A 60948-nucleotide genomic window follows, 5' to 3' on the forward strand; every position below is an offset into this window, starting at 1 on the left:
CACACACACACACACACACACACACACACACACACACACACACATATATATATAACATTACATTTGATTTGAGTCAGTTATTCTATTGCTCTGTTTAACCTCAGATAAAATGTAGAAGGAAACACAGCGTAGTGTAAAACAAAACAGTTGATAAAATACGGAGAAAGAGCGGCTCTGTTCGCTGCACATGCCTCAAACCAGCCTCTTTGTCACTACCAACAAACACAGAAAAGCCGGTGCCATAAATGTAATTCACAACCTTAATCTCCTTCCTTAAATTAGCAGCCGGATAAAAAGATACTGCCGCTGTCTGCCTGCCAACTGCTTTACAGCGTGCCATAAAGCAGGAGGGTGGGGGATTCTGTGGCGTTGCTTAACCCCCCCCCCCCCCCCCCACCAGAACCCACAACCACTACCTGGAACACAACTTTTACAACAGCTAGCAAATTGAGAATAGTGATTTTCCAATAAAAGCCCTCAAGAACAGGGGAGCCTGGATCCGGAGAGTTTAATGAGAAGGTTTGATGGCTATCCCTGTCAAACAGACCGACTTCCCTGCCAAACTCTGTTCCCTCCTTTTTTTTATTTGTGAGTGTGTTCGAGTAACTGATTAAACATCCCAGAACCCCTTGGATGCCCTGCCAGCGGTCCCCTCGCTGCTTCCGCGTGCCACGGCCGTAAAAACCCCCGACTTGACAGTGGTCTCGTAAAGCAGACATAATGCTGTCGTAAACATGTCACGACACCTGTCATAAACATTAATGACTGTTTATGAATGAGGATGATGAATTGGAGCGCTCTGGCTTTTTTTTTTTTTTTGTCTGGAAGCCGTTCAGCAGGTTGCGGCTGGAGAAACACAACGCTGTGTTATGATCCCAACTTTGGCAGGAAACTCAAAACAACCCTGAGCTTAGCTGCAGGACGCAGTCCAACGAAAAGTCAAAGCAAAGTCATCAAGTTCAGAACTCAGCTGTTGTTGTGCTGATTTATGTTTCAAACCGTAATTAATAATACTAATAAAGCTCATTCTCACTAATCTCACATCTCTTGTTGTGTCACTAAATACTGAAAAACCTTTAAGTGAACATGCCAGACATTTCATCATCATCATCATCAGATTTTTTTTTGCGCGCCAGGTCAAACACCTCTGCATAACAAAGTGGCGGGCAGCATGTGTGCAGCCGATGGAAGCATGTAGCTGCAAAATCGCGGGCTTGGCGCTCAGCACGCTGCAGAGGAACAGATAGCTGTAATCCCATTTTCCCACCAGGCGGTCCAGCATGCCTGTCTGCGGTACTTAGAGATAAACATCGCCGTGCACTCTGTGTGACCCGGCACACACCTGCTGAGACAGGCTCTATCATATACACACACACACACACATGCAGGTGCAAAGACAGCAAAGACTGCTTTATGCGCTTTGTCAGAGTATGAATTATGGTACGTGGCGTGACAGTTTGTATTTAAGTGATGTCAGCAGATCCAATAAGGCTATGTGGAACAGATGTACTGTATGTGAGCTTTATATACTTTGTGTGCTGCGCTGTCAGACATCCCTAAGGGGACAGTCTAAGACAAATGTGTTGGTAATTTACAAGTGTGCTTAAATACCCATTATTCTTTCCCTCTCTGAGCTCTCTCAGGATCTGCTGCACTCATTTATCATCAGCTACACAGAGGCAGACACACACACATAAACGCAAGAAGAAAAATGAGGAGCCGTGCCAGAGTTGGCGCTGTTCGAACTACGTCAGTGCGGAAGCTTTAAAGGATCATTTCCATTTATTACGTTACGTTAGTCGTGTTTTTCGCGGGTAGGTGATGTTAACGCCGTACTCACCAAACTGAAGTCTGGAAACGTGGAGACTTTGCTGCAACAAAGTTTGACGGCGCCTGAAACACAAGATGAAAAGAAGACGAGAAGAAGAGAGTTTAGTCAGTGAGAAGCATTTTATTAGGAACACCATATGCTGGTATACTGGTACCAGTAGTTCCTCCCTTTGCTCTCACTGATTCCACAAGATGCTGGAAACCTTCAGTGCAACTCTCTCCGCTCTGTAGCCGAGCAAACATCCTCCATTGTGTTTGGTGCTGTTTTCATTGTGCTGTAAGCTAAATGAAATGTACTGTATGATGGTGTGACAGTGCGGCAACACAAAACACTTTGCTGGGGCATCAATCAGCGCTGCGTGGAGGGATGCCGCTGTTTACAGCAGGGTTACAGTAAATCACACAGTGACGGTTTAATCCAGGGGAGAGTTTTACAGGAAGAGAGGGAATTCAATTTCCTGGCCAAGCCTGTGTAGAGGTATGCTAATACAATACAGGCGCGGATACAAGTGGGGGGGGGGGGCAGTGGGGGGGCCGGGTGGGGGTGGGTGGTTGTTTTCTCTGGGGTCTCACACCTTTCATGCTGTTCAGAGAGATTACATTTCAAAAATGCCACAGACAAGACAGACAGGATAATCAATCACGTGAGCACAAAACACACACACACACACACACATACATACACACTGCACTGCACCGGTCGTCTGCTGGCTGTGTCTGTCTGCAGGCCTCATAAATCAACGCTGCGCTGTCAGACGGTCGAACATGAGCTGCACAGAGAAATAAAAGCAGCGGTACTGCGGCCTAGCTCCGCACTCGGATGCTGTCTCTCTTTGGCTCTGTACGGGTGCCAGGCCAAGTGACGGAGGACAGATAATGCTAGGTGATCTACTGTGTGTGTGTGTGTGTCCTTGTAGCTGGCCACAGTAGCAGACAGCAACCTCATTAACGTAACACAGTGGAGCTGCCTCATAGGTGACCTCATTATTCTCCTCCCCAATCTCACAGATAAGTTGCCTGCATTTGCCCTCTATAAGTGTGTGTGTGTGTCGCCTGTTTTCACAGTCATGAATCAGCGCCACCGACCAACGTCACACTGTTTTGATAGCAGCCCTCTCCTGTTTAGCCCAGTAATTATAACGCCCCGGGCTCGGACTGCTGCAGTAAATCTCTCATAAAAATTCCAGCGAACGAGCGTCACAGCTCCAGGAAAACACAGGTGAACACGAGGCAACATTGCGAAGACGCTGTGAAAGAAACAGCAACGATTACTGCCTCCGTTTCGCTTGTTTTGAGTTTTCCAGCCAATACGTTCTCAGCTGTTGTTTCTTCCATAAAAACAAACGTGTCCTTTTCTTATTTACCACTCGCAGCACTTTTTACCGCGCAGACTGTTTTGGTTTCGTGTGCCTGGGTTTCGAGGTATTCTCTTTCCAAAAACAATGTCCCTGCCACCCTGGAAAAAAAAAATCCACATTAGACTCTGTCAACAGTTTTTTGTTTGAGCCTGACTAATGCATTGATTTAAGCCAGTTGCAGATAAATCACTTCTGGTGTTTCTAACAGCGATAGCTCAGTTTTCTTCAATAGACAGAACAGTCGCTCCATGCATAACGGACACGCCTGAGACAACTCAGGCGTGGTAAACTGTGTACACATTATGCCAATAAAATCTTGGTATATTGTGGCATAACATTCAGCACAAACATTGCTGAACCGGTCATTAACTTGCCACGAAGCTTACTTTTGCCTTATTTTCGTTGATTTAGCTGACTGATGTTGGTTAGCGGCTAGTGTCGTTTGGGTGTACTGGCCCTTTAAGAACTTACAGTGAAACAGCCAAATGTTTTTTAATGCGAGACACTGAAGTGCAGAGCTCTCTGGGTAAGTACATGTTTGTGCTGTCAGGGTTGTGATGTGGACAGCTGAGAGCTGTTGTAAGGGGATCTGCTGCTGATGACGGTGATGATAGTGCGGCTTATTGGCCTGTAACTCTGCTGTCTGCTGTAATAGCAGCGCTGACAGATACAGACCACCCACACTCCTCTGGCCAGAACACATTCATCATACTCCTAACTTTTTTTTTTTTTCTCTTTCCACCCCAACGTCTCAGCCCGAGGCAAGAAAAATATATACAGAACATGCAATCCACACGTTCCACTTTTTGAAGCGAAGGGATGTTATAGATTTGCAGGACGGCCAGAATAATAAAGTATCGTGATTTCGAGGATCTGGTTCATATTGAAGAGTCGGCCACAGCACAGCAGGCCAGAGTCGTGGTATGAAGTGTGGGCAAGAGAAAGGAGTTACTATCACGCTCATTCCTCCGCTCTCCCTTTCCACCCTCCTTTTTTTCTGTATAATTTAAAGTCCAGCTGAAATTAAAGTACTTTTTTTTGTTACATATCTGCCCTATAAATCACATGTTGCGTGTTCTCCTTTGAGGGTAAAAAAAAAAAAAAGAAAATCTGAAACCAAAAGGGAGAAATTTATGTTTTATATTTTCCTGGTTTTATGATGGCAGCCCCCCCTGTTTCTGCATTAATCCAGTGGAATTCACCTTATGAACTTCAGCAGCTTTGTCCTCTAACTTTCCGTGTTGTGTCGACTGGTATCTGCTGCTTGTGATCACCTTTTAGCAAATCTCTGCTCTCGGTTTGCTCAGTAATACAACGTACAGTGTGAAGGACTGATAAACAAACACCCACCGGTATTTACATAACGGGTGTTCGTTGGATCAGCTCTCAGGTGTCTGGGATCAGATGGACATGTTACTGTTACAAAACCCGTTATAACCGGTCAGAGCGATATTTGTGTTTTATTATGTGTTGATAACACAATGATATCCGAACAGAAGTTGTCTAAGTGGCTGTTTAAAGCAACATTTCTTCATCCAAATCATAGTGTGCGGCTGCAACACAGTAAGTTAGCTTAGCTTGTTGTTAGCTAGTTAACTTTCTGTGGATGGCCTCATTGAACACCATTTCCCATAAGCCCTAGACAAGAGGCGAGTCCATGAGCGCGTCAGCTCAGAAAAGTCTGTAATATCAGAGATCACATCCAGAAAGTTCTTTAACCTTCCTGATGTGTGATTTTGTCCGTGCCGCCCTCGGGTTTGATAATCGGACCTTCTGAACATTTTCTTGATCGATGACTCGGTTGTCTTCATGAGATATTCGGGGGCCTGTGGGAGCTGCTCGACTGGCAGCAATTCAATGCGCAGTCCATATTTGTTCAGCGATCGGAGCGTGATGCGTTCACTTCCCCTCTCTTTTTGACCGGGACGTCGCCCTTCAGGATGTGATGTCGCAGCCTCATATCAACAACAAAGCGAAGGCCGCTGAATGGGCTGATTCATCTCATCTCTGGAGAGAGATCCCTGCCATGTCTGCTGCGCTCCATCTCTCATGTCTTTCATCCTCCGTCTCTCTCTCCGTCATGACAGTGATTAATGACCCTCAGCTGCCGTGTGCTTCCTCGCTGACACTCCCATCTTTCTTTCTCCCCTCTTTTCGCTCTGTCTCACAAGAAGAAGGATTAAAGTGGGAGAGTCTAGCCAAAAAAAAAACCCCAAAAAACACAACCCCCCCCAAAAAAACGATTGATGCCACATGTTCTCATAGGAGGAAGAAAGTGGAAAAACCCAGATATTGGTCAACGTGGAGAAAGAAAGAAATCCAGGTCATTCCATAGAAATAAGTGTTCGTACTTGGTGGCGTCACTGCCAGGACAAGAAGAGGAATGTCCCTGGGTTGTGTTAGGACTGCGTGAGGATCAACAGGTCAGCCTTCGCACTGGATCAGTCCTGATACTGGACGTCACACAGCATCAGGATCAGAGGTCATTGGGAGGGAAAGGAAAGAGGAACAGGACACAGTGGGGGAGGAGCCGCCAATCAAAATCCACATATCACACCAAAAAGGAAAAATATCTCTGAGCCTGAATTTGCTTTTATATTTACTCCATTTGTTGTAAATGCTCAGGAAATACGACTTTGTGGTTCCACTCTGAAATAATATGGTTAAATGTAGTTAAACCTGATTCTACAGCGTGACAGTCCCTCACTGTCTAATCCCTTAACTCTCAAACAAGAGGCTTCTCACAGGATGTTTAAGGTGGTGAGAGATCTCTCACCCTCTGTGTCACTTCCTGTTTCTCTGTCACTCTGTTTTTTTTTCCCCTGATGTCTGTCCCCTGATGTCCATCCTCACTCAGCATCCCGACAGCTGACGGACAGCAGGGGCGGAGGGCGGCGGGGACACAGCTAACGCGTCGCCCTCGCTCTGTTTTATCTCTATCTGTCCATGATAGAACAGATCTGTCTTCTTACATTACTTTTTTTTAAAGAGTAAGAAGAATTCATCAAATTCCTCCCCGCATGTCAAAAAAAATGCAACGGAGCACTGGGGGCGTAAACGACCGTAACGACCATACGAGACCAGGGACATTCAGCGTGTTTCGTTCCAGCTGTTTTTGTGCATATTTTCATTTTCCACATTAAAATATCTGATGGAAAATAACGATGGACAAGAAGCATGTGGCCTAAACTGTGATGCTCCTCCAATAAAAACATGAAATAAACATAAGTGATTGACTGGCACACTTTTAATTGCCATTGTCGTCTCTTTGCGTTCTCTTCCTCTGATGTGGTTTAAACAGGACCCAGCTCCTAGTATCCAGTGGTGGATGGAAACTGATTTCTGTTTTCGTGTTTTCTTCAAAGTTTTCTTGACATTTTGCTAAATGTGACACTGCTTCCTCATTTCCATTCACCGCTCTTATGCAAAGATCAGACAGATAAACAATTTGTGAATAAATCGTTGAAGGGACTGGAGAGATAAGGCGGCTGAGACAGACTGTGACCTGAGGATCATTTCAATCAGTGTGAACAAGCAGTTTTGGATGAGAAAGATTAACCCCTGGTCGCTCCAGTCCGTCCACTGAGATTCTATCATAAGGTTTGATGCCATTCACAAACTTTTTCCACATGTATTTAGGTCCATTTCTGGACCGGCCATCAGAATTTATCACAGTTTCCTGACTCACCGTGTATCATACCTGTCCCCTCATTTCTGGCTGCTACCCGCTCGTCCTGGACCTTCACTTTCTCTCAGCTGTTCAAACACAGCTCTTCTATTTATATGCATTAGCCAGAGAATGTATTTACTCATGTCCAGTGAAGCGGCCCAGTATGAGAGAGCATCGGTTTAGCTTGTCAAATTACCCTGTGCCTGTGCTGCGCTGCCTGCTAATGACAGATAATTGAACTGCTGGCAGGTTCGCTCGCCTGGTTTTTATGTCGAGATCCAAGTCGCCGCGACCATGAGGTGAAAGGTGAAGACAGCTCTAGTTTGTGCCTCTAAAGTAAAAAAACTTGTTCCAGGCGATTTTTGCAGGTATTTCCAGAATCTGCTGCACAACAGAATCAAGTCTTAACCTCGTTTTCCAACTTGCAGCTATGAAGGCAGCCAGAAATTACTTGTGTCCTTGCTCATTTTGTGCAGAACAAAAACGTAATTTGTTTTAAGAAAAATACAATATAATGGAAAACAACATCAGTATAGACCAGTGAATGACAGTGAAACTTCCCAATTCTGGTTCAGATCAAGGTCAAGATCTACTTTATTCCCCTTTGGGGAAATTTGTCTTGGGCTTAGAGTTACTGCCTTAAATTCCAAACAAACAGCAGCATCTTTACATCAGCTGATGCATTAACGTGCCAAAGGTCACAGAGTAGGTCCGTCTGCTGCCTAAGAAAGAATTCACAGTGGACAATCCTCGTGCAAACAACTATTATTCACCTGTGTTTTTATTATTTTCCGCAGCTTTTATTGTCATGTACTATGAACTGAGCCGAAAAGGAGGGAGGCAGGAAGCTCACGGTCGTTCTGTTTTGATAATACATGAGAGGCACGAACATGTAGGAGCATGTGCATCTGCATTTCCCGTCCCCTTTACATTTTGCTGTGCAGCTGCAGCCAGTTAACCAGCATATTCTCAGCTTTCCACCTACACCAGTGTGGGCAGCAAAGGCCAATTTATGGTTAGTTTGCTCAATACATCCAGTGTAATTTAATTCATTGCCAACAACCTGTGAAAAAGTTTAATGGCGGTATAGACCAAAAAGAATTAGTGATACCAAAGGAGATTAGAGAGGCATTAGGATCTGGGAGGCTCGGCCGCGATGCTTAACGACTCCTCTGTCCCGAACAAATCAGTTTTACAAAGCAAAGCTGCTCTCAGCAGAATTACAGCCACTGTTAGCCACTCTTATTGCCTGCCCCCATTAACTGGGTCTTACCTGAAGAGGGATCGGTGGAATAACAACATTAATTCAGACTGCTGCCTAACAAGTTAGTCCCTGGAAAAAGTTCTCCTGCAATAAAAAATTGCTCTTGTGGCTTCATTTTTTTCCCTCATATTTACAGAAATATGACTTTTCAGCCATCCCAGTGCTGCGGGACTGTTACTCAGCTCCCCCACACACATAACAACAGAGTTTTACAAAGGGTCACAAGCTGCAAAGGGTGTGAGCCACTGGTTTGACCTGTAACAATATTTTATAATATTTATAATACTGTTTTATGGGGTTATCTATTTCTAAAATCTGAAAGCAAACACAAATATACACACAATACAGCTTATATGAAGAATAAAGCTCAGCCAATAGGGCTGTAGTGTAAGAGTAGGGCTGTAGTAAACCAAAGGAAATCTTGGTCGTCTTGTTTAACCAGCGCTGGACGTGTCTTTCTGCTCTGGTTGCATGTTTCAGGTGTCTAACAGGGCTGACAAGTTCGGTTTTCTCACATAAAACCGGGATGCAAAGACATGCTGACGTGAAAGAAATACAGTGCAGAGTAAACGGAGGAGGAGGGGGAGGCAAGGGGGAGATGTGGTGGTGAGAGAAAAGAGCAGGGGGTGAGGGAGGGGCAGAGGGGAAGGGCTCGTATTGATCATCCGCCAGGTGTGATGGATAGCGCAATAAGTGGCAGCGGCCAGCGGAGGAGAGGAGAGAGTGATTTCTGCTTTTCAAAGTCCTGATGAATGAGAGCGTCGGGAGGGAGGCCGGCGTCCAGAGCCCGGCACATGATGGACTGCTGTGTCAAACAGAGAGAGAGTGAAGGGGAAAAGAGAGGTGAGGCGAACGGAGGGAAGACAAGAGCTTTTTACGGACAGGGAGGAAGAGAATGAACTGAGGGATGGATGGGGGGGAGAGAGGAGGGCATCGAGGAAAATGTAAGGAGGAAGTTAAGTGAGATGGGGGGTGAGATTTTAGGAAGAGGGTCAATAAAGTGCAAAGAGAAAGGAGACGACTGAGAGAGAGATGAGGGCAGCAGGCGACAGCAGAGTGAGTTCATCTTTATTAATGGCCAAAGAGCAGAAAGGGAGTTATTAAAAAGGAAAAAGATGAATGAAAGAATGAGTGCGAAGGAGGGGAGGGAGGGGAGGTGGGGTGACGAAGGGAGATGTGATATATGCCCCCTCCCGGCTCTCTGAAATCCAATAATAACACTGAGGAATGGGCCAGCTGGTGGACTGAGGGGAGGAGGAGGAGGAGGAGGAGGAAGCAGGGCAGGATCATTTAAAGGATGCAGCCAGCGAAGACCATGCAGGGGGCAGCAGAGAGACTCGCACACTGATAAACACATGAAGCAAGGTGTTTTCATGTGGTACTCTCTATTACCCCTAATACCCCCCTGATTACCGCCCTCGCCAAACATCAGGCCCAGTGTGGAAGGGAGTCTCAAAGTTCTCGAAAAAAACTGAGGGACAGACCAAGAGACAGTGACACGGCCGACACAGACAACCTGGACTCACACCTGGACAAGTGCTTCCTCACAGAATTTAGAGAATTTAGAAACCTATTTACACGGTAAAGAAAAGCGCACTGGAACTCACTCACAGTCCGAAAAGAAATTAAAAGCGATATTTCTACAGGTTTCGCAGCCGCATTAGCTCAGGAGCTAATGGACTACGGAGCCCACTATCAGTGGAGAAAATAATATGTGCGTCCTCTGCAGTTTGATGGTCTTTTTCCACGTGTAAATGCTTAACTCTGCTGCAAAATGTAAGTGTAAAAAGAAGCTCCCGCTCTTCGACTCCACTGACAAATGTAGATGTACTTAGTATCTGAAAAACTATCTCAGTGTGACATGACTTCATGCACCTTTGATGTGGTAATAGTGAAGATAAATACAGCAGTACATATCTAAATGGCTCCAGGACAACAAGTTCTATCACCAGCAGGCTTTTTAAAAACGCATTTTAAAGAGTGCTTTAGGATGAATGTTCCCCTCAGGTCTCGCTCCTCTGCTCAGAAAGAATTCGGCATCCTGCTCTGCCGGTCTTTATGTTTCTGTATCCACAGGACATCATCCATTATGGCTGCGATTTCCAGGCTTCAGGACCCTCGTACGTCTCATAAATCACCGTTTGGAACTCATTCCAGACTGAAATGACACCAAAGCATAAAATACAACAAGCTGTGTCGACCTCAGCACAGCTTGAAGTTTAGTCTGACCACCTTTCCACCACTGAAGTGCTGCACGACGATGACGAGAGAGAGAGAGTTTCACGCTATTTGTGTGGTTTGTCTGCCTTTGTTCTTCCATGTTGACTCCAGCTTTGCTCAGCTGCAGAGAGCAAACACAGTCTATCAAAGAGGCACAGATGATGTGTGACTGCAGAGCCCTCAGTCTTTTCAGGTCTTAGAGTCCATACTAGGCAGCGCACTGTGCCATGTAGTTAAAGCTGCTATATTCAATATTTGAATCGTCACAGTGGATTAAACGACTAGCATCAGACAGCAAACATCTAAAGCTCTCTGGAGAAGTAGTCTTTTAAAAAATCTGTTTATTCTTAAGTAAAATACTCGAGAATAAAATACTCTGACAATATGCAGGCCTGCGTCTCCACAGAGTCTAAGTTGGTTCCCCGGTGAACGATACTGGAAAACTTTCTTGCATTGCTACGACTTAAACAGGGACACTCATAAAAAACTGTCCACATAGCTCTTCTAGAGGCCAAAACTCCACAGGGCACCTTTAAAAGGTGATAATACATCAGGTCCTGATGGAATTAGTGCTGTGGAAACGGACCAAATCCTGAATTCATCAAGACAAGCCCCGACCACTATATATTGAGATTTCCAGTAAATGAAATCTAGTTCGCTTGTGCTGTTTTTTTTTTTTTTTTCAGACAGAAGAAGATCCTCATAAAACACAGCGTCTCTGCAGCTACAGCCTCGTAAACAAACATCTAAAGCAACAAATGCAGAGTAAATACCAGCACAGAGCAGTGAAATCCAAACACACACAGCCACTGGTACGCCTGTGCAGGGCCACACGCCACACAGGCTGATGAGGCGTTGTGTTTGGGAGCCTGGGGCCCGGGCACCACCTCCTGTGGGGAGTAAGGTGACTCCTAGCAGCCGAACAAGAAGTGGCACCACATATATCTCTTAATAGAGTCACCCACAGCTCCTCCTCCCCTCATTCATTTCTCTCTCTCAGTTTAGCACACACACACACACACAGACGCACTAACTGGTGCGCAGCTCATTCATCTGGCCTTCTTAAGACAGATTAGGTGCTCAGGCACCGTGGCAACTACTCATCTGCCATCATCACCTAAGCATGTTTTACTGCCGTCACATATTTACCGGCCCGGCAGCACCACTCCCGACTGTCTGAGACTATTACCCACAGGCAGCAGTGGAAGTACATTTACTCAAGTACTTTCATGTTACTTTGTACTTCTACTGCAGTACATTTTAGAGGGAACAAGCTGCTTATTCACCGAAATTACAGTCTGTATCACACAACTGTGGCTCTCAAAGAATATTAGAAACTTGTGGCCAACAAATATGCAAAATTATAAATTAATAAGTGCTAATATTTCTTTTGTAAGTAAAACAAATATCTTCCAAACCCCCCTATAGTTCACTATGTTTACATTTAAGGCCATTTAAAGTCATAACAAACAACAAAAAAACAGTTTTCACCCTGAATATCCTATATTTTAATGGAGATAAATAAATCAGGTAATTTATACTTGATTTGTCATTTTTAGTTTCAGCTCATGGGTCTGTGATGTTTACATGAGAAGTTATTTATGCATTAAACAGAGACATGTAAAAGTTTTTACTTGGAGTATTTTTTTGGTAATTTTACTTTTAAAGACCTGAATACTTCCTCCACCACTGCACACAAGCTGACTTTGGTAATTTCCACCCACTATAAAACTACTTCTTGTATCATTACTTAAATAGAGAGGAAATCAGAGGCGGCTGACATGGGGATAAGTGTGGAGAAGAAAAAAAAAAATGTAGGCGAGCCGAGTTAAAAGACTGAAATCGTCAGCCGAACAAGGGATGAGAGGAGAGGTGAGGAGGAAGAAGGGAGAATGAAAAAGAAGGGGGAGCTGAAGCCAGACAAGCTCATGAAAGCGAGGGCAGCGGTGTGACAAATGATGCATGGGGCTGGCAGCATTGATACCCCCCCCCCCACCCCACTACCCCCACCACTCCACAGGGAGGGCGTCTGGGCAGGGAGGTGCATGGAAAAGTGTGCGTGTGCAGCACTGAGAAATACTCAGGTGCCACTGCTCTAATGGAGAGGCCAGGGCCGCCAGCCTGTTGACAGATGACTTGTCAGTGGAAAAGGAGGAGGAAGGGAGGAGAGGAGAAAGAAAAAGAGGAGAGGTAGTGATTAGATAGTTGTGCTAATGCTTGACCTCCTCTACCCCGGTGTCTGTCCTTCATAGAGGCTGAAGAAGGGGGTGGACAAGAAGGGAAAAAGACAAGGGAGAGAGGATAGAGGGATAAAAAAAAAGGAGGGGGGACGCTGGGAAATGCTGAGATGGATTTTCCTGGAGGCTCAACATCAGCACATTGTTCAGGGATTTTTTTTTAATGCAACTTAAATCTAAACTATCAGTATCAATAAATATCATATCCTGTATCTTGCCTCTGTGTTTCAAAGCTTAATGAGTAATGTCTGTGTGAGGCCCAGGTACACAGGTACATTTACTCCAGGACTGAACTTAGAGAGCGAGGGAAAAAACTGAGGAGAGGAAAAACTGGACATTTTGAGCAATATTGCTCTTTAAAAAAACAATTGAGAGGGTACTTGAATGTTTTCATCGTGTGTTACTTTACTACTATGCTTTTATTCCTCCACATTTCAGAAGGACGTTTTGAATTTTTTACTCCACTACATAAATTTTACAGATGGAGTTACTGGCTACTTGTCAGGTTAAGACTTACATACTTAACATGTGATCAGAACTACATCAAAAGTACTAAATACTCATATTTCTCCTCCTTGAACCACAATAACTCAGTCAAGTATCAACACACATACATGTAACACATATTTTTATATTCAGTATAACTTACACTTTCTGAGGTTATGATTATCTCCGTTGTCCATCGCGAAGAAAAGTCCAGGAAATCCGTTTAGCAATCATTCAAAAAAAGACGCTCCTCATCACTCCCGAACTCGCCCAACAATCATCACGTTTTTAAATTTTCTTCATTATAAGAGTAATCCAGTGACAGTTGTTCGTACATTCATGGGTACGTTGCAAACAGGAACTGATAATTACTAAATTCGGCATACTGTTAATGGCCAATTTGCCAAAATGTAAACAAATATAGCACTGCAACCCATAGCTACTAACTGAATCCCTCTCATCAACTTATGCTTCCTGGTTACAGCTTCCAGAGCATTATGGGAACTGTAGTTTCAAAACTTACAGCACCATTATCGACCAAATTGAAGCAAGACAAATAAATAAATATAAAATCAGTTAACATTAAGGTTCAGTCTCAAATAATAATCAATGATAAATAATTGAATAATAAGATAATATAACACTGACAGTGTCCAGGGCCATCCTGCCATCATATGTAAATTACTTTTCATTCATTCATTACTAATACTGGTTGCTCATACTTTTGTACTTCAGCAAAATTGTGAATGCAGGACTTTTACTTGTAATGGAGTATTTTTAACTGTGGTATTGCTACTTTATACAGTAAACTCTTAGCAGTACCACTTTATTTTACAGGTCCTGTCCAGTTATTTGTGCTTTGTTGGTTTTATAAAGAGAAACATGAACCTTTCCTCCACCACTGATATACTGTGTTGCAGCATTATACTGTGAGGTATACCTAAACTCCAACCTTGAAAAAAATAAAAAATAAAATAAAATAAAATGTGTGAGGAGATGTACCAGGCACGGTGCCACTGCGTTTGTGGTTGGCTAAGAGAAAAGCGGAGCAGGCTCCCTGTTGGCAGCGTGAAGCAGGCAGCTGCTGTGAGTAACATCCAACATTTCTGTAGAGAATCTCAAAGATATCAAAAAATCTGGTTAATATAGTACTATACTGCAACAAGACTGGAGATTAGTATGGACTTTGTCGCCACCGCTACCATCTCCCATTATCATCTCATGGCCCCTCAGATTTATCTTGTGACCCCTAAGTTGAGAGCTACATATAAACAGCAGTGGAAAGTACAGTTGTGAAGAACTTGTATTTTACTACTGTACAACATTTATTTGATAACTTTGCTTGCTTTCCAGATTAAAATTAATAAATCAAAAATATAATCAATAAACACATTGAGATTGATTTTTATGGATAAAACACAACTTTACTGAAAGTGTAATTTTTGCTGATAATATTTCTTTACTTCTACTTAAGTAAAATAGTGAATGCAGGACGTTTTTGTGTAATGGAGTATTTTAAAATTGTCTAAGGTAAGAGATCTGAATACTACTGCAGAATTAAATGTGAACATGTTATAAAATAAAAGTCTATTTAAATAGACTGAGCTTGAACAACAATAAAACAAAACACTTTAGAAAAAACTAAAGTGTTTTCTAAGAGAAATCTGCAGTGTCTTTTTTTTTTTTTAAATAACAGTAATTGCTTGTCAACAACTAATGACTACATGCACCAAAGGAGCTCTAATTTACCTAAATTCACTGACAACTTGTCTTGTAGTAAACATGAGTGTTTAAAAGGGTTTGAAATTTTTATTATGGGTTACAGTGAAGGCATTTTCCAAGAAGACAGTTTTATGTATTTGTGTGCGTATGTGCAAAGATGCAAATGCCTGCGTGCATTACTGGGGGAAGAGACAAGACAGCTACAAGGACAAAGTAAAAAGAAAACAGTTTGCAAAGGAAAGGCAGCCATGAAGGGAAGGAGGGAGGAGAGAGAAAGAAGAAGGAGAAGAAGAAGAAGGAAAAAAAATGAGTGGGTTTGTTGCGATTCAGGCAGCCACACCGGGACTATCATTAACATACATCAGGACAATGAATGAGGCTTTCAGCAAGCGGTAATAAGAATTTGATAAATCATGAGCCGAGAATTAACTAGACGTCAAAACAATGAGAGCACCCTGATAGATGAAGAGAGGATGATGGCATAGATTAGTCAGAGCACAGCGTAGGAGAGGAGAGAAGGAAGGAGGGGAAGAGAGGGAGAAAGGAGAGTCCATAAAAGGTCAGGTGAGGTCTGAGAGATGGTGAGGAACGGCCGGCTGCAAAGAAAACTTTAGAAAAAACTAAGAGAAGAAGGAGAAAGAGACGGAGACTGGAACCGGAGAAAAGGCTTACTGAGGAGGTGATGGAGTGGAAAATGGGTAAATGAGTAAAGGTCAGGGAGTGATACAGCTGGACAAAAACTCAATAGGTTTACCTGTGGTTTACCTGTACATGACTGGATGATACAGTATCATCACCTGTTCTTAAAACCTAGTTCAGTGTGGTGGTTACAGATGATCGCTGACCTGTGATTACAAGAGGCAGCCATGTTAGCAGATCTGTGAGACTGTACTAAGGCACAGCAGTGAGGGCGCCTAACATGAGCATGCTAATGTGCTAACACACCCACTTTAGGTGGGTTTCCAGCGTAAGGGCTTTGACAAGTGTATAGGATTCATCATGTGGGGACCATGAATTTCTGGACAAAATTTAATGGCAGTCCATCAAAATTTTGTGCCCATCCACCTGGTAGATGCTGAGATATTTCACCTGAGACGTGAAAAGTAGGAGAATCATGTAAATCATGAGGATTCATCCTCTGGGCACCATGAATTTAACAACAATCCACCCGATAGCTACTGAGACAAGTCGTTATAAAAGAGGAAACGTTAGTGAATCATAAAAGTCAGTAGGAGTCATCCTCTGGGGACTGTGAATGTTATGAGAATCCATCCAGCAGACATGTTAGTCGTGGTGGACCAACAGGTTGACATTGTCATCTTCAGGGCTACACTGCTAGCTTGGCTGAAAAGCAGCGGAGTCAGCACAGCGAGCTATTCCACACAAACGCCAACCAAAATTTTCCAACAGCTTTGACTTTGACTGACAAGTTTTTCATTAACATTCCACTTTACTGTCTGTCTCCCTCACACCTCCCCTCCCCTCACCCCTCCTGCCTCGGTTACTCCTCTACTCGCAGGGTGAGGGATGTGACAGGAGGATGTTTATTTAATGAGAGCAGTCTGGAGGGGGTAATGAAATCTACCCTAACACCATTAACAACCAGGCTTATCAGCTCCCGGGACACACGTCAGCATGCCGCAGCCTTTTGTTCTCTGGCTCGAGGCTGCCACCGACCCAAAGGACAGATTAAAGATTCTCAGAAAGCCGCTGACACCTACCTCGAGAAATTAAAAACTGACCACCAATCTCTGTTTTGAAGTAACTCTATCATTTTTCACCTGGCTCCTTATAAAATGACATGGAAGGCGCTGAGGAGGCAGGATAAGAGGGCAGGTGTCTGACAGGCGGATGTAAAGTATCTGCAGTGTGTGTGGGAGGCGGCTGGTTTGTTACCTGACCACACAGATACCATCAATCTGCCTCCATGTCGCGGTAATTGATGCTGATGGATGGACGTGGACTTCTCTTTTGTCTTTGACACACATGCACAGACAGCGCCACGATGCCTGCACACACACAGGAAATCTGTGCGTGTACGGCAACATGTAAGATGGACAGTCCTCGCTCCTTCTCCTTTTCAAGTGCATGTGTTTGGCCTCGTGAGCCATCCAGGTTCCACCCTTGAATCATACAATGTTCTGTGAAAGGCTCATTTGCTGAGCTGTACATTAGAGCGGAGCCGCTGATGGCCACACAAAAGCCATGTAAATGAGCTGTGAGAGAGGCCCATCAGTCATCGTGGCAGATGCATGCTCCCATTATTATTTATGGCCATAATTGGCCTGTGTTTCCTCAGGCAATGACTCTGCACTGATGGATCTGATGATGACTTTGCTCGGCCCAACAATCAGAGTGCAGTCAGAGGGAAGGGGGGAAGAGAGAGGAGAGAAAGTTTGCATGTGAAGGGGGGGATGCAGATAAGAAAAGAGAAGAAAGGCGGCGTTTACGTGATGCAGAAGGGTTTCTGAGGTGAACTACACTGTACAGTGAGTGCAGTGTAGCAGTTGAGCCGCACAAAATGGGATCCATCCAAATACTGATGGAGCTCAGCTGTGGAGGTGGAGATTACAAATCACTTTGCAGTTTCGAATTGTTTCTTTCACTTCAGGTCAAACACTATTTGGCTGCGTTCACACCGACGGTAAAAAATTGCATCCCTCTCATTTTTATTTCTGGCGCCAACGGAGGAGGCTCCGGCCAAAAAAAAAAACGAAAAAAACACGTTCAGCAAAAAAGTTCAGCCAGGCTCAACTTTAGCTGCAACACAATGCAGCGTCATCCGGCGAGGTACCTGTCATCATCATGAAGAAAAGATAAAACAGATGCCACTTTCCAGAGCTGTGAAATCCTGTTAACTGTCAGAATAACCACATTTCCAGAGTATCAGCAAAAGAAAATAAAAATCAACGTGCGTCTCCATCCACCACTGTTTTGCTGCACACATCAAGATCAACTGTGGCATTAATTCTCCAGTCGGTGCAATTTAACCACTGCAGAAGAAGAAGAAGACGCAACAAGACAGCATAATAATGAAAAACAAGTGAAAACTTCAAACTGTGGGAAACCATGATGGAAATATGACAGTTCTGTTTGTTTCATGTGTTCGTTTGAGGGACGTTACCGTCTCCCCATCGCTCCACGCAGATCCAATGTTTTCGTCTCGTCAGTGGAAGCTGGAGTGGACGTTTAAATCACATGCTTCATCAAGTTTTTATCCACACACCAACTTTTTCACCTCAGCCAAGCGTGAAATCTTTTTGGTTTGGTTTTGTTTTTTAAATTTCTGGAACCGAAAATTAATAAATAAACTCAGATTAGACAGAATTCCCTCGTACATTTACTGACTGCCTCTGTTTGGTTGAGGGTCTGATGGACAGGGACACTGTCACAACACAAGGCGAAATTGACTCATTCCTCCAATTCATCCATCATTCAGGGCTGGTTTAACCTTCCTAATGTGAGTCAGTGTGGGTCGTTGTGCATTCAGCTGCAATCATGAGAAACAGTGGGGGAATTGAGACGTGGACTGACGATGGATTCGGTCGACTGACTCTGCGATTGACAGGCAGAGCTCAGAGGTCGCTGGGTAAGTGGCCTATCTTGGCTTCTCGTCTCGGATGTGACTTTGACCTCCTCTCCCGAGTCCGTCCTCTGTCTGGTCCTGCCTCAGCCAGGCTGCGAGTTAACGACTTTCCGATGAGGCAGGCTGAGTGGAGTCTGTATTGTGGCCGCAGAAATGTTGCATGTCACGGTTTGTCGTCAGTCATCAAGGATGTGTTGACAAGTCCTGTCAGTCTGCCTCGGCCTCTTCCAGTTGGCAGGTAGACCACTTGTTGGCAGGTCTATTTCCCCCTTGTCTCACACCGAAGGGCACCACATCAGATTAGTGCGTGTGTCGTTGCGTGCCGGTGCACTGAGCATGCATATCTAATACGTTTGACTCTGCCAGGCAGACTCAGATAATGTGTTTTGCTGCGTTCGTTTGGCCCAGAAAACGCTGACCTCTCTAACTGATGATCGGTGTTTCCTCGAGGTTTTTCCCCTTTTAGAGTTTTAGCTTTTGTTCAAATACAAGCACACACAGAGCGCAGCACTCGTTGCGTGCAGACTGCAGTCACCTTTCTGCCCTTCTTATTACACAGCTGACAGATCCAGACATTCACCGTAACACCGCTGCAACAACAAACCACCAAAAGTGAAAGTAAGAATGGATTTGTAAGAGTACTGTCAAACATGAAGGTAACATGAACCCAAATGGGACAAAAATGACATTATTTAGTTTAATGAGTGATCCCTCATCAGGGGAATCCACTGTGCAGACACGTGCAGAGGATATTTTCCATTTTCACGTTGGGAACTTGTTGGTCTGAGCTTTGTTGTTTCAAATCCCCCTATAAAAAATTACACGAGGGAAAACTATGATGGTCGATGAAGTCCATGTGCATAACCAATTAATGGTTGTTCTAATTCAGTTTATTTGTATATGGAAAACATTGTTAGGGGCTGTTTTGCATGAGAAGGCATTTCCTTTGCAACGCACAAGTGTTTCGGGGAAGAGACAATGACATTAGCTTGTTTTGTGTGCCAGAGAGACAGGCTACACCTGATATCTATGCACTTTATTGATTTTTACCTTAATGCACTTTGGCCTTCAATCCAAATTCAATACACTTGAATGTTTTTAGCCGCACTAGCAGAATGGCTGTGCGGATGTTAGGGTCCTCAGAGGATGAATCCTAATGATCCTCTGATTTTCTAAGCTAAGTACAGCGTCACAGAGTCGCTAGCATGGCTGTAGACACTTAGTGTTGTTTTACCTTTTAGTCCAATATGCATTATAAGCTTTCACTGTGTAATATTTGTTTTTCTTTTCTCCTTCCATCTTGTTTCAAACAAGTTGTACATTTCATTGACTGTGTCCTTCTTTGTGGTGCATTTGATTTTAGCCAATTTTTCGTAGCATCGCCCTTTAAGCTGATAACAGTGAACGCTGCTAAATGCTCCACCGTAAACTGTCTGCTGTTTAGTGCTGAGCAGGTAGTAAACAGCTGGTTTTTAGAGCTTGCTTTTTTTTTTTTTTTTGATAAGAACAGCTGCCTGCTGCGGCCGAAAACAAACTTACAGTGAGAGTTCAGACAGTTTTATCAGGATGGAATATTTATTTAAGTGTATTTATTGTAACGTGCATTATCCTAAAACCATTATGACATTAGAAGATGATGAAAGCCATGAGCAACATGAGTGTACAGTAGATTAATGAACACAGGCTAGTTCTGATTAATGGCAGGTGGTCCAGGGTTGGGGGGGACCAGCGTGTCACATGTGATATAAACCATCTGCAGCGGGTTGTTTCCAAGTGATGTAACCTGCTCTGAACTCCTAAATATCCCGTTGCAGAGGAGCTCGGCCTGGACAGCGAAAGGTGCAGTTAGTAACGCAGCTTGTAAACGCTGGATTGTGAGTGAACTTGGGGAAACATCCTGCGTGTGGATAATGTGGAGTGACAGTGCTGGAAGAAAGCTGTCGGCTCAGTGCGTGTCTGTCGCCTGGTGTTGACAGATGTGCAGTCATAGCCGGCTGTGTCTTGGCTGCTTCCACTCACTCCATCATACAATAACAGAGGCAGACAGAGTCGCCTTGGCCATGAACTTTGTCACGTTCCACTTGACATGTGGTTGTGAGAATTGCCTAAAACTAAATCTTGTTTTCCTGTCTTTATTTTCCTGCCTTGCCAGCAGCGTGGCTCCAGGGATTGTAGTGTTGGTCGAGACACAAACTTTTGGATGGATCGCCGTGAAATTTTGTACCAGCGCCACCGTGAGGCTGAGGTTTGTGATTTGTGAGTTTTTCTTTAACCAAACAGTCGGATGAATTACCATGACCTTTGGTACGTTCATGTTCCTCGCAGGGTGAACCAGTGACCAGTTAGCACCATCAGTGGGTCAAAATCTTAAAATCTGAGTTCACCCTCATCACCAAACTTCTACAACCAAATATTTTGCAGAAGAAGAAGAAGAAGAAGTGCCCATTAAATACACTAATAATAAATATATATGTGTACACTAAGACACTCACATATATACAAACATACATTTACCTACACACAGTATATATGTGCTGTAGATAAAAGTAGCTTGGTTTATTGCAAATGTCTGTTAATCCAAAGTAAACAAGAGCTTGTGAAAGAGATGTAGGAAGCTAAAGCTCGTACGAAGACCTCCCCTACAAACTCAAACAGAACTACATGAAATAAAATCTCATTGCACTTTCTAGTGCGACCAGGTCCTAAGTCCTCCAAATCAGTTTCCAAGTTTTTCCCTCCCTCTCTTCTCGCCCTTCCCCTCGTGGGCCTTCGCTGTCTCTGTCTATGACACATCTTTCGGGCGACGGAGGAAGCCTCCCTGTCAGAATGTGCTCGCTATTCCTTCCAGGAGAGGATTGATGCGTCTCCCGTCTCTGTGACTGACAGACTACATAAACAGCTAAATGCGTGGCTCAGAGCTGTCTGGCAGCCGGGCCCCCTGCGCAGGCAGAGGCTGTACTCGCACTCATGTCCTGGGGGCCTGTGAGGGAGGAACGAGGGCCGGGGGGCTGGCACTGTTTTCATACGCCTACACCCCTGATGCAGATACACAGTGTGCAAGCTGCTATTCTGAGCAGTGCATATAATTTGGCGTGATGTTCTCACGGCATTAACTTGTAATCTTAATTAATTCATGAACATTTGGACACATTTTGGAAGCATGTGTGATGTTTCCAGTGATATATCTCACAGCGAGTGTGTAATTCCTGCTTTGTGATGCCCAGAAGGGAAGGAGACGGATCCAGCCAAATCATGAAATGCAGTTATACACCTAATTTTCTTCCAAATCAGTACATTCTGTGACACAGAAGCAAAGCACAACGATGCACCGGTTACACCGATTTCCTCAAAGTAAGGCAGTTTCAATAGTCCTTTCACATATTCCACTTTCTCTACTTGTGTTTCCTTGAAAAGCTTTGTTAGGCCGGTCCCCTGTTGGTGAAGGCAGGCTTATGGCTCCACCTGCTGGTTACAGCTGGTAACATGGGCATGAGCATGACGATGAGCCTCAACTACACTGTTATGTGTTAGGACTCATCTGAGCCACCTTTTGTTTAAAAAGCGCTGGGAATAATTGGTTAAAGCTTAAACGATGAGTTGGATTTTATAAGCTTAGCATATGTTTTTTATGTTGAATGTTTATCTTTAGGAAACAACGGCTGACAGATAAATGTAGTGGAGCAGAAATATAAAGTAAAATTAAATGGAAATATTCAGTATATTTTCCACTACTGCACAGCAAAGAGACGCTTTCATCCATTTAATGTGTTTTATTTTCTTAATGTTTACATAGCAAAACAAAAAGCTTGTTTTGAAAGTTTAAACACACAGGTTTTCATACCTTTAGGAAAAGTTAGGAAAAATGGGATTCAGTGAATACGTCCATTTCTATTTATGCTTACATTGTTTTTAAAATGCTCTGAACTAGTTGTTTTATCTGTGTTGGACAAAAGTGTTTTGTTTATTAGCTATAAAAATATATATTTCTTTCAAAAATATACTTCCTTTATTTATTTATTTATTTTACAGTGAGTGTGCATATTTAATATTAGGGAAAATCACAGCCAACGAGGAGAAACATGTTTGAAAATACTGTTGATCAATACGTGGAACGTGGCCATTGATTATCCAGACCCTGCATAATGTAACACAGATTTATGGCTGAGTCACATACTGTACATGTCTATATCAGAAACATGTGAGTGAGAAAGGGCTGCAGTTAAAATCAGTCACTGCAGATGTTAATAAGAATGGGACTGGGGACACAGGGGAGGACGGAGGGGACATTAGACAACCACCTGAAGGATTTCGACAGCCTTGGTGTGTTTGGATTGGGTGGAGTCCGACTTGTTACGACCTCCTCCTCTCTCCGCCGCACCCATGGTGTCACAGTACTCCGGCTGCCCGCTCTGCTGGTGGCCAAATTCGAAGCTGATCCTGAGCTCCCCCATCTGACAGCGAGGGAGAACGTCCGGGATCCACTCGATCACGAACGGACTGGCCTCCTTCTGGTCCGCCGTGCCCGGTCCTGGCAGAGACACAGAACAATGGCGTGAGTGCGCACAGCTCTGCAGAACGACTTCTAGGTGCCATCACGGGCCGAGAGCGGCCACTCACCGACTTTGAGGAAGGTGCGGAGCTCCATGGGTCGTATGGCCTGCGGCCGATCTGTCCTGTATCCCTCTGGTATCTCGGGCTCAGGCGGAGGCTCGGGACAGTGAAAGCGTGAATAAGAGCCGTCAGCGTTTTTTACAAAACTCTGAGAGAGCTCCAGAGGCAACTGGTGGGCAGACGACGAGGTGGAGGGAGAGACAAAGGGATAAGAAGAGTGTAGGTTTATACACATATACACTCACAGAGCACTTTATTAGGAACACCTGCTTATTCAGGAAGTGAGCGCAGAGCTGTCTGGCCAAAAAGCTTAAATACAGAAGCCTCCAATAAGACTGAGCAGTTGCATCAACACATCTCTGAAGCTGTTTCAACACTAGGTAGGCCTGTGTAGAGCCTGAGAGGCAAAACCCAGGGCGAGCGTTTACCTCTGCAGTGTCGAAGATGCGTTTGACCTGCATCGGGTTGGTGATGTGCCAGGTGTATTTGGAGAAAGAGCCGAGAGGAAGTCCGTCATTTCTCACAAACGCTGACACAAAGAGACAAAGACAGACACATTTGCTTTGTCCGGTGGAGGAAGTAGAATTCAGATCCTGTTCTTGAGTAAAAGCACCAATAAAATAGTGAATACGTTTGCCCACCTGTTGTGAAGTTGGGCAGTCTCCTCTTCTTCGATCCGAGCGACAGGCGATGCTGCAGAGCGTTGAAGAACTCCTGGGGAACGTGGTACACCAGAGGCTGAGGTTTCCCTGGTGGATAGACACGATCAAAGTCCACAGGTTCAGCAAACACATCCCACAGAGAAACAAAGACATATGATAAAATTACGACCAAAACCTTCCTCCTCTAACGCTCGACAAGAAAGACTGAAAAATGACCAGGAGATGATCGAATCTGTTGAACTGATTTATAGTAAATATGTTTTAGCTTCACCATCAAACTGGTAGTGCATGGTCTGGTGGATCCTCTCTGTGACACTGGCCAGCCACTGATGGAAACCCAGCGTCACCGTGCGCTCGTCCACAGCCTGGTTGCTCCCTGAGACGCATACACAAAGATCAGAGGACCAAACAGCACGACAGCAAGATATTTAGTCCAGAAGTCTGTGAGGTTTTGCCTCTCAATATGAATTTAAAGGCCTGGAAATGTTTTCAGGGTTTCTGTAGGTTAAACGTAAGACTTTTTAAAACCTTTCTCATAAAAACACACATGCAACGTAATGTTTCATGGTCATGCAAGTATGAAACCTCTGAGGTCTGAAACAGAATTATTTGGAATTTTCCAGCCAAAAACATTTTATAACTAAAATGATTCCCTACAAAGGGCTAGAAAAAATATTAAGACTTCTTAATACCTTTATAAGTTTTTCTTTTTCCTGCAGGAAACTGAAATCAGTGCTTTTCAATGACTTTTGAAGACCTGCACTTATCCTGGTTTTGTCAGTCGCAAATTAAAAGCTAAAATATGCTCAGTGTCCAACCCCACTGCGACCCTGTTCTTTTCGACAGTGGATCAGGATTAGTGCTGCGGGATTAGACAGAGGAATGATAAAGACAGAGCCAGATGTCTAAGACGATGAAAGGCTCTTTAACAGACAGAGAGATTTAGGCAGAAAAGAGCGATGAGGAGGAAAAGACGGGGAGCGGGACAGGCAGGGAGGGAGGCAGCACCTGGAGCCTTCAGCCCACCAGCACCAGGGGCTTTCCTCTGACCAGCTTTCCTCAGGCCGGAGGCTGACACTCCCTCTGTCCCCACCCCAGAGGCAGAGGCCACTGAGGGGCAGGAAATTAAAAGAACGACAGGTTGGGAAAGATAAGACAGAATGAGAAGGAAGGACAGTGGACGACTCAGACAAACGCGTCCTGCATTAATGAGAGACAAATGCTTTGTGATAAATCTTTCAGGAGGTGTTAGGATGAAACCACCAGAGAGAGATTCATCCAGGCGAAGTTTCTTTGCTTTGTGATGGGAGTTGACTGGTTCGGCCTGCAGAGGCTTCTCACTGGGACCAGTTATTCTACTGGAAGCATTTTGCTGCTGCACCCCTGAGAGGAAAAAACATGGAGACAGAAGAAACAGGTCTTACTGAACCGAGCGATGCATAAAAGGCACAGTTTTGGGAAATATGCTTATTGCTCTCTTGCTGAGAATAGAGCCACAAGATGATTAGCTTAGCTTAGCATCACTGGGAACAGGGTTAACCCTTTCAGACCCAGATTTAGGTTTTACTGCATTATTTTCTGAAGCATCCTCACTTTACTTTTACCCTTCTCTGTAAGTACACTGCAAAAACTAAAGCATAAAAATGACTAGTTATGGTTCTGTGAGGGCTTTGCTGCGGATTTATTTCTTGGCCAAGAACACAAATAAGCAAATTTCCCAAAATGTCAAACTATCCCTTTAAAACTGACAGAAAAAATCAGGCTCAGTTACTGTACCACTGGGGGTGTAGTTGATGAAAGCAGCAAACTCTGAAGCCAGTTTCTCGTCGCTTGCAAAGGCACACACGCAGGCGTAGAAGTGAAGGCAGGGCTGCGGTGCGGCCGAGCTGGTGGCTCCACCTGCTCCATCAGTGCCAGGTTTGTTTCTTCTGCCGCTCACCTGACAGGCACAGTGGAAAACGCTGTGCTGCTGCGTCTCTCTGCCCCTTCTCTCGCTCTTTGAGACCTCGGACAGTCCACCTGCACCGACAGTGAGATGCAGCAGGCCCAGAGGATGATGGGAGTCTGTGTGGCACTTCACCACCAGGGTGTCTTTTGAAACGCGCTGAACCAGGGGCCCCGGAGACTCCGTGGCCAGCCGCCACAGCTCCTCCCTGGCCTGGATGGAGGCCTGCAAACCCTCCAGGACGGAGCTCTTTAAGGTCAGCGGCGTTGCACGGCTCTGACACTCGATGGCTTGTTTGATGTGGATGCAGAGGCTGTCGGAGGACTGCTTGGAACCGGCCGTCGCTGATTCCGCCTCGCCCTGATTTGACCTTTGACCCTGTCGGCAAGAGGGCAAAAAGCAGCGGCCCAGGTTGATCCGGGTTAGCAGGGTGGCGCCGTCGCCGGTGGCTATAGCAGTGTCAGTGGGCACGAGTTCAACGAAGCCAAGCTGTGTAGCTGTGGCTCCTCTTCCTCTGTGACACACTGAAAACACCTGGACTCCTCCACCTGATCCGCCACCCAGGACCCCTCCTCCCTCGCGCTCTTTCCCTCCTCTCTCCTCACTGTCTATTATCACTTTCACCACCTCCACTGCGCATTTCTTGCTGCTTTTGCCTCCTGCCGAGGCATTTCTCAGGGACACCCCACAGGCCTTGTTCTTGCAGCTGAGCCCGCGGGTGCCGTTGTAGACGCCGCACTGAGGACACTTGCGAATGCCCCGCAGGGTGGCCCTCCCCAGGTTGGAGAGAAAGGCGGGAGTCGTGGACGCGGCCTTTCTGCTGTCTCGCTGTTTGGCCACCAGGTTGGCCTGAGTGGTCGAGGTCTGGGGGGCGGAGGACGAGACCAGGCTCGATGAGGAGGACACTGTTACCTCAGTCTCCATTCTGAGACTCTGTCTCTCAGAGTTTAGCAGGAAGTGAGGAGATTCAGACCTTGACAAGGAGGGAGAAGGAAACACACAAGAAACAAAGAACTCATTATTCAGAATGGCCACTTTCATGTTATATTATTGGATCATTAGTATTAATGCACTGATATGTCAGTGGTTCTTTAATGCCGTGGTCTGTCAAGGATGAGAAAATGTTTTCTGACATTTTTTAGACAAAACAAATAATCAGTTTATCTGCAGATTCACTGATAATTAAAATAATCATTATTTGTAGCCCTAACTGTATAAAAATCTGCAATGATGTGTTATATTTTATTAGATAATCACGTTTTGCTTATTAAATTTCAATTTTAAATGAAGTCTAATAAAAAGTACAATATTTGACTGTGAAATGTTGGAGTGTAAAGTAGAATAAAATGGAAATACTCAAGTAAAGCTCATCAAAACTGTCCTTAAGTACTGCACACGAGTAAATTACTTTCCACCACTGTTACTTATACTGAATGTTAATTGCTTTTATGTCCTTGATTATTAATTATCATTGTGATCAGTGTTCACTGAGCCTGTGTGTTAATGCCTGCATGTAAACTTAATTTCCTGCAGTAAAAAAATAATAAAGTTGAACATTAATATATTTTTAAATTAGTTAAATTGTTCAACTTTAATTAAAACCACACTGCCTTCCTAAGTTTTGTTGACAATCTGTTTTAAAACGACATGCATCCGTTTTACATCCTTGCACCTCCTCACAGTAAACACGCCGCCTGACTCACACACGATCCGAGCCGTGCGTGTTTCTGAAATCAAATCCTGAAACTACCTGCGATCCGCTTCTCTTTGGTCAAATCCAGCTCGACTCTGGCCTCCAAAAACCGCCTCGACCGTCGCCATTCCTCCTTACATCCAGACAGCCGCATTGCGCCTGTAACGACACTCCCCATTGGCCGGAGACGATCACGTGCGGGAGGAAGTAAGAAGGAGGGGGAGGGGCGGGCGGTGGATGACGGGAGATGTAGTTCAAACGGGCGCGCGCACACACACACCGAAGCCTGAGTTTGCAGAAGGAAAGAAATCAAACTGAAGCCAAAAAACAAAGTGATTCTTCACAATAAAGAAGTTTAGAGAAAACAATCATTTAAAACTGTTTAAAAATAATTTAGAGTTTAAATATTTTGGGTCGTGGGAGTATTTGGACTCCAGATTATCACTTTAAAACACTGTGAAAACTATAAACGTGACGAGCAGGGTGTCCACATACTTACAGTCCAGACTGTAAGTATGTGGACACTTACTCTGTTTGTGGTGGTTTGCATTTTTTCGTGACTGTTTTGTCTCTCTGTGGCAGAGAGACGCCTCTGCCTTCACAGATGTGAGCTGTAAATAAAAGTCGTGTTCCTACCCGGCTTTTAAAGATCAGAAGCAAACAGCGTGAATGTGAGCTGTTTTAAGCATCAGCATTTTAATGGGACAAAGCAAAAACACAAACCATGTTACTGAAGCATCAACAGAACTTCCCTCGCCAAAACATAGGCTGAAAACATTCTTAGGCACCGCCTACTCTCTGATGATTTTTTTTTGGTTAAATTAAAAGTAACTCACTGATAATAAGGCAACACAACGGATTTTTCAACTATATTAAAATAACGGTGGCCACAGTGCAAAAATCTGATCCTCGTAAGGTTGTTTCTTAATCTACAAAAACAATCATTACTCAGGTTTAAAACAGAATAACTTAAATTATGTAGTACTTGTCAATCTAAAGGCTTTTGCATTGCATAGCAATGCTGCTTGTCCTCCAAGCCTCTGGAAGAATCAAATGTTGCACTGTCTCTACTGTACACGGACCAGCACTGGACAGGGATGCTACCGCCAAACAGCTGTTTCTGGAATCCATTGCCCCAACCAGAAGCAAGCACGCTTCCTTTATTAACACGTTGTCTTTATACAGATTCAGTACAATTGAACAGACTGTTTGGTTATTTACATTAAAACAGACTTCCAAATGAAATTATAAAAGAAGGTGGAATGCAAAAACATTTAAAAACAAAAAAAAAAACCCTAGTATTTCAAATTTTGAGAAAAGATAACCTTAAGTGTTTGTGCAATATTTATCTGCCTATAAGTAAGATAAGAGTGGCAGTAATCCCTGCAATTGGATTATTTGAGATATTGAAAATCTAATTTAAAAAATAAAGTTGACAGTTGACAGCCACTCAACGCTTTATAAACAAACATAAAAGGTTTCACGTGTCACATGATTCGATGGTGTCACTGCAACGTTTCTTTATAAGACAGTCCTGAAAGGAAAGGAGAAAAAAAAAGGCAAAAGCTCTTTACACAATGTCACCATTTAAAGTTGTTCAAAACAAAAAAAAAGAAAGAAAAGAAAAGAAAGAAGAAAGAAAATGACACCTAGTCTATTATATCTGTAGCAAAAAAAAAAAAAAAGGAGGCGTCATCCTTTCTGTTTCAGGGGAAGATGAACTGGACATTGTCTTGTGTGTAAAAGCATCAGTTCATGCACACACATAAGCGCACACACACACACACACACACATTTCTTATCCACAGACTGGACACTCAGTCTGTTCAGTCCATTCAGGGAGATGAAGTGAAGGAGCGTTTGGAAAAAAAAACAAAAAACAAAAAAAAAAAAAACTTGTTTTGTGGTATCTGCTTTCCCTCAACCTGCCTACTTCTACTCAGTGATTCCCTACATTTCACAGAATGACTTTACAACACCCTGAGAACTTGCCTGGACTCGTGTTTCACTATAGCAACAGGTGGACAGACCAACAGCGAGAGCGAGATGTTTCCAATTGAGAGAAAAATAAAATAAAAACCACACCCCCGACTCCACACGCGTCTTGTGGCTGCGTTGCATTACTATGGACTACTGAGTACTTCGTGTGGCGAAGCTGCTCGCCTCTCCTCCCTGTATGATTGTTAAACATTGGTATAAAACTCTTGCCCTTGCTCTTTGGCTCTGAGGGGCTGAAAACAAACAAAACCTGGTGTTTTACTTTAGATTTCAATAGTTTCTTCCTTTTAAACTAAACTGTGGCTGTGCTAGAAATATCCGGATGACGTATAATCTACATTTGGCCGTGTTGTCTGCAGGCATTAGAAAAATACACCAAATAATAAAATGGGGCCCAGGAATGCTCGGTGCATTAGCAGTAGCTGTTTGAACAGTGTTTTAGGTGTTCTGGAGTGGACAGTTTTCTTGCAGATTTGGGCAGTAGGTGAGGTTATGGGCTGGTAAGGCTGATAAAATGACGTACCGGCCTGTCTAACAAGAGAATCGTTTTTTTTTGTGTGGTAACAGACAGAGAGAGCACATCTAATGCACTCCTTCCCCAGCAGATATCATCCTTGTGACCTCAGAGGCTTAGAGAGAGGGCTACTGTGATCGGTGATCAGTGGGTGTGGTAGCCGGCGGTGCTCATGCCGGTCTGGTTGGTTAGCATCGTCCCGTTGACTCCCTGCCCGGGTTCTACCATGCCTCCGTTGCTCACGGCGCCCACCCCTGTCCATCCAGCACCGGCGTGTAAATGACTGCAACAGCACACAGAAGCAACACAGTTAGGACGAATGGGAGTCAGACTGGTTTCCATTCAAGATGACATAAAAATAAACTGGGATTAAAAATGTGTTACTGGCAAAACTACACTAAAATGGCTTTCGTTTTAAAACTAATATATGTTTTCATCAAAAGAGTAAGACTAAAACTAAATCAGAATCACAAGGGAGCTAAGACTTGAGGAGGAGGAGCGAGGAGTCCTGTTAGCTGAGTGGAACACCCCCCCAGCAACTAAGAGAAAAACAGGTCGCGGGGGGTAAAAGAAACAGATGGTTGCATGAAAAATACTAATGTCTGTGAAAGTCTCTGATGCCACGTCGCCCCTGGTACTCACTTGTAGCCCTGCTGATCCCAGGTCTGTCCGTAGACTCCGTAGCTCGGCACCTGCCATCCATTGGGCACATACTGACCAATCTGTGGCGTGTTGCTGTACCACTGACCCCACTGACTGTAGGGCTGCGCTGCGAAGCTCACCGCGTTCTGCTGACATGCAGAATAATATTTTAGGAGCCGGAATATCAAATGGCGCCGGCATCACACAGCAATAAAGTCAAATGAACAAGCACTACAGCAGACCACCAGCAGGAATTTAATCTAACGTCAGGAGTCCTGCGTTGGGGATAATCCTTGGTCATACCTGTGGCATCTGTGCCTGCTGGATGGGGCTAACCATGTCTGTTGTTTCTTTGCCCCAGTAACACTTAACAACATAGCCCTCTATGGACGTGCCATTGACAGAAACAATGGCGTGAGCTGCTGCTTCATGGGAGTTGAACCTGCGCACAGAAATTAGACTGATTAATATCAAGTCATCCAGTATAGATATATGGTTTATATATTCATGGCATCAAGGAAATAGCTAGAAACAAAAAATCACAGAGTCATCTCACCTCACAAAGGAGTAGCCTTTGTCTGGGAAAACACGGATTTCCATTATTTGGCCGAAAGGTGAGAAGGTCTGTCTCATAATTTGCTCTATGAACAAGGGAAGACTGTTAATATTTGATGCGGTGCTTCTCAACCCGCAGCTTCATCTCATGGACAAACAACCCACGACTCACCTGTGAGACCTGTTGTGACTCCTCCACAGTAGACGGTGCAGTTGCTGGGGCTGGACTGGTTCACCACCTCATCAAAAGACAGCTGTTTGGTATTGGTTGCTGAAAGAAAAGACAGAGCACGTTTTAATCTGCTGTAGATTATCCTCAGTATATTTAAACCTACAGGGTTTCTGCCACTGTGAACTTACTTTCGTTGGTAGATTTCGGAGCAGGCTTCCTTGTGGCCCAGTTGGTTCTGATCTGCCTGCCTCCCAGCCACTGTCCTCCCATCTGCTGTATGGCATTCTCAGCATCCTGATTATACAGAGGAGGACACACACACGGTACAAACTCCTGGGTCAACGACACCAAATACAAAACACGTCACTGTGAACTCTGGCCTCAGCTAAGCCCACAGTGAGAACGTGCTCATGTTTTCTCAGTGCTCTAACATACAGACACCACTGACACACTTACCCATTTGTTGAAGAAGGAGACAAAGCCATAGCCTTTAGATTTACCTGTGGCCATGTCTTTCACCACTCGACAATCCCTGTCAACAAATAAAACACAGTTTGCAAAACAATGCATTTCATCATGTGATTAATTTGTGTTGTTATTCACCAAGTTCTTCAATAATGATGTTTCACCTCTTCTTGTTAACTGGGACAGTTTTAAGTTTTATATATGGAAGGTTTAGATGCAGATATACGCTGAATAGTACCAACTGTTATGATATAATACTGTATGTTCTAAATAAACTAAAGGCAGAGATCAGACTCAAAACAAAACGATTGATTGGAAGAGAACATCAGTATTTTAATAACAATATTAACGTCTTAAGTGGAAACCAAACGGCTCGGGGCTGACAGCCGCAGACAGAGCTGAGAAGTTGGAAGGTACTTCGAGACACAATAACACACTTACGATATTTTCCCAAATGGAGCAAAAGCTGCTTTTATGTCATCTGTGGTAATTTCAGGACTTAGATCCCCGACAAAGACATGGAAGTGACCTGGAAAAAAAAAAACACATTGTAATTTATATAATCATTCATGTAACACAGAAATAACAGTTTAATTAAAAAAAAAAAAAAAACAACATTCAGGTGAACTACTTACTGCTTGTGTCTTTCTTTTGGCTGGTTGGCGTCGTGGCCCAGTTGACCTTGACCTCCTGTAAGAGAGACAGATGCAGAGAGCGAGGAAGAGGAAGAAGGTGAGGCGTGAAGTTTGCTTTCAGAGGCCAGGAAGGTGCTTTTTCTTTGATTAGAGGTTTTGTCACACACCACTTTTACTTAGGTCATATTTTGCGAATGAGAACTTTTTCTTTTTTAAAATAAGGTGATCTCTGTATGCCACACTTGGGTTCTTAAAACCAACCACAACAAACTGATCATTATCTAGTTTTACATACCTTTGCATTAATTAATAAAACAGTAAAATACAGTGGAGAATATCAAGGGATATCAAGATTTCACCTTCATAATCAGGAACATTTCACTCTCAGTCTAGTAAAAATTTGGAGCAAAACTGAAGGAAGTAAGGTCCAAATAACAAGGGACTTACAAACAAGTGATTTTTACGAACTTGTTATACTCCTCAAATGGTCCTTCAATACCTGTTGAGGATAAAATATTTTCAACTGAATGTATTTTTCTTGAAGTTGCTCTTATGTGGATTCTATGTGGAAATAACTTTGCAAAAGAACACACAGCAGTAAAGATGTAGGGGGACAGAAGAGCATCAATTAAAGTAGATCAAAGAATGTCACATGTAGCATGATTACACAGCGGGGCCACGTTAAATTAACTCATACACAGATGGCAAACTACTCAAGGAAAATCTTCATTAAGACAGAGACAGCATGGAGCATGAAGTGACAATTAAAATAAAAAAAAACTCAAACAGCACTGTTTCAGTTCATTAGTGTCACCTGTAATGTAATCTCATACAAAAATCTGAAGAAAAAACCCTGCACGTGAAAGCTTGTTAAGTATTTGTTGGAACAGTCTGCACAATGCCTTCCCTTACTGACATAAATGGGTTGGAACAAAGATAAGTAAATATATAGTGAAAAATATATATAGAAGCAACTTAATGGGAGAAACTGCTTTAGTCCTGCTGACCTGTGTGTGTTTATAAGTGTGCTTTGCTCAGTGTCTGAATGCATGTACGGTTTATACACCAGTTTATTATTAGGTACACCTGGACATGGGCTTTAAGGGGTTTGTCATCGGGCCCAAACGAGACACCTGAATACATCAACTATGTCTTTTTCACAAATTTCTGACGTTACAGACCAAACGATTGATTGAATTTTTTTTTTTTGACAGATTGATAATGACAATAATCATTATCAATTACTGAGAATAAAAAAGGTCCTGGAAGGTAAAACAGGATGCAAAAATGGAAAACTTGTGCTTTTTTGTATGCACATACATTACATTATAATTAATTATATCAATGAGATACTAAGTGACTATGGCAATACTGCTAAAATCAATATTACTGAAATATTCATTTCTTGTGCAAAACATGAGGATGGGTGTAAATCAAGTCACAAATGATGTCAAGATTTAATAATCATTAGTCTGAATGTTACTGTTGAAAGTTTAAAACTTACTTTTCTTTTCCTTTCATAGAAGAATAAAGCAAATACGCTTTTATACAATCTTTTAGTCCTCTACACCCACTGTGAGGGGAAAAACACAACTAAAGGCAGCACACACTTAAATGACCGATTACTCTGGTTGACATGATGTCTTCCATGTTTTTAATCTGAGACAATCACTTGATGGCTTTTTCTACACAGAATGTGTTAATACCACAAATGAAGGCAAGAAACCAGGAAACTGTTATAAACAAAACCAACATCTGACTCAGTTGAGTATTTAGATTTTATATTTTTAGGGATTCCTCAGAGCAGCAAGATCGCAGAGATCAGTGTCTGTTGTTCCCACCCCACATCATTCCCCCGTGCACAGAGGAATAATGTGAACGGGGGAATAAAACAAATTAAGTGAAGTGGAAGAGGGAAGTAAGATAAGGTTTAATAAGATGCAAGTTTTCCCAGCCGCTTCACTTTTACCCTGCCCGCCCAGCCTTGCCCTAGTTGACTCACCCAGGAGATATGATAGCTTACCTTACCCAGTATTTTCCGACCATTCATGGCTGCGATTGTGGCAGTGGCATGTCTATGCTCATAGAACTCCACAAAGCAGTACGGGTCATGACCTGCTGTCTGGAGTGCACAGGAAACACAAAGAGTAAGTCGCTGTGGCTACGATACAAGTCGTACAAGTATAACATAGTCATTTAAAACAAGAGACAGTGATACTGCTGGACAAAGTCAGACAGATACGCCAGCAGTCCGATTTAAGCTAACTGCAGATAAAAGAAAAAAAATTAAAGAAAGCAAAGCTGGCTTGAACTGGTCATATGAGAGGGATTATTAAACCAGCAGAAACACACTTGAAGTGACAGCGAAAACTGATTCAGACACTCCCTGTGCCCCCCTCAGTCACTAAAAGCAGGGGATCCTCGTCAAAAATCTTCGTCTGTGTTATGAGCATATGTTGAAAATAAATATCAGCCAATACACTGTTAATATTAAACCTCCAAATATAAACGGCATCGGCCGGGAAAACTTCTGTATTGGTCGGGCTCTGCCACTCGAAAAAACAGCTGTGGATCAACAGGAGGAAAAATCTGAGGAAGCAAGTGACTAAACCAGATTGCAAGGGCGGGAAGCAAGGGGTTTATCTCTGAATTCTCAGAAGGAACGCTGTCACTGGAGAGTTTTAGCATTTTCTCACGTAAGAAAAAAGATGATTAATGAACTCACATCTACTATCATTTTACAGCTCTTGCAGGGCCCAATCTGGCCAAACAGCTCCAAGATGAGGGCCTCTGTCACGTCCCGGGACAGATTCCCCACATACCTAAACACAAACATAAACAAACATGGACAGAAAGCACACACTGCTAATTACTAATACTGTCACTATGTTTGAAAACCCAGCCTGGGAGATAAGAGCGAATTTATAATATGTGACTAGTCTGGAACAGAGTTTTCAGATTGTTTTTTAGATGTGTACAGCTACATGTGAATAATTGAATTATCATTTGTAATCTTTAAAGCAAAAATACCCCGTGCTTGCTGTTCCTATCTTCACAAATGTGAGGATTTGATGCTTTTCTTTGTCATACATGGTCACAAACTTAATATCTTTGGATTTTTAACTGTTGGTCAGACAAAACAGGAAACCTGAATTTTCTGGCATTTCAGAGACAAAGCAATAAAACAACTGAGAAAATAACCCTCAGGTTAAATCAGAAATTAACATAAGCCCTACATTCAATATGACCTTTTGTGGAGTTTAATCATGAGAAACCAGTATATGTGTAAATGCCAAAACCAGGCACACACAAATAAATTAAGAGCAATAAAAAAAACCTACCTGCACCCAGCAATATGTAAATTTCATGCTTGAAAAGAGCTTACAGTCTGGCATACAATCATTACACGTCCACCTTTTATGTACAAGTAAAGGCAAAAGTCTCAAGACAATGAAATCTCAAGGCTGTTTATGGCAAATTATTCTGTATATAATAATCAGCTCTTAAACCAGATATAGCCTGCCGCTAGGGACAAGTATTATTATTGAAATCTCAGCTACTGACCTTGCCTTACCTCCCTGCTGGCTTTAAATAGAATTAAGTTAATCTCAGGCAGGTAATAAAAATAACCGAAAAGCAAAATGAACATCAGCATTAGCCTATTTAACATTAAGCGAGATTGCTGGTAACAAAACCACCCATGCAAATATGTTTCTAGGCCTAGGCAATAATGATTCTATCCTCCAAGTAACGTTAAGGAGGTGAAGATACGCCAAACTCCATTGAAAAAAGTGGTAGTTTAACGTTCTTCTGCTCGTCGTCCGTGTCTGATACATTTGGCTAATCTCTGCGAGTCATTTTTTCCCTATTTCACATGGACAAAACACAACAGAAACACAACGAGAATTTACTTAAATAACAAATCATCTTTTACAACTGGTTTCATCAAACCAGCAGCGTGAAGCGACGCGTTATTGAGATTGAGATTTTTCTGGAATTAGCTAGCTAGCGTTAACCCCGCTGCGATGACAAACAATTTGCAGAATTTACCAAGAGTCGGGTAATTTCAGTGCGTTTCAAGTTGTGTTAGGTTGCGTCTACCGAATAAAACACGAAAATGTGGGCTTTTTAATGCGTTTAGAGGTCCAACCTCCCCATGCTAGAGAAAAGAACGTTTCGTGAACGGAGTTCGGTTTGGGAAACTAGCTGCCACTGACTGTTACGTGACGAATACTAGTGGTTAGCTAACGGTAACGCAGACACACACGCACGCACACACACACACTTACAGGGTTTTGGGCTGGTCATCGTCCATTCTGTTGAACTTGCTGGCCGAGAACAAGTCGCAACCCTGAGAGAAAATCCACGACTGTCGCGGGCAGCTGCCTGTGACACCGTCAAGTTATTTTATTGCGCAGTATGAACTGATTTGCCGCCGCTGTTGTCTCCACGGTGAACAATGGGGCAGCCGACAAAGATGGCGGAGCGGCCGGGGCTGACACGAAACTCGCATGCGCAATAGTTCGGCGAGAGGCAACTTCTGGGCACGTTACAAAATACTGACCAGTAAGTATTCAAGTACTACACGTACTATAGTAAAGGTACTTGTACTTTCAGTATTTCCATTTTATGCAGTTTTACATTTCAGAAGGAACCGTTTAACTTTTTACTCTACTACATTTATTTGATAACTTTCATTAGCAGTTATTTTGCAGATTCAGGTTAATAATACAAAATGTAATCAACCAATAAATTCAGATTTTTGTTCACGTTTGAATTATACTGAAGACAAAAGATTAATAAACACATGGTCTTCTACGTGCAAGACTGTTTCCTTTTGTGTTAAATAGCCCTAAGAACTTTCTTTTACCCCGAAAATGCATTTAATGAGCTGCCAGGGAAACATACAAGACCTGCAGAAACATGTAGGTGACTCATGTTACACAGTAAAACAAACAACACTTTCCCTTCTTGAAAGCATTTTATCAGAACAAAAAACAGCTTGAGATGTGACATTATTTTGACAGAACTGTACAGGAAATGGAACAGTGTGGCTCTCCATCACATCACAGTTTGGATCCGATGGTATGTGTGTGTTTGCTTTCTGTGCACTGTAAAAATGACTTAAACATTAGTACATTTTCTTGCAGATATAAATCGTTTGATTCAGTTCTCAGTATTTGGAACTGATTTAAATAATGTGACAAAGGATTAAAGTGCAATTAAACACATAAACTGAGTTTAGGCTTACGCTTTATGAAATGGCAAATGTGATACGTCATAAAGACCAAAAATGAAAATAAAATATATTATAAAAGTTTGATGGGAAACCAGTAGGACAATACTCCTTAGAATTATTAATATATTAAGTTTTCCAGCACTTCCCAGCAGTATATAACAATAATAACTAATGGTATAATTCTATAGATTTTTTTTTTTGCATAATACGGAGGACTAAATATTTAACACTTTTTTTGTACCTTCTAAGACCTTTCTTGAGGAACCTGAATTCAGTGCTTTTTAAGACCTTTAAGACCGCAGATACACTGCTCAATGTATATTTAAAAGTACCAAACCACACTGCTAACAATAGAGACTTTATATTACAGTATAAAACAATTTTAAATTGCTATCAGTTTTTTCCCTACGGTGCGTCTGTGTCTTTGGTGGTTTCATGTAAAATCGCCTGGGTGTTAGTGTGTTATTGTTACAAATATTTAGTAATTTATCTAAATGAAAGATTTTGCTCTTTAAAAAAACATCAGTGAAATCAGCCCTTCTAGATTTGTCCAGCTGCAGCCATACACAGTCATTTACAACACAACCACCGTAGTGTTTATAAAATGCAAGAAGGAAGTATGTAAACTGTTTTTAAAACCACGAAGGTCAGAAACCTGATTTATTGTCACACTAGGACACTTCAACTGTAGCTTTAATTTGTCATTAATTTATTCAAAATTAATGACAAATACATAAATTACATTTTCCAGCTTCCAGCAACTATCAGAAAAAAAAAAAAAAAAGTTTAGTGGTTTCCATGACTGTACTCTGACGCTGCTACATGCTGATGATACAGTCCTGTGCAGAGAATACAGAGGTGAGTCAGGGCCTCTTTTCTCCGCTCAGTCCCTCCTTCATCTTGGGCAGATGTTGTGGTCAGTAACAAGTTTTTCCATCCTCTTTATCTTGCGCTTGTTCTTGGGCATGGGTTTGTCGTACATGCCGTTCTTCAGTAGATGCTCCTTGCTGTGATGAATCTGAGCACCGTGCTGCAGCTGGAAGGAGCACAGGGCTTTCAGGGGCCTCAGCAGAACCTGGACAAACAAATGACAAACGGAGGAGTCAGCAGATTCAGTGACAAATGACATGTGATAATATGACTTTACATCCATTTCTTCAGTATCTAAATAATCTGCTAATAGTTCTTTGTACATTCATGGATACATTGCAAACAAGAGCTGCTAGTAGCTAATTCTGCAAACATTTAATGGCATCAAATTGCCAATTAAAATAAATACAGGCTAAAAATATCAGGGCTCAAGGTGAGTCTGACAGTGGTACAGGAGAGCCATGTCAAATCGGTAGAGTGCTCTTGGAAAGCAGCGGTTCTCAACCTCATTCACAATAATGACACCACGTCACCTCTTGGATGTCGTCATTCTGCTCCAGGACGGACAGGGCGACAGCAGCACATTCCAGCGTGGACAGACAGATGTTGGAGGGCTGTGTGCGGATCACGTACTGACTGGACAGAGTCCTGTTGAGCTGCACCTGGTGAACCAAAGCAGAGGCGATCAATAGAGTAAGTGATGTAAGCTCTGTTGGTAATAACCTTTATGTATTAAAGTTGTGATGAATCCAAATGCCTTTTAATACCATTCATGGTCTTCTTTTTTTCAGCAACAGCCGTTCATGATATTTACATCCTACACATAACCCTCTACACAGTAGTTATTGTTGTTTGTGGTGAGGTTTTTAATTTAATCTCAACACTATCAACCTCATTGTTTACTGTTCCCTACCCACAGTCATGTTAGAGCTGTGTTAAGTTACTGCTAATGCCAACAGAGAACTTCCTACAGCTGCTGCTTCACATCAAAAGTTTTAAACCAACCAAACATGGGGTGGTTTTCATTGTGAAGCAGCCGCAGGAAGCCCAGGGCATTTGTCACAGAGGTTTGTCCCGACCACAACTGTTAGAGAGCGACAGTCTGCAGCTTCAAAGAAACTTAACCAACTCCTACAACTGTTTCCTGATGTTGTGGTGGAAAACCACTCAGAACATGTGTTTGGTTGTCTGCATTATAAACAGATACACCAGCTGGTCTTCTGCTGTATGCCTGACAAAAAAACAACAACAAAAAAAACTGTACAACTGCTCTAAGCACAAGTGGCCTGTGTGACAAAAGCTTTCAAACTCTTCCCCATTCTCCTCACCCCAAACCTCATCCTCTTTTTACTGTGATGGCACAGTTACAGTATACGCACCTGTTTAGGGATTTGGAACAAGCTGTTTTTGAGGAACATGTTTTTAGCCTGGCTCCAGGTGCCGTCTATGATGATGACGTTATGTTTTACAGTGCCTACTTCTTGGTATTTCACCAACTCCTCCAGGTTCTGGGATTTGGGGCCTGGGTACAAGATCAGCGTCCTGCTGTCCCGACACACTGCAGCCAGCTCTGGGTGCCTGAGTGGAGAGGAGACGGAGACAAAAACCAAATATATTTGCGGATTAAGTGACAGTGGTGTGATGCTAAGAAATCAGTGTGTTGCAAAAAAAACAAAACAAAAAACACTCCTTACTTTTCCTCATTGAATCTTCTTCCAACTATGACATTGCATTTTCCTTGTGGCAAACAAGCAGCAAGTAGAGGCACTGTGCGTAGTACTCTGCTCTCCTGGAAGCACAAACAACAAGCACAAATTTGTGATCAATCAGATTATGTTAACCAAATGTTTTGGAGTCAACCTGTTGGCTTTGGAGTGTTTTTACACTACAGTATTCCCTTTAAAAAATTATAATCTGAAATCTTTCCTCCACTGTTGTTATTACATACACGATCATTTTAGACCTTTATCAACTCACCTCTGCGGGATGCTGCACTACGTACAGACATGTGGAGACCTCCAGGGGTTGTGGTGGAAGAAAAGGACAGAGACACACCTTCTGAGGGCGACTACATGGGAGGAAAGTTGAAGACGTGAGGCTGTGATATCCCAGTTAGTTCCCAGCCCATAGCCCCATCACTCTGTTTCAGCTGGTGATGCGCTTTTCTGTAACGACATAAACCTGATCCCTCATTAAAGCATGCCACTTATTTGAGGAGGAGGTGGAGGTGAGGGGAATCTGTCCAACCAGCCACTCTAACCCTGCTAGCTATGTAGCGTTAGCTTCGCTTTGATTCAGCTCACCGGCACCGTGGACACGTCGGTCTTCTCTCGCCGACCTCAACCGGGAGAGCAGCCAGGTCTCCGAAAGCGTCGACTAGGCCGTCCTCCATCGAGGACCCGTCGCAGGCTGCCGGTCCGTTTTCTTCCGCGGCGACCGACGAGCCAAAGCCGGGGACACCGTTGTCCATCGCGGAGTTAGCAGAATGCTAACTTATCCAAGTACTCAAACACAGCGCCGACCAGAGACTCCGGACATAGAAATACACCAACTAGACTAGACAGGCTGAGAGCCAGGTTACAGTGATAGTCATTATAATACATTAGAAAGTCATTTCATTTCCCGTCTTTATGTTTTATATCCTCCTCTTTATATCATATAGCTAAAGCACCAGGTACAGTGATAGCTAAAAGATATTTCAATGGTATGTTAGCCTTCTTAATTAGCTTTAAAAAAAAAAACAACAGCGGTGAAATATAATTAAAATATAATTATAATTAATATTATAATTAATAAAAATCAAGTACTGTACTTATATACAAATTTACTTGTATACTTTACTTTGGTATTATACTATAATACTATTTTACTTAGTTACAAAATTGGCACATCCGCTCTATTGACTGTATTTCTATGGCACTGAGACTCGTTTAGGTGAGTTGTTGTTAAGCCATCAACTCACAGCTGCCACCTGTTGATGTGGAGGATTAAAGATGTCTGTTAAAAGTTCAGAAAACATGGACGTCCGTATTTATAACACTGGGTGTCGCCAAATCCAGAACAGAACAGGTGAACATACGCCATAAAACAAAATGTGTGTGTGTGTGTGTGTGTGTGTGTGTGTGTGTGTGTGTGTGTGTGTGTGTGTGTGTGTGTGTGTGTTTTTTGCATTTATATGCTGAAGGAAAAAAAGATATTGCTATTTGGTGTTAAAATGTCTGTTTTAATATAGCATGAATTGCAGTCATGGCAGTCTTTGGAAACATTAAGGATTAAACAAAGTTTCTAAGCATAGGAAATCCATCAGAAGTAAAAGAGCTTGTGTGAATATACACCTTTGCATGTATGTATGGGTTTTTTTTTTTTTTGACTGTTTACAAGTAGGTGCTCAGTACACAGGCTCCTAGTTGAGACGAGGTGTCAGGTTAACAGCCAGACAGGTTTATTTATAACTAAAGATCCCCCCGAACGTCACACAAACACATGCACTTTCCCCCTTTTTTATTCACACTCATGACCCAAACCTCTCCCTTCAAACACACTGTGATTCATGCATTATCACCAGCCAGCTATACCAAAGAGACGGGGTTCACTTAAAATACCATCCTCTGGATATTTGATCAGTGTAGGACTGCAAATAAGGATTATTTTCATTATCAACTCATATCAGCCAATTATATCACAACTAATCAGTTAATAGCACTGTCTATGAAATATAAAAAAAGAACCAATCTGTTATCAGAATAGTTGCTGATTATTTTTCTGCTGACCAATTAATCAACTAATAAATTTCAGCTCTTGATAAATGTGATAGTGACTATTTTGTACGAGACATAAAGACACAACAACAAGGCACTTCACATTAAAATGACTGGAAATGCTGTAGCTTCTCTAAAGTATAATACACTGTCCTTTAGCAGGTTCAGTTGGTAAAGCAGCTGAACTATCTCCTTGTTTCTCTGGGTTAACCTCTGTTTTAGCCGATTCTGATGATTTAGTATCTACCTTTTCTGATTCTTTTTGTTTTGCAGCTGTTTCACTTCTTTCCTCTTCTTCTACTGTTTTAGTGTCTCTCTCTTCAGCTGCTGCAGGTTTTGTGTCTCTGCCTGTTATTTCATTGCTTTCCTTTCCACTTTCAGTTTGTGCGGTCTCAGTTTCCTTTGCAGCCAATGCATTCTCAGATGTAGAAACTTTGGAGGAGGACTGCATCGTCTCCTCTCCGTCTCCATCTCCTTCGTCAGCAGTCTCCGCTGGTGATGCCGTCTCTTTCTCCTCCTCCCTCTGCTCCTTTCCACCAGCCTCTTCTGTTTCCTGTACAATAACCTCAACTGGAGTCAGAGGTGTTAGGTCCAGGCATGCCTTAGGAGAGGATGCTGCCTTTTTCCTGGGAGGGGCAACTGGCTTTTGCATTTCCAATTCTTGTTTCCACAACATCTGATCTGAATGTGCGCTGGCGTGTTTCTCATCCACAGCTGTTGGATGATCATCTGTACTTTCCCAGTCTAATTCCTCCAAAGGAAACTCAAAGCTTGAGATGCTCAGTGGATCTGCTGGGGTTTCAGTGACTTTTTCTGCTGCTATTGAGACACTTTTGTTTGTCTTAGCTTTGCTCTTTGTCACTGATTGTGTGTCGTCCTCTTCTTGTGATCGAGGGAAAGGCTCCACGTCACATGGAGAAGAATTGGCGCTGGACCTGAAGAAGTCAGTAATTTCTTCCTCTGAGTTTGGCACTTCCCCTTTTTCAGGCTTGGACAGAAAATCGAAATCATACAAATCTTGAGTCAGTGTCCGAGGACCATCTTCTGGGCCTTTTTCTTTATGAGTTGGTACCACCTCCACTGCAGGAGTCTCATCTATCAGGACATATTTCTCTAAATACCCCCTGGCCTCCCGGTCTGAATGCCTGCTGTGGAAGGATTTCTCAGAGGTCATACTTTCTGTATCCTCTTCTTTTTGTCTACTGCCGACTGCTTCCTCATATAGGTCGGTGTAAAGGAAGGCCATGGCTTTGGGCTCCTCCAGCAAAATGGGGTCGATAATTTTGGGAGGTCCTTCGGGGAGAAAGATCGGAGTCAGGATGTCCTCTTGGCTCCCAAACAAAGTTGAACCACTTGGTTTTGAAGGGAGCCTTGTGGGCGCACCTTCAGCTCTGACCCCTCTATCTAGACTTTCCATGAGGTAATTGTCTGTACCCCCGTAGAAGACCTCATCTAGAAGCTCACTGGTGATTTCCTCTAGACTGACTGTGTCTGACCTGTCATTATCCACCGTTGTTCTAGTGGTGGTGTCTTTAGACTGCACAGGTTTCTCAGTAACCTGACTCTTGGCGGTATCCTCTGCCTCTGGTTTCACTCCTTCCTGTGTGATCACAGCAGGACTTCCTGGAGCCTGGGCATCAATCAGGGTGAAAGCCTCAAAGTAGTCCACATTTCCAGCAACTCCTCTGACTGGAGGTCTGGCCACTGGGGCCCCTGGCGGATCCATGATACGTGGACCTATGGCATGTGATGCCTTTATCTCTTGACCTCTTGCTGGAGCATTTGTTAAGGTCAGCAGCTCATTATCAATGGTCTCCTCATTTGCTTTAGGAAGAGGGCTCTCCTCCAGGTAAGATAAGTTATCCACCATTTCTTTGCTCTCCTCCTCATCCACAGTAGCCAGTTTAGGAGGAACAACAATGTTGAGGATTTCAGAGCCTTCAGACACTAAGCTGAATAGCCATTGCTCTTTATCTTCCAGAGGCTCAGTTGGTTCTTCTTCGGTTCCTTCTCCTTCGGTTTTCACATTCGGCTCTGAGAATCCCACTAATTCTGGCCTTCCTGAGATGTTCTCAGAGCTTCCTACAAGGACTTCTCGTGGTCTCTTCTGGCTGTTTACCTTCTCTTTAGGTTTCTTCCGTCTTGAAATCAGCTCCTCATCCATGACAAAGATTATCTTTCCTGCTGGACCAGACCCAGGTTTTGTAGGCCTTACTGCAGCCGAAGAGCTGAGATCCACCACTGGGCTTGCAGCTTCAGATGCCCATGGTGTGGTGCAGCGACTAGGGGTTGTCTCCCATGCGATCCCGCTGTCTTCGCCTTGCATAGTTACCATGGAGAAGGAGGAGTCCATCATCAGGCACTGCATCTTAGGCCGGACATTGTCGTCGTGGACAGCCTCACGTAAACTAAAGGTACAGTAAAACACAAACAATGTGACTGTGAGATAAAACAACATCAGTCACTGGCAGATATAACGCAACAAAATTCAACAGCACCACAAACTACATCCACTAAAATCAAACAAAAACTGAACCATATAATCCTCATGAAGGTAAGATGTATTGCAGGGCTGTGTTAGATTAGCCAGGTGTTTCTAATAAACTGGCAACTGAATGTATATACATGCGTTCAAAAACTCAGCCAGACACACACAGGTCAGTGGCATCAATGCAGAGTCCTCCATTAATTCAAGATTTCATATGGGAATGGATCAGATTAATGACCGTGAAATAAACAGTCTCCTCTGAGCTGCTTGGGATTTGTTGTAAATGTAAACTAAACTGTAAACTGGAACATAAATCTCATTACACAGAAAACTTTGACAGTGAGCTGCAGTAATATATCCAGAGCACAATGTTAAGATTTACAGTCCCTGATCTGCACCTGTTTCGAAGGTTCTCGACTTCGTCAGCGGCATCAAGGTTTTGCTCGGTAACATCTTCAGGTGTCAGCACCGTCATCTCAGCGTCGACATCCGACCGCGCAAAATCTTCTGTCACCGTATCCATTGTTGTAATATCTTGATGAATTTGCTTCAGCCTCTCACCACAACTCAGTGCTGCTCTGTTGATCACATTCTAAGCGAGCATGCTTGAGTTGAGTTTTCGTGCTCAGCGTAATCTTGAAATAGAAAACTTGTCTTCCAGTGTTTCATCTGAAGCATTCGCAACACGTAGGGAGGTTAATTTGTCATCTGTTAACACTGGTTGAACCCTTGCATTTGGTATGTACAATAAAAGTGGTTAATCTGGGTTAATTAGTGGTAGCCTGTGACTAATTTGAACTGTAAAAAAATTTTTTTGCAGCAGCATGAAGTAAACGTCTTGGTCTAAATATAAGTTTCTTCTGGCAGCCTATATCCAGTGTCAAGAGTCTGCCTGTCTGCCTGTCGTAGGCAGAAAGTGGGTACACTGTCGTCTTTGGTTGTTCACAGTTTATAAGACATCACACAAATCCCATATGTAGCTTTACCATTTGAAAATAAAATGGATAAATATGAAGCTTGACCACCACCACTTCTACCTTTATCACCCTTTTTCCTGCTAATAACAATTACTTATGGGTTAATGTGGTACTTTCATTTTCAAAATTTCTACATGTTGTATCTAAAAATCAGCTTTTCTTTACTCTTGACCCACGATTCTGTGAAAATGTCAGCCTCACACCTGTTTGTGTCTGTCTTGCAGTGGGACAGGGTTACTACGTGGGAAATGACAGACTGAGTTGGGGAGGGTTTAGTCAACAGGTCGTATCTGGGCAAAACTTGTCCTCATGTGCAAACTCGTCTCACATTCCTTCTGTAAATCATAAACTTTCCAAATGGACACGTCAGACTGATTAACATGCACTTTCTTCCTAATGGACCATACCCCTGATTTCAGTAATATGAATTGATTTACTTAAAACAGATAATCTTCAACACTAAAATACATAATTAAATCTGTGATGCAGTTGTTTCACAAGTATTTCTACTGTAGAGTTTACATAGGCTTTATAGATGTCTGGGGAAAGTCACATCCTGTTGAAAAAGACATATATTATTCAAAAGTTTAAATGAGTTTTTATGTTTAAACCAGAGCTCATGTAATATCTATTAATAATTTAAGACTGACTCTGATAAAATCAGCTGCCAGAGTTCTTAACCACTGATGATCATTTCTACAGTGCATTCTGTTACTTACACCATGACCTTACCTGGTCGGCGCAATTCATACAGACTTTCAGTTTTGTTTTACTTAAAACTACATTATTGTTTTTAAGCTCCTCGATAAATCTATAATGCCATTATTTTTACTTCCTTTGCACATTTACTAAATTTGAGACCTTCACTGTAAACCAATAACCCAAACTTTAATATTGAGATGTTTACTTTCTTGCCATTTTCCTTGTATTTGAGCCAGTCATGCAAGTAAGCCATATCAGTAACTGTCCAGAAGATGGCAATCATCAGTTGCACAGAATCATCATCACAGCTATACATCTGGATACATTATGTACCTGATTTAATTGAATATGAATGACATATGAGCTATGACATCAAATAGGTCGAATTTATAAGGCTGCAACCAACAATTATGTTAATTGTTGACCATAATTTTCTTTCTTAATCAATTATTCAGTGTATAAAATGTTCAAAGATAGTGAAAAACAACATATTAACATATTCAAATGGCTTGTTTTTCCTGTAAAACATTCAAAAACCCAAAAATGTTGAGTTTAATATTGGAGAAACTATCATCCCAATTGAGAGGCTTGTGCCAGTTAAGTTGACAATTGACTAGTTGATCGATCAAAGTTTTCAGGCTCCTTGGTGGAGGTAATAATAAGTCCAGTGCCATTTTATGAGTTTTGAAAACATAAAACTGAGTTAATTGAACTTGGGAAAAGTAAGAACAACACCTGTTTTTAAGTTTTAAAGTGGTCTGAAAATAAAAACTAGACATTTGAAGTTGAATGAACTTGAAATTTTCATTCTAACCCTGACCCTAACCCCCTGGGAGGGGGGTGGGGGGGGCAACATTTTGCCCCCTAAGAGGTAAATACGGCCCTGTGTGTAGTATAGTGCCGTGTACTCCTGCCTCAACCACTATTTTTGTGTGTTTTGTGAAAATATACAGCTTTATCTCAACTGCACACCGGATGAGATGAAGCACTTTCGCTGCCAGTGACGTAAAAAGTTCAGCCGGTAACGTGATGACGTCGTTGTCGTGACGATTCCCTCGGAGCGGCGGAGGACGGAGCTGCTGAGCGAGCGGAGAGGGGCTGACAGAGACCAGACGGGCTGGGGAAGGATGAGAGGATGAGCCGTCCGACGGAGCATCAGCATCCGCACCCTGTTCTGACACCGCTCGAACACGAATTCAGGCCACGGTAAGGAGTGAAGATAAAAAAAAAAAAAAAGACGAGAAACCGGGGGGTACATTTTGCCCGTGAACCTTCGGTAAATAATCTGTGGATGTCTGAGGATGTGATGCCGAAGCCCCCGGAGCATGCACCGGCTGTTTTCTGCATTTTCTCCAGAAGCAGGGGAGATGAAGCCCTCTCTTGAAGGAAGATGTCCGCTTTAAAGGACTTACTTCGCGGCTGTAAAACTCGCTAATCTTGGACGGTCTTGGTCGGTTGTTGGGGTTGTGTTGGAGGGGGGTGGGGGGCGGCGGGTTGGCGGCGGTGGTGGAATTTGATGGCACAGCGGACGGCGAGAAAGAGCCAGCGACTGAAACTGGGATTTATGAACAGTCGGTTTATTGAGATTGAAGGATGAATGTTTAAGGTTTTTTTTCCTCCCTCCCCCCCTGTTCGGTTGAGGATAAATATCTCTACATTTAACCACCTTTATCCGGTCAGATTTCACAGCTCACATCAGCAGCGGTTAACGGACCGCAGGTTAGCAGCGAGTGGATAACGTTAAAGCTATCTCTCGGTTGCCTGTTTCGACATTTTAACTTTTTAAAAACATCTATAAATAAAGGGACAGCCTCACCAGTTCCAGCTTAAGTCGTCTATAAATCACACTGCCGGTCCTGTCAGCCGGAGTTTAGGTCGCTAATCCTCGCCTGGGCATAGCTGAGGAGTTTCATTTAGCTAGCTAACGGTAGCAGCTACTGCCACTTGCCAGAGAGCTGCCGTGTGTTCTCGGTCATCATGCATGCACCGACACGTTTGCTCGGATGAAACCAAGCCAACACACCCACCAAAATGTTCCCAAGGGCATAACAGCAGCAACAACAACAACAGCAGCAGCAGCAAGCCATGTCGGACTGAAAACAGCACCGTGGCTCCGCCGGCCGTGAAGTCACAGCAGCAACCAGAGCGGCTTATTATTAGTCGGGGAGAGCGGGGATCAAAAAGCTGAAGCTAGCCTCCAGCCTGTTCACACCGCCCTCGGGAGACCACCGAGAGGAGCATTTTTCGACCCGATTCAGCCACAAAATCCAGCAAAAATGGGGTATGTAAGCTGCAGTGCGGTGAAATGTCAAGCTGTGATTCTCAGTCCACATGTCAGGGTTTGACTGACTTCGTTTTTCGTAGATCTGTGCAGCCCTTTGAGCAGGACTCAGCGGGGCACCGATGCTAGCCACCTATGGCTAACAGTGTGAAGCACCCCTGTCATCCCCTGTCACCTTGGCAGTTCATGAAGATACCAATAATAAAAAAAAAAAATGCCTGGCCCCTAACAAACTGTCCGAGATACAGCGCTGAACTACTGACAGCTGCAGCTGCTGCCCATCGTTACATCCACCCACAGCCTCCACACACTGATATTTTAGATCACAGAAGGCAAAAGATTAGGTTGAAATGAAGCAAACTATGAAGCTAACTGTTTTGTTCTGTTTTTGAATTGATGACAGAGAACAGGTCAAAGCAGTGTATGTTTTGGTACAGCAGGATTAAAATGATGTTTGGGAAGTAAGATATATGGCCATATATATATATATATATAGAGAGAGAGAGAGTTATAATTTGTGCTGCCAGAGAGAGAGAGAGAGAGAGATTAACCTCTTTAAATCAGCATCAGACGGTAATGATCTGGTCTGCACTTGGTTGGTGTAATGCATGTCGCTGGACCTGCAGATATATGGTGATTCTCCTGATCAAGAGCGACCTAGTTCTTACTCCAGATGAAAGCAGATGATGTAGCATGTGATTGGTTTGTTGTCATATTGTGGTTGGAGGGTGGGGTGGTGGTGGTGGGGTGGTGAACTGCTTACCTCCCTCCTCATGCAAAGCACATCCTCTGTAATTCTCAAGGCCAGTGGTTATAATCCAGTCAAACAGTCAATTCCTCAGACACTGAAAGAGAGCCTGTCCTGTGCGTGTCCTTACCCCTTAATTAGCCGGTCAGACTTGGCTGTTCCGACAAGCACTGGAGCTTCTGTTCTTGTATAATAGATGATTGCAAACACGCTGTCCTCCTGTAACTTGGCACTTACAATAACACTGTGTCCAGGCAGTATTTTCTACCCATGTGAAAAGTATTATGCTGCGACCTGTAATGTTCAGACCAAATTAGCCAACAGATTCTTTTGACCAGTACATTCTTTTGCTTTTATTGGTTGACAACAGTCAAACATGGGCCCGAGTAATTTGTTCTCAAAAGACAGGATTTGCATATGTTCTGTAACATATATCATTATGAACTGAATGTTTTGGAGGTTTTGGACTTTGGGTCGAACCAACATTTTAACATGTCATACTTCGGCTCTGCAAAGTTTTTTTGCACTATTTTTAAATGTTTGACTGACTAAACAAAAAAATGATGACAATGGCTGATAATGAAAATAAAAGTTAATCGCAGCCCTAAAGATAATTTTGTGAACAGCATCTCAGTGCAGATGTGTGTTTCTGATACAGATAGATGAGGGACAACAAAGCTGGACTTAAAACAGGGACACTGCACGGTTAGTGCCTCCAGAGCACACCAAGAAGGAAAAGCACAATGCATTTGCAAACATTCCATAACTTCTTTAATTTCTCTTTCACTTTCTTCATTTTTGCTTCCTCTATTTCCCAAAAGGGTGAAGGAGAAGTGACCTGAAAAAGCAAAGGACGTTCTTTGACTTTTTTTTTTAAATTACTTTTCACATTCTATCAGTGGTACAAAAAAAGCACAGGGCAGAAATTTTAAGAGAAAGACTGAAAGTTTCAGCTAAAATCATCAGTGCATGTAATGGTACGTCTGCCTCTGAAAGCTCTGAGCGCCGTGTGTGACATATGGGTGTGTTAGACTGGAGGTCTTTGCCTTGCCAAGCCCCTGCTGCCTCCCTCTCCGAGTGGGTTAACCGGCAGGGACACCGGGATCGGATTGGGCGAGTGAGCATGTGGGAAGGACAGGGAGAGACTGAGTTGGAAGATGTTCACGGCTCATGACCAGCCGGGAGTCACGTGGGCTGTTTCCATGACGACGCAGGCAGCAGCTAAGTTAGTAATGCAGGGTTATTTTTCCTGTGTCTGCAGCCGTCGGTGCTCTGACAGACGGGGAGCTTTCTCCTGTTGTAATCTGATTATTTTGAATCTTCCTGCTGTATTTTCCTTCACATACACTAAAGGTGATGAGTGTTTAGTCTTTGACAGTGGTGACATGAATGAATATGGCTAAGACTGTGAGGTGGACCTGAAACGATTAGCTGAGTAATTGATTTTTTTCTCTTTCTGCAGGGGTGAAATTCAAAATTTTAATTCCGCATTCAGTGCAATATAATACCTGTTTGACAGTCAGATCATATCGTATCAACACAAAACTTTCCACTGTTTCCTAATGTCTTATAGACCAAACAAGATTGATTAATAACAATAAACATTTGTGGAATATTTGTGAACAAGAACAATTTGGATATTGTATTTGGATATTATATAATTTGAATATATTAAATTCTGAATTGCTTGCATGACATTACACACCAGGGGGTCATACAGTAAAATCACAGCCAACTGCAATCTAGATACTAGACATTTCATGTTAAAGTTGTAATTTTACTTTAACAACTCCGGTGTAGAGCCAATAAACTGATGTGGTAAATATTGATATAATTCAAAGATCCACTTATTGATCTGAATTTCTGTCAGTTTTTATTTGTTTTATAGCTCAACCTGAAAAAAAGTTTCCTTCGAAAAATGAACCCTCGACGATTTCAGACTCTTGAATGGACGATCAGTCAGTTTGAACATGAAACCTTTTCAGTCGCAGATAGTGCACGTCTTTGTACACTGGTGTCTGTGTGTGAGTGTGTGTGTGTGCGTGCGCCTTCTGTTTTCGTGAATGTATCTGCTGGGTGTAAGTGGAGAACTGCTGATTTGATAACATCTGCGGTCAGATTCCTCTGTCCAAGCACTTGTCATTGAGACTTGAATGCCGCAGTACGTTTCATTGTGAAAAGGGATTATGGGCTAACAATCACCACACACTCTCACTGAGACTCACACCACCAGGGCCAGATTTTCATCTAGGCCACGCTGTCGGACTAATGACGCCCTGAAACATACAATGCAGTTTGGTCAGGGCGGCCTCCTCCTCAGCCTCCTTTAAAAACCACAGGTAACTGAGACTTGAACACTGCGTTCAACATTATTTCAGCTGTGGGTGTGTATCTTGGCCACAGGTATCAAGATTGTTTTGTGTGTTAATGTAAAAAAGAATTACTATCAGTAGATATAAGTCTCAATATGACTGTCAGCATCGATCATACTATACATATCTCTCTTTACATCATAATACTAGGTCTTCTTAGCTGTGCTCTGCAGAGCTAGAACAGCGCTGTGTCTTTATTATTGTGTTGTTTTCTGACATATCTGCCCCCGCCGCCACCAGACACACCAACAGTGTCTCCGCACATTGTTCTTCTGTTTTAATGTCGCAGTAACTCTTTAAAGACCCGCCGCAGAGAAACGGGAATGAAATGAAAGGCTGCGTTTTGTCTTGAAATCAAGGATCTGTTATTTAAAAAAAATTAGGAAGCATTTCTTTCTCGTAAATCACAGTGAACAAGAACAGCCAGCTTTGGAGCCGCCCTGACCCCGTCCAAACCGGTCCTGAATATGTAGTTGGCCCACATGAACTCGAGAGAATGAACTCTGCTGCATTAAATCCAAAACTTTATTTTCATCTCTTCTCCTTTTTTGGTATGAGTTTACTCACACACGTACATAAATCCTACATATCTAACACGGATATCAACATATATATTGTACAGTATGTTCCTACTGTCTCCACTGTTGAGCTGCCGGCGTGTGAGCTGGTGTGAATCTCATGTACGCACCCTCACACTGCCACCGTGTCTCTGATTAACAGCGTCTATCTTTAAATAACATCTGCCGAGTCTCCGTTATGCTGACTTAATTAACACATTGAGACGTGACGAGAGGTTCCCAGAGAAGGGAACAGTCGCCGTGTCCCAGAGGAGACCTGGGACACTCTGCTCCCAGCCAAGCAATCAAATCTAGTTTCCCTGGAAGCCTGGCAGATAGACGTCTGAGGAACTCGTAGCCATGATAAAAACTTTTACTTTATCAGCTTATTGACTAATTGTAGGTGGAGGACTGTAACAGGACTGTAGCTGCTGTCCCTTCTAGGATCAAGAGTCCTTTTGTTTATTTTTGTCCAGAGGTGCAGAGTGACACAGGTGTGTGAAAGAGGATCTGTGACTTGATGTAGCTTTGGTCTGGGAGGGATCATGCTTTGCATTTTGGATATCCACTTTGCATTTGATACCTGTGCCAGATGTAGGTATCAGCATTTATCAACATTGTTATCTGCATTAATATTATTATTCTAATTTTTTTCAGACACACTAGCGCTTTGGCTCTGTGGACGGCAGCGTCCGTCAGTCCAGACTGAATTATCTCCACTGTGCATTATTTTTAGTGCTGATTGGCAAATGTTATTGTGCTAATATGCTAAACTAAGGTGGTGAATATGGTAAACATCACAGAAACTTTAGACTGGTACCGACTGAATTTTCCTAGGAGTTGTTTCAGCCCAATTGTTGCTTGAGTTTCTATTGTGAAAGAGTATTTGAAGGTGGGCCACAGTATTCAGCATCCAGAGGGCACCATCAGGACACACACACACTCCAGTACTGTGAGAAATTCAGATCCTTATTATTTAGCACCATCTGTCTGTCTGCCCAGATGTCACACCAGGAGAAGTGTTTGTTGTGCATGAAGAACAGAGCGATGACATGTAAATGAGCATTAAATTATCAGCTGCTGAACACAAACAGATCCACGCATGCTGCAGATTCAGCTCTGTCATATCTGCAGATGACCATCGTTTTCAGTGTCAATTTATCTGCCAGTTATTTTCTCTATTAACAGACGTCTGAGATTTAGTTTCCTGTCAGCTGATTAAGTGATTAATCGATTCATATTTAGCTTGTTTTACTCTTAATCCCAGACCCTGGGAGCTTTTCATCCATAGCAGTGTTTGGAAGCTGCCCAGTGCCTGCTGATCTCTCTGTACATTGGCACAGGTGCTTCTAGGTCACCTTTGGCGTCGTTGCCTCGCTTCACCCTCTCTACATCAGGTGTACGCCCTGCTCGCCAAGTCTGGCCTTCACACGTACGAGGCCTCACATATAACACCCTGCTGCTCCTCTATAACCAGAATCATTCGTGCATGTCACCCTGAGCTGCCTGTGACAGGTGCCACGGGCGTGGAGGCGGAGTCCAAAATGAAATGGATGACACCCAAACACTGGCAGCGGCTCTGCAGCCGCACCTGCCGAACAAATGTGGAACTGTACCAACTCTGTGCACGGTATCGATCTGAACCCACAGGCTCTTGTTAGCTCCAATCAATGGACCTGTGTTTTGTTAATCAGTCTAATCCCTGCTCTGTCACGCAGTTTGCTCAGGAGCTGCACCAGCATCGAAGACGGTTATCGAGCGTCTTTGCTGTGATTTGTGACAACCCCCCCCCCCCCCCCCCCCCGCCGATGCTCAGGCTCTTAGGTTTGTCTGTCATCGTCTCTGAAACCGCGCGGTCGCTGTGCTCACAGTGAGATGATGGTTGTCCATGTCTGTGTGGGCTCAGCCGCATTGTTCAGCTGCTGTTATTTTAAAAGCAGAAACAAATTAGCATAAATGCTCTTTCTTTTGCTGCTTTTCAAAATGCATAATTCCTCCCTGATTTTATCTCAACCGCCCACACGAGGCAGTAGGTTTGAAGAAAGACGCCCCTGTCTCTGTCTCCGTCTGTCTCTTCTCTGCCTGTCCTGCATCCAGGTTACATGCTGCATTTCTTATTCAAGGCTTTTTTTCCTTTTCAAATCATCTTCAGTGTTATTCCAATTTTGTTATTTCAGTGTCTTATTTCTCATACTGAGTCAAAGAGAAATTAATATGTTTATCTGCCACTTAATAACATGACAGGTGAAGAGGGAGATTGTACATTCATACATAAAGCCACTTGTTGTTGGTGTGAACTGGTAATGCAACAGCCCAGCAGGAAGGTGAAGTATGGATGTCTCTCACCTTCCTCTGATTCATGCAACTGGGCGATGAATTTAATTCATTGATTTAATACCAATTAGCACTTTTGCACGAGGTGTAAAATCTCTACATTGTGAAAATCATGGTATTACAATGGAAAATGATTGTGCGCACTGATCTTCTTCATCCTCAGTTTATGTTTGGTAACGAGGTATCAAACCCACAGGGTCACCTGTATTTAAAAAAAACCCCACCTGTATAATAACCACAGCTCTGCAGGTGCTCTTTTATTATTCTTGCTCAGGTGTAACACGCTTGTTTCAAACATACTCCAGCTGAATTGTCAGTGGCAGCAGTGGCGACTAAAATGTTTGTCAGACACGAACAAACTGCAGTTGTCTGTCGTTTCATCTATTTAGGTTTAACCAGAGCCTGTTTTTCCTCCTCACAGGCTGGTGTTTTGGTTAGACGCTGTGTATTTAAGGCAGCTTGACCACAGAGCTAAAGACACTGACTGTCCCATCGCTCCCTCCCTCTGTTTCTTCCTGTCTCTCTCTCTCTCTGCAGAGAGCAGCCCATCTTCAGTACACGGGCCCACGTCTTCCAGATCGACCCAAACACCAAGAAGAACTGGGTTCCCACAAGTAAACATGCTGTCACAGTCTCCTACTTCTTCGACAGCACCAGGAATGTATATCGGATCATCAGCCTGGATGGGTCTAAGGTGTGTGCGTGTATGGCAGTCACTGCAGTGTTTGTGTATTCATGCCATAACTGCAGCTTGTACTAACTTTACACCAGTTAAATACGTTAAATGAACCTGCCAACCACCGCTCAGTGCTCTTAGTCGCATCATGATCACAAGAAACACGTGAATGTCAAATTTCACCTTCTCACACCTGAAAAGGGAATTAACTTCCTGCTTGACCATCACGTCAGTGATGATTTCGTTCTCAGAGATGCTGTGATACACCCAAAGTTTTAAATATTAAATCAATCGTTCAATCATTATCAAATAGAATACCCTCTTTGGTTTACTCCATGGAGATCAATAAAGTTTTAACCATCAACAACAATCAGAAACTTTAGTATTTGTCAGTTCATCACACGTCCTACACTCAGCTTGCTCGACTCGTTTGCCTCGGCCCGGCCTGTCTGTGCTGAGGCAGTGAAGGGGCGGTCGGGCCTGTCATCTCTATGTGGCAGTGATTATTTTAGTCTTGAGAGAGGTGCAGGGGTGGAGTTAGCATGGTTATGTAAGAGCCTCTCTGGGTGACTTCGTCTGTTGTTGAACCACCAAGTGTTCGGCTGGAAATAGCAGAGATTGGGTGGGCTGGTGCTGGAGGACATTATCATCCAGACAACAATGAGTCTTCACGGCAGAGAGAAAGTAAACAAACACAGAGACGCAGCTTAATGATTATGTTGCTTTCCCAATTCCACAAGTGAACAAACTTTTTTAAATGTGTTTGGGAATGAAAATCCACATGCCAGTGGATCTGTTGTGCTTATTTGGTATTTCGAAATAAGGGAAAAGAAGAATGAATACTGGACTTAAGCTTACAGGTGGAAGCAAACAAACTGAAAAATTATGTTAATGTTCTACATCTACAATCTTACACAACAGTAAATTTGAGAAACACCAGCAGCAGGTCATTTTTTTTAAACTATAAACCCTCGCAACCATCTGTGCTCGCCTCTCTCCCTCCCACACTGATCGATAACGTTACAGTCAGCTGGGCTCACTTTAGAACTCCTCATTGACTGCTTCCTGTTTACCAAACAGTGGGAATACAAACCCACGTCTATACAAAACACACACACACATATCCCCAGTCCCAGTAGATGTCAGACATCCAGCTGCTTACTTTACTTTTACCTCTGAATTTGAAATGCCAGTGTGCGGCTCAGTCACGTGCCTTCTGTCCTCCACAGGCCATTATCAACAGCACCATCACCCCCAACATGACATTTACCAAGACGTCACAGAAGTTTGGCCAATGGGCCGACAGCCGGGCCAACACCGTCTACGGCCTCGGCTTCTCGTCGGAGAGCCACCTGGTCAAGGTGAGAGCGCGGGACACAGACCCACAGTGTGGCCCCAAGACACGGAATCTAATATAAGAGTGTAAACTGTGTAAAAAACAGATCAGTAACATGTTTCACGACAGCAGATATTCATGCAGAGTGAAGAGAGCAGCAGTGTAACCGAGTCTTCTGCAGAGGCTGTTGAATTATGGGTTGTTTGGAGCCTCACTGTCTCTAGGCTGTCGAGTGTTTTCACTGTGTTTATGGAGTTAATCAGCACTAAAAGTCGTCTTATGATCCGGGTTGTGTTCATATTCAGGCCAGTGCGGTTGCTCAGTTGCTCCTGTTGCTTTTAGTTTGCAGAGAAGTTTGCTGAGTTTAAGGAGGCGGCACGATTAGCAAAGGAGAAGTCTCAGGAGAAGATGGAGCTCACCAGCACTCCCTCTCAGGTAACAAGTCCTTACAGACGTTTTACACTTGGAGCCTTTTTTTAAATTTTTCTTAAAGACAGGAACTTTAATGTCACAGATGGTTTCAGGTTGGCAAACGACCGCGGAAGAGGGGTGGCCACGATATCTGAGGACGTCACCTGAGGCTGTAGGAAATTGTGTTTTAAAGTTTCAAAGACCTAAATATTAATTTGATTAATAGAGAAAATAACTGTCTGATTAGTCTGTATTAAAAATAATCATTACCTAAGTTAATTCTGAGCTTTTGATCTGAAAGAAAAGTTTCCTTCTTGACATATTTAACATTTTCCAAGCATAACTACCTCCCATGAGAAATAAATGTAAGGATGTGGGACAGCTCGTTCAGTGCAGCTTACCATTCTTGTAAGCAGTTGTTTTTTGCTTCACTCACTTCATGCTGTCACACTTCATGCTGTCACAGAGCAAACGCCTCGTGGCTTGTTTTGCCTCCTTTCTCCCCTCTAACGATTTCTCCTCAGGGTGGCGCTGTAAAAAGGAACGTGTTGTCAGTCAACAAACCTGGTAAAAAGAAGGTAAAAAGAAATGGAGAGAATCATTTTCATGACTCTGATCCGACGGCCCCTCTTTCCCAGTTTTACCTGCAGTTAATGATATGAACTCCGCTCCCCTCTGGTGTTTTCTACAGGACATTAAGGATTAGAATGTTCTCTTATACTGTGAGAGCACAATGCTTTTTGCATATCAATAAAGCTCAGGCTTATCACTTATTGTCATTGTTTTGGTATAATAAGCCGGTATTTCTTTTCGGGGACCACCCTGTCATCAGTCTTTAGCAACCTCGTCTATCATCCTCATGTCAGATTAACAACCAGAGGAACCCCGTCTCCCGCTGACGACCCTCCACTTCTCCCTTTCATGCTCTCACAAAGTGACAGTCGGCTGTAATTAGGGACGTTTGAGCCGTCGACAATCACAAGTGACAGCCATTATACACAGAAGAATGAGAAAGGGACAGAGTGTCTTTAGAAAAATGGAGTCAGTAGTGAATACACTCAAAAAGTGTGGCATTTAAAGCTTTCAGCTCTGAACTGAATGAACAACAAAAAGGAAAACAGAGTGGAGACATCCTGTCTTCTGAAGTTATGTTTGTGTCCAGTAGCCACGAGGAGGCTTAACAGTTCAGAGATGAGCAGGTTCCTGATTCAGATCATCCTTTACTTCATTTCAGCTCAACGTCCTGTTCATTTTTGAGAGCATGGAGTCATCAGCACTTTGTCATCGAACATTTGTTGTGTCTAAGAATCTGGGAAAGACGCTTGTTCGCTTTCTTGAGGGGAGTTCACTGAGAAGATAAACATCTGTTTCACGTCTGTACTTTAAATACGTAGCTACAGACAGCAGCTGATTAGCTTAGCTTAGCATGAAGGCTGGAAATTAGGGGAATCTGCACACCTATGAACAGAGCCAGGCTAGCATTTTCCCCCTGTCTCCACTCTTTATGCTAAGCTAAGCTAAGCTAAGCTAACTCTTTCCTGGCTCCATGTACAACAGACACACATGAGAGTGGTGTCCATCTTCTCACCTGGCTCTCAGCATGCAGGTGAATAAGCACCAGGCTGTTGGTGATAATAATAATTTTTTTTTTTCCCGTTTCACCGATGTGATGAATCAGGAGTCGGCCCCGGGCGATCTGCAGTCACCTTTGACCTCAGAGAGCATCAACGGCACGGACGACGAGAGAGTCACACCTGACACACCTCAGCACACTGAAGCCAGAGCAGAGCCTTCCCAGAATGCACTGCCCTTCTCACACAGGTAAACCACACAGCCAGGTAAACCTGAGTTTATCACCAAATATTTCTGTCTTTTACGGGACATGATTTATTTAATTCTTCCAGTTTTCCCTTCTGTTAAATGATGATTTAATTGTTCACACGTCCCGGTTATGAAACCCTCACAGCCAGGAGTGTGAATGAGAGCGTTACTTTGTCCGTTAGCGACTCTCTGGAGTTGTGATCTAAAATGAAATTGACACAGCGCTGAATGTGTCGATCGATTCATTCATTATTAAACCTGGTCCCCCGGGCCTCTGGACAACATAAAGGCATTACATTAAAACACTGCACTAACACGATCAGTCTCACTGAGGTGTCGGCTGTGCTTCAGGGGATTTCACTGCAGCACAAACTTTAAAAAAGAAATTCAATTTTTTTTTAAATGCATTTTTAAAATATAAAAATTTACATTACAGGCTGAATTGTAAAGTTTCCTGGTTAAATTCTGCATCACGGATTTGAAAGAGAAACTTCGGGAAAACTAACGGGCAGATTAATCGATGATGAAAATAAAAACGCAGCCCTGCTGAGGCCTCTGTCTCCTCTTCACATCTTCTTCCAGTTCATCCAGCATCAATAAGCACTGGGAGGCGGAGCTGGCGGCTCTTAAGGGGAACAACGCCAAACTGACAGCAGCTCTGCTGGAGTCCACGGCCAACGTCAAGCAGTGGAAACAACAGCTGGCGGCCTATCAGGAGGAAGCTGAGAGGCTACACAAACGGGTAATCACATATCTGATTTACCCTATGTTTGTTTTTGTTTTTGTTTTTTTTTTTACTGTGCAGTGATGAAGATTTCTTTCTGTTTTCCAGGTGACGGAGCTGGAGTGTGTGAGCGGACAAACCACGGTGATCAAATCTCAAAAGACAGAACTGAACCAAACGATAGAAGAGCTGGAGCTGGCTTTGAAGGCCAAAGAGGAGGTACGAGCGGCGACTCGTCGGCGCCTGCCAGCTCTGCGACGTGTGCATCTCATCTTAATATTTACTCTCTCTGTTCATACCTGCAGGAGTTAGAGAGACTCAAAGCAGAGGTGGAGAGTGCCAACGAGTTTCAGTCTCAGAAAGACTCCCTTACACAGAAGCTACAGGTGGGTGGAGCACTGTAACCTCTGTAAACTGATTCAAGTGTCTCAGGCAAGACATTTTTTTTATCTGGACAAAGAGAAAACAAATCCAGAAAAGTGCCTCTCGCGTTTGGAAGATTTTACCCCAGCCCTGTCTCCCGTGTTTCAGGACACGGAGTCGAGGAACCAGACGCTGGAGGCCCAGCTGAGCGACCTGGAGCAGCGCCTGGAGAGCAGCCAGCAGGAGCGAGAGGCCTTCCGCAAGAGTCTGCGCTCCCTGCTGGAGCTGCTGGACAGTAAGATCTTCGAGCTGACCGAGCTGCGGGACACGCTGGCCAAGCTCCTGGAGGGCAGCTAGAGAGGCAAACACACACACCGACACCACCACCACCACCCACACCCAACACCACCACCACCACCAACACAGCAGCCAGTGCTCAGAGAGCCGCTCTAAAGAAGAACTCACCTGCATGTTGGCGCTCACGTTTTCACCGAGGTGTAGAACAACTTGAATTCTCTCCCACGTGTATAAACGTGAAACGTGTAAAAGAGTTTGTTTACACGCGACTTTATGCATTAACGCCACACACGTTTTTCTACGTCCACGTCGTTTACAAACAGCCAAGTGAAGAGGGCTTTGCTTGGGCCACGCCTTCCCTCCGCTCCCCTCTGGGTTATTCTTGACTCTCCGACGACACAGAAACTCTGAATGAATCTGTTCAGGATTTTTTTTATCTTTATTTTTTTTTGTGTGTGTGTGTGTGTGTGTGTGTGTGTGTCTTCATTTATTGAGACTTTTTCGAGCTTCGCTTTGGTGCATTTCGTTGTCACCTGGAGCCTGGAGCCTGTGGTTGACTGGTCCCCATCTTCTTTTTTTCCTCTTCCTCACTTTTCTCAGCCACTAACGCTCATCATCGTCAGCCAAACGAGAAGGACTCCAGCTATTCTTACACTCTGAGATTGATTTTTTTTTTTTTTTTTTTTTGTTATTTGAACTCTGGAAGGTCGAATGTGGATGAAGAGACAG

At 43.3% G+C, this 60948-nt stretch overlaps 5 protein-coding genes across 10 annotated transcripts; 1 reads left to right on the plus strand and 4 right to left on the minus strand.

The window, feature by feature from the left end:
* Positions 1 to 22128: 22128 nt before the first annotated feature.
* c16h2orf42 (chromosome 16 C2orf42 homolog) lies at positions 22129 to 27435 on the minus strand. Of its 3 annotated transcripts, XM_041059791.1 has the most exons (9): positions 27342 to 27435; positions 25423 to 26564; positions 24910 to 25029; positions 24655 to 24756; positions 23918 to 24022; positions 23626 to 23733; positions 23413 to 23513; positions 22991 to 23153; positions 22129 to 22901 (listed from the first exon to the last, which is right to left on the minus strand). In XM_041059791.1, the coding sequence occupies exons 1-9, from the start codon at positions 27410 to 27412 to the stop codon at positions 22660 to 22662; spliced, it is 2154 nt and encodes a 717-aa protein (XP_040915725.1). In that variant the 5' UTR covers positions 27413 to 27435; the 3' UTR covers positions 22129 to 22659. The 3 variants fall into 3 exon arrangements, with proteins under 3 accessions (XP_040915725.1, XP_040915726.1, XP_040915724.1); XM_041059792.1 differs by lacking the exon at positions 24655 to 24756; XM_041059790.1 differs by having other exon boundaries at positions 24655 to 25029.
* Positions 27436 to 27962: 527 nt separating this feature from the next.
* LOC121195550 (nucleolysin TIA-1-like) lies at positions 27963 to 36747 on the minus strand. Of its 3 annotated transcripts, none has more exons than XM_041059090.1 (12): positions 36555 to 36747; positions 34991 to 35087; positions 34289 to 34387; positions 32266 to 32320; positions 32072 to 32159; positions 31622 to 31697; positions 31354 to 31459; positions 31166 to 31264; positions 30995 to 31079; positions 30742 to 30880; positions 30439 to 30584; positions 27963 to 30079 (listed from the first exon to the last, which is right to left on the minus strand). In XM_041059090.1, exons 1-12 carry the CDS (start codon positions 36578 to 36580, stop codon positions 29941 to 29943), a joined length of 1155 nt encoding a protein of 384 aa, XP_040915024.1. In that variant the 5' UTR covers positions 36581 to 36747; the 3' UTR covers positions 27963 to 29940. The 3 variants fall into 3 exon arrangements, with proteins under 3 accessions (XP_040915024.1, XP_040915022.1, XP_040915025.1); XM_041059088.1 differs by having other exon boundaries at positions 30439 to 30587; XM_041059091.1 differs by lacking the exon at positions 36555 to 36747 and having other exon boundaries at positions 30439 to 30587; positions 34294 to 34387.
* A 328-nt stretch (positions 36748 to 37075) lies between these two features.
* Positions 37076 to 40884, minus strand: dtwd2 (DTW domain containing 2). Its single transcript, XM_041058164.1, has 6 exons — positions 40678 to 40884; positions 40352 to 40442; positions 40069 to 40163; positions 39754 to 39952; positions 38908 to 39036; positions 37076 to 38579 (listed from the first exon to the last, which is right to left on the minus strand). The coding sequence occupies exons 1-6, from the start codon at positions 40842 to 40844 to the stop codon at positions 38400 to 38402; spliced, it is 861 nt and encodes a 286-aa protein (XP_040914098.1). The 5' UTR covers positions 40845 to 40884; the 3' UTR covers positions 37076 to 38399.
* A 692-nt stretch (positions 40885 to 41576) lies between these two features.
* Positions 41577 to 45418, minus strand: si:ch1073-398f15.1 (cardiomyopathy-associated protein 5). Its single transcript, XM_041059656.1, has 2 exons — positions 45019 to 45418; positions 41577 to 44540 (listed from the first exon to the last, which is right to left on the minus strand). The coding sequence occupies exons 1-2, from the start codon at positions 45141 to 45143 to the stop codon at positions 42266 to 42268; spliced, it is 2400 nt and encodes a 799-aa protein (XP_040915590.1). The 5' UTR covers positions 45144 to 45418; the 3' UTR covers positions 41577 to 42265.
* Positions 45419 to 47299: 1881 nt separating this feature from the next.
* LOC121195248 (homer protein homolog 1) lies at positions 47300 to 60394 on the plus strand. 2 transcript variants are annotated; one of them, XM_041058579.1, is made up of 9 exons: positions 47300 to 47505; positions 55129 to 55285; positions 56497 to 56628; positions 56946 to 57038; positions 58693 to 58835; positions 59418 to 59577; positions 59668 to 59778; positions 59865 to 59945; positions 60091 to 60394. In XM_041058579.1, exons 1-9 carry the CDS (start codon positions 47435 to 47437, stop codon positions 60277 to 60279), a joined length of 1137 nt encoding a protein of 378 aa, XP_040914513.1. In that variant the 5' UTR covers positions 47300 to 47434; the 3' UTR covers positions 60280 to 60394. The 2 variants fall into 2 exon arrangements, with proteins under 2 accessions (XP_040914513.1, XP_040914514.1); XM_041058580.1 differs by having other exon boundaries at positions 47307 to 48580.
* The last annotated feature ends 554 nt before the right edge of the window (positions 60395 to 60948 follow it).

This window comes from Toxotes jaculatrix, chromosome 16, assembly GCF_017976425.1.
Source record: "Toxotes jaculatrix isolate fToxJac2 chromosome 16, fToxJac2.pri, whole genome shotgun sequence".
Taxonomy (NCBI): Eukaryota; Metazoa; Chordata; class Actinopteri; family Toxotidae; genus Toxotes; species Toxotes jaculatrix.

What these genes read in the sequence shown, in the direction of transcription:
- c16h2orf42 (XM_041059790.1), bottom strand. Translation starts at nt 27,412, where the DNA reads ATGGCGACGGTCGAGGCGGTTTTTGGAGGCCAGAGTCGAGCTGGATTT. An exon ending in TGGTGGGCTGAAGGCTCCAG is followed by an intron (nt 24,023 to 24,654) that starts GTGCTGCCTCCC and finishes TATGCGTCTCAG; the next exon opens with GGAGCAACCAGGCTGTGGAC. An exon ending in CATGCACTACCAGTTTGATG is followed by an intron (nt 23,734 to 23,917) that starts GTGAAGCTAAAA and finishes TCTATCCACCAG; the next exon opens with GGAAACCTCAGCCTCTGGTG.
- dtwd2 (XM_041058164.1), bottom strand. Translation starts at nt 40,844, where the DNA reads ATGGACAACGGTGTCCCCGGCTTTGGCTCGTCGGTCGCCGCGGAAGAA. An exon ending in CCGACGTGTCCACGGTGCCG is followed by an intron (nt 40,443 to 40,677) that starts GTGAGCTGAATC and finishes CCTCCCATGTAG; the next exon opens with TCGCCCTCAGAAGGTGTGTC. An exon ending in TAGTGCAGCATCCCGCAGAG is followed by an intron (nt 40,164 to 40,351) that starts GTGAGTTGATAA and finishes TTGTGCTTCCAG; the next exon opens with GAGAGCAGAGTACTACGCAC.
- si:ch1073-398f15.1 (XM_041059656.1), bottom strand. Translation starts at nt 45,143, where the DNA reads ATGGATACGGTGACAGAAGATTTTGCGCGGTCGGATGTCGACGCTGAG. An exon ending in GTCGAGAACCTTCGAAACAG is followed by an intron (nt 44,541 to 45,018) that starts GTGCAGATCAGG and finishes CTGTACCTTTAG; the next exon opens with TTTACGTGAGGCTGTCCACG.
- LOC121195248 (XM_041058579.1), top strand. Translation starts at nt 47,435, where the DNA reads ATGAGCCGTCCGACGGAGCATCAGCATCCGCACCCTGTTCTGACACCG. An exon ending in TCAGCCTGGATGGGTCTAAG is followed by an intron (nt 55,286 to 56,496) that starts GTGTGTGCGTGT and finishes TGTCCTCCACAG; the next exon opens with GCCATTATCAACAGCACCAT. An exon ending in CTGAGAGGCTACACAAACGG is followed by an intron (nt 59,578 to 59,667) that starts GTAATCACATAT and finishes TCTGTTTTCCAG; the next exon opens with GTGACGGAGCTGGAGTGTGT.
- LOC121195550 (XM_041059088.1), bottom strand. Translation starts at nt 36,580, where the DNA reads ATGGACGATGACCAGCCCAAAACCCT. An exon ending in GATGACCAGCCCAAAACCCT is followed by an intron (nt 35,088 to 36,554) that starts GTAAGTGTGTGT and finishes GTTTGTGTTTAG; the next exon opens with GTATGTGGGGAATCTGTCCC. An exon ending in GCTCCATTTGGGAAAATATC is followed by an intron (nt 31,698 to 32,071) that starts GTAAGTGTGTTA and finishes ATTTGTTGACAG; the next exon opens with GGATTGTCGAGTGGTGAAAG.